The sequence below is a fragment of the Punica granatum genome, chromosome 7 (assembly GCF_007655135.1).
Source record: "Punica granatum isolate Tunisia-2019 chromosome 7, ASM765513v2, whole genome shotgun sequence".
Lineage (NCBI taxonomy): Eukaryota > Viridiplantae > Streptophyta > Magnoliopsida > Myrtales > Lythraceae > Punica > Punica granatum.
The window spans coordinates 24,774,068-24,833,749 of record NC_045133.1 but is presented as its reverse complement, the minus strand read 5'-3'; the positions used below and the strand labels follow the sequence as shown (position 1 = coordinate 24,833,749).

The 59,682-nt window shown below is 39.6% G+C and overlaps 9 protein-coding genes across 13 annotated transcripts; all 9 read left to right on the top strand.

Annotated features, from left to right (window-relative positions):
* Positions 1-1,892: 1,892 nt before the first annotated feature.
* Positions 1,893-4,351, top strand: LOC116213845 (pentatricopeptide repeat-containing protein At2g33680). Its single transcript, XM_031548937.1, has one exon. The coding sequence runs from the start codon at positions 2,058-2,060 to the stop codon at positions 4,203-4,205; it is 2,148 nt and encodes a 715-aa protein (XP_031404797.1). The 5' UTR covers positions 1,893-2,057; the 3' UTR covers positions 4,206-4,351.
* Positions 4,352-4,441: 90 nt separating this feature from the next.
* LOC116213847 (tRNA pseudouridine synthase A-like) lies at positions 4,442-6,430 on the top strand. Its single transcript, XM_031548941.1, has 2 exons — positions 4,442-5,895; positions 5,985-6,430. Exons 1-2 carry the CDS (start codon positions 4,556-4,558, stop codon positions 6,295-6,297), a joined length of 1,653 nt encoding a protein of 550 aa, XP_031404801.1. The 5' UTR covers positions 4,442-4,555; the 3' UTR covers positions 6,298-6,430.
* Positions 6,431-18,787: 12,357 nt separating this feature from the next.
* LOC116213848 (ganglioside-induced differentiation-associated-protein 2-like) lies at positions 18,788-20,347 on the top strand. Its single transcript, XM_031548942.1, has 3 exons — positions 18,788-19,210; positions 19,411-19,675; positions 19,850-20,347. The coding sequence occupies exons 1-3, from the start codon at positions 19,084-19,086 to the stop codon at positions 20,076-20,078; spliced, it is 621 nt and encodes a 206-aa protein (XP_031404802.1). The 5' UTR covers positions 18,788-19,083; the 3' UTR covers positions 20,079-20,347.
* A 3,045-nt stretch (positions 20,348-23,392) lies between these two features.
* On the top strand, positions 23,393-25,381 carry LOC116214541 (tRNA pseudouridine synthase A-like). The gene is made up of 4 exons (XM_031549934.1): positions 23,393-23,408; positions 23,704-23,930; positions 23,972-24,369; positions 24,459-25,381. The coding sequence occupies exons 1-4, from the start codon at positions 23,393-23,395 to the stop codon at positions 24,844-24,846; spliced, it is 1,029 nt and encodes a 342-aa protein (XP_031405794.1). The 3' UTR covers positions 24,847-25,381.
* Positions 25,382-25,520: 139 nt separating this feature from the next.
* On the top strand, positions 25,521-28,766 carry LOC116213846 (mechanosensitive ion channel protein 6-like). 3 transcript variants are annotated; one of them, XM_031548939.1, is made up of 6 exons: positions 25,572-25,928; positions 25,995-26,771; positions 26,873-26,996; positions 27,071-27,364; positions 27,811-28,013; positions 28,121-28,766. In XM_031548939.1, the coding sequence occupies exons 1-6, from the start codon at positions 25,708-25,710 to the stop codon at positions 28,413-28,415; spliced, it is 1,914 nt and encodes a 637-aa protein (XP_031404799.1). In that variant the 5' UTR covers positions 25,572-25,707; the 3' UTR covers positions 28,416-28,766. The 3 variants fall into 3 exon arrangements, with proteins under 3 accessions (XP_031404798.1, XP_031404799.1, XP_031404800.1); XM_031548940.1 differs by lacking the exon at positions 25,572-25,928 and having other exon boundaries at positions 26,166-26,337; positions 26,438-26,771; XM_031548938.1 differs by having other exon boundaries at positions 25,521-26,771.
* Positions 28,767-32,794: 4,028 nt separating this feature from the next.
* LOC116213844 (ganglioside-induced differentiation-associated-protein 2-like) lies at positions 32,795-34,433 on the top strand. Its single transcript, XM_031548935.1, has 3 exons — positions 32,795-33,217; positions 33,417-33,681; positions 33,861-34,433. Exons 1-3 carry the CDS (start codon positions 33,073-33,075, stop codon positions 34,087-34,089), a joined length of 639 nt encoding a protein of 212 aa, XP_031404795.1. The 5' UTR covers positions 32,795-33,072; the 3' UTR covers positions 34,090-34,433.
* An 828-nt stretch (positions 34,434-35,261) lies between these two features.
* Positions 35,262-37,520, top strand: LOC116213843 (pentatricopeptide repeat-containing protein At1g20300, mitochondrial). The gene has a single exon (XM_031548934.1). The coding sequence runs from the start codon at positions 35,308-35,310 to the stop codon at positions 36,967-36,969; it is 1,662 nt and encodes a 553-aa protein (XP_031404794.1). The 5' UTR covers positions 35,262-35,307; the 3' UTR covers positions 36,970-37,520.
* A 1,046-nt stretch (positions 37,521-38,566) lies between these two features.
* LOC116213842 (tetracycline resistance protein, class H) lies at positions 38,567-44,912 on the top strand. The gene is made up of 14 exons (XM_031548933.1): positions 38,567-38,885; positions 41,317-41,428; positions 41,556-41,668; positions 42,189-42,311; positions 42,398-42,591; positions 42,716-42,791; positions 42,889-42,975; positions 43,057-43,137; positions 43,414-43,446; positions 43,540-43,593; positions 43,672-43,713; positions 43,887-43,965; positions 44,060-44,130; positions 44,359-44,912. The coding sequence occupies exons 1-14, from the start codon at positions 38,712-38,714 to the stop codon at positions 44,443-44,445; spliced, it is 1,326 nt and encodes a 441-aa protein (XP_031404793.1). The 5' UTR covers positions 38,567-38,711; the 3' UTR covers positions 44,446-44,912.
* A 7,251-nt stretch (positions 44,913-52,163) lies between these two features.
* On the top strand, positions 52,164-58,130 carry LOC116213111 (serine/threonine-protein kinase STY17-like). 3 transcript variants are annotated; one of them, XM_031547925.1, is made up of 14 exons: positions 52,164-52,618; positions 53,258-53,372; positions 54,103-54,197; positions 54,609-54,663; positions 54,878-54,988; positions 55,136-55,186; positions 55,598-55,755; positions 55,833-55,940; positions 56,132-56,205; positions 56,297-56,472; positions 56,866-56,961; positions 57,463-57,543; positions 57,640-57,693; positions 57,792-58,130. In XM_031547925.1, the coding sequence occupies exons 1-14, from the start codon at positions 52,413-52,415 to the stop codon at positions 57,936-57,938; spliced, it is 1,527 nt and encodes a 508-aa protein (XP_031403785.1). In that variant the 5' UTR covers positions 52,164-52,412; the 3' UTR covers positions 57,939-58,130. The 3 variants fall into 3 exon arrangements, 2 of the variants coding, with proteins under 2 accessions (XP_031403785.1, XP_031403786.1); XM_031547926.1 differs by having other exon boundaries at positions 57,779-58,130; XR_004158001.1 differs by lacking the exon at positions 57,792-58,130 and having other exon boundaries at positions 56,866-57,362.
* The last annotated feature ends 1,552 nt before the right edge of the window (positions 58,131-59,682 follow it).

The window sequence follows — 59,682 nt, the reverse complement described above, 5'->3', positions numbered from 1 at the left end:
AAACAACTAAAGTTATCGAATATTCATTTTCATCCATAACTTAATGCATCACATATCCATCTAAGGTTATCGACTCTGCGCGCGGTTACTGCCGATTCATCATGATTAACTTAGGCCGTTTATGTCGAATTAATACCTCAACGGGATCCATGACAAACGATTCGAAACATACGAAAAAGTCGAGTCCACTGCATTGCACATTCGAATCTCATGCAAGCACTGCCACCACATGGGCTCATGAAAGCCAACTGCCAGGCCTTGGGCTGGGTTAAAATCTTGAAATTGGGCCGGTTTTTAGAGTGTAGCCCATTATGATCTCGGGTGTGCTCATTAAGTGGGCTTTAATTTTTATGGCCCAAATCCAACAAATTTGGCCCACGATCCCAAATTTTCAGGTTTTCTTTTTCTTTTGCCAACGAGAATAGAATCATCAATCAGGTCTTTTTGATATATTAGCGAGGAGCACCAGGGTGATGCCGCGGGAAAATATTCCAAAATTTTGAAATTAATTATTATATTGTCTATTTAAATATATTAGATTATTATTGCTTGTCAAAAATCGCAACTTCACTTAATTATGAGTTATGTATATTAAACTATTATTATCTCATAAATTTATAATAAGAAGCATCTCATTACGTGTGAAGAATTGTGCGTGCATGCCTATATATTAGTATATATAATATTATCTTATGACATAGTTATGCATAATTTAGAAAAATAAACCGATATTCTTGATAGAAAAGATGATAATATAACATCGCTTGTATATGTAAAATCGCGATATTATATTTAGAATATAATTTATAAGATCGTATCTAAATTATTGTCAATGAATTATATCAATTTAAGAAAAGGATAATAGTCGAAATACCATGAGCATTATAAAATTTGAATTCGAGTTCTAAATGAATCAATTTTATTAAATCAGTGATAGAACATTTAGTCATTTATACACTTTTGTTTAAATCGGCCATTTGCCGATATGCCAATTATTCGAATGAAGACATGGATATAATATATGATGACCTCGTCCAGGGAGGGGGCCTCGATCGGAAGCCGATGGGCGCCCCTCAAGCCTTTTCTTTTAAATTTTTAATAGATAAATAATAATATCATAAGTGTTACTTTTATTTAAGAGTTCACATAGTGCCTAATCAGTGGTTTCATCACGAAAATATATGTCACAAAAATATATAGGACTAATAGGTGCCGTATTTGAAGAGAAGAGAAATGGGCCTCTCTAGCATCTTATGAAATCATAGAGTACGTGTGGATGCGTAAAATTATATTATTTTAGATAAAGAAAAAAAGTATATAAATGAAAGTATGAAAACTCGCTGTACTCCCCCTAATATGGCAATGAAGCTGTAATAATATCTGTATACAAATATAAATATAAATATAAATATAAAATTCTGTAATGGCACAATTTCCCCAAGACCCTTGCCTTCGATGGTACTTCTAAGAACAAGAAGAAGTAGTGTAGTTTCATTTCAGTCCCAATTCATCTCGGTAGCTCGGGAGCTTCGCTTGACATCTAAACTATCATCTAGTGCCAACATAATATGTGTTGTGACTCCCTACATGCGAGTCAAAATTAGGCCATTAATAGAAGATTTTAAATTTAAAATATGCACATTATTTATACGTACATACTTGATTTTGAATCTCTTTCAGTAAAATACGATAAATAGATGCTTGATTTGAGGGGGCATTCCTCGCTTTCTTTGATCGCGAATCAAGTGGGATTCGGACTCGGGCGGGCAGCTTCGGATACTGAGTTTTGAACTTGGAACGTCGCAGTTTGGCCTGTAATAATCAAGTTTCTGGATTTCAGGGGTTAAATTCAAATAAATGATGTTATTTGAGGACCAAATTCTAAAGACGATATTATTTTTTTTCCCCGCCTTCTCACTGAATGTACTCTGCTCCGGTCGTCGTTTACTCAGAGCTCCGTTCGGTGGATAAACCCACTCGGCATTCGACATCGATCCGACATGTCGGGTATTCAGAAATATTGATGATGGACATCGACTCGAAAGTGGCCGGAGTTGATGAACATTCCTCGGCTCTATCGCTCCCAGTTCGACGCCCTCGTGCGGCTGACCCGCCAGAAGGACCTTCGGGACGGTGGAGTCCTCCACGCTCGCATCCTAAAATCGGGCTCCGCCGCCTGCACGCCCATTGCCAACGGCCTCATCAACCTCTACGCCAAGTGCGGCCGCCTCAAGAAAGCCCACCTCGTCTTCGATGCATTGCCCCAGAGGGACCTCGTCTCTTGGAACTGCCTCATTAATGGCTACTCCCAGTTGGAGGTTGGTGGGGCCCACAGCGCCATGGGTCTCTTCCGCCGCATGAGGGCGGAGAACGAGCTGCCCAATGCCCACACCTTCGCAGGGGTCTTGACCGCCTCCTCGAACTCCGCCGATCCCTTCTGCGGTCGGCAGGCCCACGCGTTGGCCATCAAGACGGCGAGCTTCCATGACATCTTTGTCGGGAGCTCGCTCCTGAACATGTACTGCAAGGCAGGACTCGTCGTGGACGCTCGGAAGGCGTTTGACAGAATGCCTGAGAGAAACTCTGTTTCCTGGGCCACCATGATTTCTGGGTACGCCTCGCAGCACCTTGCAGCTGAGGCTTTAGAGCTGTTTGGCTCGATGCGTAGGGAAGAGGAGGAGGCCCAGAACGAGTTCGTGTTTACCAGTGTTCTTAGCTCATTTGCAGCTCCTGGATTGATCAACACGGGGAAGCAAATCCACTGCCTCGTCACTAAGAAGGGGCTTTTATCTTTTGTGTCCGTTTGGAACGCTCTCGTCACGATGTACTCAAAGTGTGGCAGCCTTGAGGATTCGCTCCGTGTGTTTGAGTTCTCAAGCGTGAAGAATTCAATCACGTGGTCGGCTATGGTGACTGGTTTTGCACAGAGTGGTGAGTCCCGCAAGTCCCTCAAGCTGTTCTCCAAGATGCATCTTTCCGGGATTGAACCCACTGAATTCACTCTCGTTGGGGTCATCAACGCCTGCAGTGATATCAGCGCCATTAGGGAAGGGCAACAGTTGCATGGTTACGCCTTAAAACTGGGGTTGGAGCCCCAAATTTTCGTCATCACAGCTCTTGTTGACATGTATGCGAAATGTGGTAGCATCAGTGAGGCTCGCAAGGGGTTTGAGCACCTACGGGAGCCAGATATGGTTCTGTGGACTTCGATGATTGGCGGGTATGTACAGAATGGGGAGAATGAGGATGCTTTGTACTTGTATTGCCAAATGCAGATGGAAGGGATTTTACCAAATGAGCTAACAATGGTGAGCGTGCTAAAAGCCTGTTCTAGTCTCGCCGCTCTGGAGCAAGGGAAGCAGATCCACGCATCTATCGTCAAGCACGGTTTTGGCCTTGAAGTTCCGATCGGGAGTGCCCTCTCAACTATGTATGCAAAGTGTGGGGACCTTGAGGATGGGACCGAGGTGTTTAAGAGGATGTCCGGGCGGGATGTGGTCTCGTGGAATGCAATGATGTCTGGGCTAGCCCAGAATGGGCTTGGAGACAGATCCCTGGATCTCTTTGACGAGATGGTTCAAGAAAGCACGAGGCCTGATGGGGTGACCTTCGTGAACATCCTCTCTGCTTGTAGCCACATGGGTCTTGTCGACAGAGGTCGGGATTACTTCAACATGATGTCTGAGAAGTTCGGCCTAACCCCAGGAGTTGAGCACTACGCTTGTATGGTCGACCTCTTGAGCCGTGCAGGGAGACTCGATGAAGCCAAGGACTTCATCGAATCAGCAAAGGTTGATCACGGGCTCTGCCTGTGGCGGATCTTGCTTGGTGCCTGTAAGAACCACCGGAACTACGAACTCGGAGTCTATGCCGGGGAGAAGTTGATGGAGCTCGGGTCACAGGAGTCATCTGCTTATGTGCTGCTGTCTAGTATATATGTTGCATTGGGCAGACGGGAGGATGTTGAGAGGGTCCGCAGCTTGATGAGAGCTCGAGGTGCCGGTAAGGAACCGGGGTGCAGCTGGATCGACCTGAAGAGCGGGGTTCATGTGTTTGTTGTTGGGGATGAAGTGCATCCACAAATTCAAGAAATTCGGTCGGAGCTGAGGATTCTGAGCAAGCAAATGGAGGATGAAGGCTACAAGTCTGTGATCTCCGATAGCTCAGATGATGAAGACTTGGTGGACGAGTTCATTCTTTATTAAGTTAGCCAATTCTTTGTAGCTGCAGATGAGTCACTCAAAATGCAATCTTCGTGTAATCAATCGCATTAATCGAAGCTTACGAGTCCCGCGGGACTTAGACAATTGACATTGCGGATATGTCTATGGATGGTCGGTCCATTATATTTCATCGTCCTATTAAGACCATAACCATGGTATGGCATCGTTGTGGCAACCGGTCAATTATGGAAATTGGACAGGGAATACGACGTCGTTTGAGGAGGTTAGGGTTTTATTCCGGGACTATGACACTGTCGAGGAGGTCCTCGTAGCTTGTAAATGGGAACCTCCATTAATCTCAACGAGCTCCGCTCTCTCTGATCCTCTTAGAAATGGAAACTGCCAACGACGGAACTCCACGATCTCCGCCGCAGCAGGAGCCCGACCCCAAAAGGCCCAAAATGTCTTCGACCACCGCCACCTCCGATGACGACCAGGCCAACACGGCCAACCCAAGAAAGCCCAGGTACAAGCGCCGCAAGATCGCCATCTTCTTCGCCTACTGCGGCGTGGGCTACCAAGGGATGCAGAAGAACCCCGGCGCCAAGACCATCGAGGGGGACCTGGAGGAAGCACTCTTCCACGCCGGAGCCGTCCCCGAGCCGGACAGGGGCAACCCCAAGCGCTACGACTGGGCACGGTCCGCCCGGACCGACAAGGGCGTCAGCGCGGTTGGGCAGGTCGTGTCGGGGAGGTTCTATGTGGACCCGCCGGGGCTCGTTGGCCGCCTTAACTCGCTGCTCCCGGAGCAAATTCGGATCTTTGGGTACAAGAGGGTGACTGCTTCGTTCAATTCCAAGAAGTTCTGTGACCGGAGGAGGTACGTGTATTTGATTCCGGTGTTTGCCCTCGACCCGAGCTGCCATAGGGATAGGGAGAGCGTGCTTGCAAGTGTTGGGTCAGGGAGTGAGCTTGTGAAGTGCGTTGAGTGTTCGGAGAGAGGGAGAAAGGTAGTCGGTTTGATGGGAAAGCGATGTTTTTCCGATTCGAAAGGCTCTGCTGATGCTAGGAATGGGAATGGGAATGTGGATTCTTCGGAATCAGTGGTTACGGGTAATGAAGTTCATGAGGTAACTGATGTTAGACCAGGCAATGACATCAATGAGGCTTCTGATATCAATGTGGATGCTGACCTGAATTCAGGACCATTGGAGGGGCCGGATGGTGTTACTGAGGAGAAAGGGACGACTGAACCGAATGCCAGAGTCATAGAAGAAGTGACTGTTTCATCAGAAGTCGAAAAAACTGGTTTCACAGAGGAAGCCACTTCTGCAGAAAATGCACGCCCTGAATTAGGGTCAGGGACGATTGCCATTGAAGAGAAGAGAGAAAATGGTGTGGCAGAAGCTGAACCCGAAACCGTGAAGGGTAGCACCTTTAGTTACGGCGAGAAAGAGAGGGAGAGGTTTAACAGAATCTTGAGCTACTACGTGGGGACTCATAACTTCCACAACTTCACCACGAGAACTAAGGCTGAGGACCCCTCAGCCCGTCGCTATATTATCTCATTTGATGCTAGCAAGACTGTCACTGTTGAAGGCATCGAGTTTGTCAAGTGTGAGGTTGTGGGACAGAGCTTCATGCTCCATCAGATCCGGAAGATGATGGGTCTTGCTGTGGCGATCATGAGGAACTGTGCTCCGGAGAGCTTGTTTGAGAAAGCTTTCGAAAAGTAAGCTTCTTAATGACTTTCGTTCCGGCAAAAAGTGGTCGTCTCTTGTCATGTGCTGTGCTGATTTCAGTAACTTCGTTTTTATGCAGGGATGTGAACATCAATGTGCCCACTGCTCCTGAGGTCGGGCTTTACTTGGACGAGTGCTTCTTCTCGTCGTACAACCAGAAATGGAAGGAGAGTCATGAGGAGCTCTCCATGAAAGCATATGAGGAAGAGGCAGGGGAGTTCAAGATGAAGTACATATACTCTCACATAGCTTCAACAGAGCACAAGGAGGGAGTCGTGGCTCTCTGGTTGCATTCCCTTAACCATAGGAATTATCCCGATTTACGTTCTCACAATAATGATCAGAATGTGGTTGAAAATAGTGGTAATCAGGTACCAAACATGGAAACATGAACTTGAGATTACGGGTTTTTCTTACCGTAAAATATCAGAAGTTATTGTTGTCTCATCCTCATTGAAGTATTTATAAACAGATGAAATGATTCCAAAGTTTTGTTGCTTAATAGTTATATAGATCTCTTTTTCATACGATGTGCAACTCTCGGGAGCCAACAATCTCTTATGCACAATATTTCTTAAATCGAGTGAACTTTTTGCTGAGGCTGGTATCACAATTTGAGCTTTCTCCATTATGAGTTGATTATCGAGTTTGTTCATGTATACATGAGGTTTGAAGCGATTTTCAATCGAAAGGTGATGTGATAAGTCTTGAAACTGAATAGAATCCTATCCTTGATGGTGAACGTAATGCCATCTGTTGGCATCTGCCGAGCAAGTATTAACACACAAGTCTTAAGGATATGGCAGAAAGAAATAATAGAAAAAGGGCTCTTGTATAAAGATCTTCGTTAGTACGTAAACAAATTGTATATCGCCACTGATAAACACCCAAATAAGCGATATTCACTGGTCCAAGTGCACCCCCGTCGAGTAAAAGGTTCCACAGCCGGTTGATCAAAATGAGGATCCCAAATTGCATGAGCAATAGGTCTTACATGTAAAGAGGGTCCTGTACCCACGCCTCAAAATTTCCTTGCCAAGCTATAGGAAAGAGATTTTCGGAAGTCCACAGAAAAATTATTGCTAATTGCCCAAAATGAGAAGCAAAAATATTATGATAAAGACGTTCCTCTGTAATATCATCATGACTTGCAGTTGCAATACCAAACCAAATACCGCGAGTAGTGGGATCCTGAGCTAAGCCTTTGGCTAAACCTTGGAAATCTTAATGCCATAATCCTTTTCAAATCCTCTTAGCCATTATCCTACTACAATAATTCGTGCTAAGAAGAATGCCCATGTTGCAGCAATTCCACCCAAAATAAAAAAATAAATAATTTTATTTGTCAAAAAATTATTATTCCAAAAAAAATGTTATTTGAATTCAAGAAAACGAAATGAAAAAAAAATCTTACGATACCATCTAATTAAGATATTAATTATTCACAAACATCTAATTGATAAATAGATCAAAATATATATATCACTATATTAATTATAAGTACATTAATAGTTATATTATTAATCATTAGATTCTAGAATATTATTCTATAATATATTTAATAATATGTTGAATTTATTTCAGTTTCTACTTTTCTATGAATATTACCTATTTTCTCTCGATAGGCAATATTCATAGAAAAGATCACAAGAGTTCTTTAAACTTCTACGCATGGACAAACAATTTCTACTATTTCAGCCCGCTTACCTCAGAGGTTAGAGCTTCATTCGATATCTATATAATTCTATATAATATGTTATTTCAAAATTAAATAAAGGTATTTCTATATAATAATATGGTATATAGATAGAATATGTCCCCTGTCATGTTCCTTAGAAAAGTGACCTACAAACACCTTGATTTGATTCGATCTATTTCTTTATCTACTCTTTGGTGTAATAATATCTCTGCTATCTACCTTATTGCTAATCCTGTATTCCATGCTCAGACCAAACACATCGACATTGACTATCACTTTGTTCGGAAGCGGTTCTTGCGCAAGCGACGCTTTATTAGCTTCATCGGCTCCGATGATCAGCTCACTGATTGTCTCACCAAAGGATTGTCATCCTCCCACTTTGCAGATATACGGTCCAAGCTTCACGTGAAAGACTTCCCATTAAGCTTGCGGGGGAGTAATAGAGGAAATAATGATCTGTGATTATAGCCTTCTTTGTATAGCCATTGTATAATAGGCATGTAGTGCTGCTCATTGATTTATTTCCATATGTACATTTACGTATAGTCATATAGATTATGAATGAATTACACCACACAAATTAAGCGAGGATTCAACTATCTCTCTGCCATTGTATAATAGGCATGTAGTGCTGCACATTGATTTATTTCCATATGTCCATTCACGTATAGTCGTATATAATATATTATGAATGAATTACACCTCCCAAATTAAGTGAGGATTCAACCATCTCTCTGTCTAAATCTTTACATGGGAATGTCACATCAGCTAAATTACAAAAACTCAAATGCTACATCAGCTGTAAAATCAGTAAATATAATAGAATGATGGATTTGAAATAAAAATGAAAGCTTATGATTTTATATTTATGGTTAAAAGAGCTGCGAAATCCGGGTGATCGGTTTAGCATGTGGGCCAAGGGCATGCCCTTATATAATCAGATGGCGGCCCAAGCCCGATCAGTAGTCAAGGGCGGGGGGATGATCTGTGTTGTCCTTTGGTGCCAAGGGAGAGCTATTCAAGTTCAATCGGACGCCAAGGCATACAAGGGACACATGAAGGCGTTTATAAACTATCTACGGCTGATGCTGATAACCCTTCTCTTCTCATCATCCAGGGGTATATTGATGCAGTAGAAGAGGCAGCAAGTTGGTACCTGGAGAAAAATAGGTTATGACTACCCTATTTCGAAGGAAACGGCCTCCGGAGCAAAACTCACCGTTTTGCCGTGATTTTTCGATATGTAAGGCAAATTCCATTGTTTAGGACCTCAAACAGGCAATTTATGTTATTTAGGACGTTTTTATAATTTTATGAAAGTTTATGTTTTTTGTGCAATTTAAGCGTTTTTAAGACTTATTTAAGCTTTGTACAACCTAGGACAATTGAATTTCGGATTTATCAATAAAGTTGGGGAGCTACCGTACTCTTTCTTCCAATCTTGGATTTGTTTTCGAGTTTGATGCCTATTCCTGGTATTTGTAGAATCAACGGGTGATAGAAGGTTGTTGTTTGGTATTCGTGCGTGAATCAACAAATCGCAATTTAGGTTCCACTGCGTCATATACATATACGAATTCCGGTTTATAATTCCACCATTTGATGCTCAAACCGCGACATGTTAACGGTTATATATGATTCTTATTTGTATCCTGAAGGTGGTGCTTGTGTCGGGAGAGGGGAAGTTTGTGGACACAGTGAGGGCAGCTGAGCTAGGAATAAGCCTTCCTAATGTCATGTCAAGTGTGTTGATGCCAAAGGGCTGGACCATAAGAACGATCACTTAGTTACATCTTACAACCACTCTAATTCAGAGGCTAAGCTGGTATGTCAAATCGCGCATTCAGGTAATGCAAAACCGTTTAATCAGTGAAACATATGGATTACATTTATAATCAATTTAGCCCACATTAGTCGCATAGGCCCCAGCTTGGCATATTGATTTCATGGTACTCGATCTGATTATACCAACGCACTTTAGGGGGAAAAAAAAACTTCGCAGTTTAAAGTTGTCCCAACTAATATAGTGACAGTTTGAGAGGAAGGCTATTAATATTAGTGGCGATAAATCAATTACAAATCTTCAATGGATCAATAATTCCCTAATTCTTTGAAAGCCAATTTCTTCCTTGATTCCAATTTGTGCAGCCGGCCGGCCCCCACTGTCTCCAGAACTTGCATTCGAAACTAAAACAACTTATCCAAAAGATGTCTGATTATTTACGTGTAATGTATATAAACTGTTCTATTATTATTTATAAATTGGGCTAGCCGGGTTGGCCTTCGACCCACCCTTCCTGATCAATATACGTGAAGCTCGTGAGTTGATTGATCGTTCCTCGATCCAATTTCTTCTCCCATTGAACTCTCCTGGAGGTGTCCGCTCCTTCACCCTTGCACTGGTCCTCGGCGAAGGTGGCATCTCCCTGTGAACAATATATGGTTAGTTGGATATGCTAGCTACGCTAGGAAGTTAAATTAATAATACAATTATATATTAATCACTGAAAATAAAAAGATAATAATTGTAGTCACAATATATGAAAATATGTATATACATATAAGTTAGTTATAATGTAAATACTTGGTTTAAAGCGCTCAGACGATATTGAAGATATGTGTATACATATAAATATATATGTATCTACATACATATTAAGTATGTGTATTATGAGACTTTATTTAGTGTAATTTAACATTTTTATCACAGTATACATATTAAGTATGTAAATACATGCATATTAAGTATGTATATGTATATATGTTAGTTATTATGGAAATACTTGGTTTCGGCGCTCACACAATATTGAAGATTTGTGTATACTATATATATGTATCTATATACATATTAAGTATGTGCATTATGAGACTTTATTTAGTATAATTTAACATTCTTATCATAATATATTTTTTTTGTGATAAAATTTCATTCGTAGCAATAGAATTTGTCGCTACATATAAAATTTTTTGTAGCGAGAAGATCGATGATCTAAGTACAAAGCACGGTTGAACGCGATGTTGATGACCACTACGTTATCTACTTCACCAGTGAATGTGGGGCTTTGATTTAATGCATCGTGGTCTTCTCAAACAATCTCAGTAGTAGGGGGGAAAATGTACATTTCTCCTTTGAGCACAATAAATGGCCGATAGGAAGGAATAATGACCTCTCCCTGGATTCAAAGTAAACGTTATTAGTTGAGTTAATCCTGCATAAATTACTCGAATCGGAGTACCCAGGAAAAATATTCGATCGAAAAGAAGTAATTTTGTATGAAGACGTTGGTCCATATATAATTATCAATTTAAAATACACATGCCACCGAGAAATTACATATATATATATAAAAAAACACACTTACGCAAAATTTGATTTTTCACCTGTAGATTCCTCTCTTGATCGAGATGCATATCCATTCCATGTTGTTTCTAGGAATCGAATCTATAGCGGATTCAATTGTAGAGAAGTTGTCATCCGTATTCGATCCGATCGGGTCCACGTGGTATGTCTTCTAGGCTTTGAGGCTCCTACCGGTGTTACAATATTGCATCAATGTGATTATGAGAATCCAAAGGAAGCTGGCATAAGAGTTGTGGAGCGTCATCTTAATTTTGTCCTAGCTGAAGATTGAATTATATGGATGTGCCGGCTCGAGTAATGGGGTGACTCCGATATATAAAAGCGTGAATAATGTTATAATTAAATCAGATGCATGGAACTCCCATTTTAATTTAAATTTGGAAGGAGAGAATTGAGAAGAAAGGTCCGGTTTTGGTAAATTAGCATTTGATCACGGAAGACGTGGAATGGATAGGTAATATGTTACTTGTAGATGAAGAAATGCATACACACAAGAACTCACCCAAAGAAATTAGGTTAAAATTTGTTCATATTGTTTCTTGTAATATACGTCAATCAATTTAACTTTTTTTTTTAAAAAAAGAAGATTTACTTTGGTCGAAAATTAAGCTCGTCATCAGTGTTGCCTTAGGTTATAAATGTACATATGCATGGTATAATTAACCACGTTCACTATAATAAATTTTGTATGTTATGACAAATTCTATTGCTACGAAAGAAATTTTATCATAAGAAAAATATATTGTGATAAAAATGTTAAATTATACTAAATAAATTCTCATAATGCATATACATATATATTTATATGAATATACACATTTTTAATATTCCGTGAGCGCCGAAAACCAAGTTTTTTTTAATAATAACTACCATATATGTATATACATATATACATATTTAATCAGTATATTGTGATAAGAATGTTAAATTACATTAAATAAAGGTTCATAATGTACCTACTTAATATGTATGTAGATATATATATATTTATATGTATACACATATCTTTAATATTATGTGAGCGCCACAAATCAAATATACATATTTTCATATATTGTAATACACATTGTATAACGTTTTCATCGTGAGGATAAGTTTATCACCATAAGTTATAAAATATTGTGACAAACTTATTAGGACAAGCTTATTTTGACAACACCTGTAACAAGTTATCCGCTATTTTTAGTGCAAGAAATCTGTTATTGTTGATAGTGGTGTAATAACGTGAATCAACTATGAAAATATAAAATTTGACTGAGACTAATTACGAGTTGGGACATATTAGCATTAGTATTATAGAGGGAGACCTCTACCCAATTTTTAGAGAAGCGTGTGTGGAATCTCTTGCATTCGGATTGGGGTGGTTTTATGAATAGTGATCTTCATGTTCAAATGTCAACTTACCAAGTATATATTTGGCAAAAATAAACTTACTGCGTACATAACAATTGCATGGAATTATCATGGCTCTAAGTAATTAACTTTCACTTGAGAAATTGTTTTAAATTCCCAATCGAGAGACAAAAGGCTTGGAAAGGAAGCTAATAAAGGCTAGGGAAGGAACGATTCGCCTTCAACCCAAGTTGTAACGTGTAAATATATATACATGCACATTCGATACATCGAAAAATATATATATGCACATAATGCCAAGAAGTAGCATTCATGTCCTAATATGTTTCATTCATATAAATTTATATGTAAATGTTGAAATGTTCATAGAACACTAACGACTGAATGAATTTTTTGCCCACGTTCATTGGCATGTATTATTTCTCCCAATGTGTAAATGGTCAATTGACAATCATCAGCGTCCATTCTATGCAGCCAAAAGGATATATATGCCCCAAATCCCATCATGCGTATACGGATTGACTAACTAACCATGCACTTATGCATCTTATTGGCATTTATAGGTTCAATTGCCATGTTGAACTCGATTTTCTATTATTCGAGGATATTGTAGGGATCATTGTGCCTCGATTTTGTATTTCATAACTTTATCTTAGTTCAACGCATTTGAGATTTGGCCTCATTTCAAAAGAAAAAAAGAAAAAAAGAAAAAAAAGCACGTCATGCATATTTCCTTGATTAATCTCCCGGACACTGCCACAGCTAGCATAGCATGCCTTTTCTTCCTACACAACCTCCATCATCTATTCAATCCCTCATAATTTATATATGGACATATATAGGGGCCAAATATCTATTAGCAATGGTGACTAATTCGGTTCGTGATCCTCAAGTAAACGAAAAAATTACATTGTTGTCATCATAAAAATAAATTCATGTTGTTTGTGAGTCCAACATATGTGTAAAAGTTTTCTCTCGTGTGCAGCCACCATCTAGCTGGTCCAGTAAGATAAATAGTCATAATGATGTCACATATTATCTATGGCAGGGACGTACCTAGGATTTGGATTTAGGGGGCGATATTCTTGAGGGGTGAACTATATGATAGTTTTTTCGAATTAGGAGGCGAATATAAGAAATTTCATTAAAATTTAAAAGGCTGTGCGTAAATTTTTTTAAAATGTGAAAATTTTAGAGGGGAATGGGGCGACTGCCACCCCTAGCGCCCTCTAGGTCCACCCCAGATCTATGACATTCTATTCCTTTTCCAATTTACCCATAGTATTATGAATTTTGTTATCATTCACTATTTGATCAAGGGTATGATTGTCAAATTAATAAAACAACAGTACCTGCTACCCACTCTTTTTTTTTTCCATAAATTAGTGAAATCGCACGTGCATTGGACGCGCGAGGATTGTGCTGCTCATATAATTGAATCGCCACTCCTGATAATTCTAGCTTGATTCAGCAAAAAAGAATCATAATTCTAGCTTTGAAGGAGCACTATTGACTTTATCCGGTATAATTAATCTCTTATAATTATTTATTTTCTTACATTACATCGTTCATGGAGAAAAATTATTCGACGTCAATATCAGTTGATTGGTCAGTCAATATCATTGATTTATATCGATACCAACATCATAATGCTCGTAACCTGAATACTGCTATGTAGTGGAAAAAAATATTGAGCCTTATAAATTTGAAATATGATTATTTTTTTTCCTTATTTTTGTCCATTGTATTTTCTATCAATTCTTTTTTATAGAGAGGCAGACATATAAATTTGAGTAATAATTTTTTTAAATTTTGTTCAAAAAGTTCATTTGGGCCCCACCCGATCAGTTTTCCGTATCCTGCGTGGCACCGTAAAGTGCCATGTCATCGGAGATTGTTAACAATAACGGAAAATGTAACGTCGAGCTAAACGTGATATAAGAATGATAATTTGTGCATTTCTGTGTTATTTTTAAAAGTTCGTGCTAAAAATGATATAAAGTGCAAATTTCGTATTTTTTTGGTAATTAAGTTAATTAACCATTAATAAAATCATAAAAACTATCTAAAACTCATCCCGAAATATATTTTTAGTTTATGTACATGCGATGAGATAGCATATTATGTGGCAAGTCATATCATAGTATCCATTGTAGAATATCTGTCGATGAATTATGACAAATATGTAGGAAGCATAGGTACAATATCATCCAAGCCAGCATCATCCGGATAAATTTTTCTCCTATTTGTTGGAGTCTTATTATTATATATATTGAGTACTATAACCTTCGTTAAATATAAAATAATTGCCTGAATTAGATAATAGAGGACCCGCCTTATTATATATGAAAAGTAAGTAAGACCATTTTTAGAAGATAAATGTGGAGAAAAATAAATCAGCTTCACTGTTTTAATATGAAAATAAAAAAACATATGTTAGAGGATGTGTAAATCTTGAGTTAGGGAACATATAACCATCGTGGAAAAGATAGTGCTTACAAGAACCTCAACATTTCGATAATGTAATAGATTGACTAATTCTTATTAATTTTTCCGACGTGGGATTTTTGAGAAACCATACAACATATGTTGATTTACATGGAAAATTACTCTTACAAAATATTACATAAATGATATTCATAAATTGTCGTCATATTAATTACGTGGAATGAATTAAATCTCTTTTGTCGGCAGTGCTCGATCACAAGCTGAATAAAATATCAACCAAGATTTTAGTATATGTTTGTCGAATCGTAATTGGCATAGTTTATCTTACTTGAAATAATGGAAGATTTATTTTGCCACTATATATTAATTAAATTAGCAAATATAGAGAAGGATATATGTCAATCAAGAAGTTAAAAACTTGCTATCGTGTTAAATAAGGCCCTTGGGGTCTCCAATAATTAGCAAATTATAAAAACTTGCACTGATACGAATTATTAAAAATATGTATATACAAAAAATGGTTTCACGGAATAGAAAATATTTTGGCAAGAGAAGATAAAGTATTGTAACCAAAATAAATTAATTAATTGCCGCCCTTGAACACTGAATGCATAATTTTATTTCACTTTGAATACTTATTATAGCAAGCTTATGAATGGACGATATTTAAATTGTTCAAAAGAATATTGAGGTACAGCAAAAAGAAGTGTAAAATGACTAAAGGATGGGGAAGCTATATGTAACATGCATTGGCTGGGGTCCGTGATGAACTAAATATGCCGGTGAACTTTAATATCTATGGTCATGGACAGGACAGACCCATGATTTGGACATAGGGGAGTGAAAACAAATAATGAATAAATTAATACATTATTTTAATAATTAATAGGTAGAAATATATATATTTACTGGAGGAGATATGAAGAATTAATCGATCACAAGCTGAGAAAATGTCCAAAAAGCATGCGTAAAAAATTCTTATCGCACAAATAGACCTTAACAAGAATCAGTTTTAGTAACTTATATATAGATCGGTCAAACAAAATGTTCTTTATCTATCGATAGTATAACATCTACTCCATAAATGTGACTTTGAACCACTTGATTTTACAGCTAGACTTATCATATTGCCAATAATCAAACTGTGTCGTTTTATATTATGTTCTTGGATATTTATTTATTTCCTAATCATGCGGACCATAGTTCCTAGCTTATGATATCGAGACCCCGCCGTTATCGCTTTCTTAATCAATATATGAATGAAGCCAGTGGAAGGATCTCATGTGCTTTATATGTCATCTGAAAAAAGTTATTCGGCTTGACCTCGTAATCGATAATTGATATGTCCATCCAGTTCCGGATAACGGGCCCTAGAGAGTTCAGTGATGGCGTCGATTATAAAACATTCATGATCTATGAACGTTAGAAGTGCGTATTAACACTTTCTCAATCCCCAATAACTTTGGGTCGTGGCCGAGGGGCCAGCGAAGCCTTAAAAAAGTGCAGTCAAACTAATAATTGTTCTTAATCTCACGTCGTGTAGTGTCCAACTTCCCTAAAACTATAAAAAGAATGATAAATATGCAAAGAATTGTCCGATCCTTGAGGGCAATTTTCCAATTACTTGCTTTAACAAAATTTCGATGAAAAAACAAAATTTTGAAGACACCTTCGTCTCATTTTATATTTCCAAAATTTCCTGAGTTAAATACAATACTTTCCCTTAATCGGAGCCTTAGAATGAGAATATAATAGTAAATTTATCAGAAATAAATGCCTACTAATACTAATCTTTTTTTCCCACTCACCCTCACCGTCCTTATTTTTCTCTTTTTCTATCTATCCATCCATCCTTGTACACCTTTTGAACTTGTTCGACTTGCTATGTTTATATTGGTTCTCTCTCTCCCCCCCCTTTGTTACTTTTTTGTTGTAAATTTGCAATGCATCGACACTGATCTTCTTCAATAAAGTAACCTCTATAAATATTTATTTCATAAAAAAAATTGAAATAATTCAATGATATTGACTGATTTTCCCTGGGGAGTGCGGGCATGTGTTATTCTAATTCAACAAATACTCTAATGACCTGTGCAAACCAAGATTAACATACTCGCACTACGCGTATATAAGAAAGATAAAAATCAAATAGGTATTAAAAGACTCTATATGTGTATGAAATTACTTCAATTAGGTAGGGATGAATTATTTTAGTGAAGGAAAATAAGTAATTATGAGTAGAAAACATAAATATTCTAATTATAAATTTATTACATAATAATAGAACGAACAATAGAAAAATAAAAAGGTTTCCATAAAAATTAGCTGCCAAGAAGACGTTGAAAAGGTGCAAAGGATTCAAAAAATAAAAATTATACCAAAGGAAGTGTATAGATTATTTGATCCAAGGTTGTTCAAAGTCAGCTATATAGTGAACTGTCTGTCTCGACTTAGATGATGAATTTGTCCAAACCAATATATATAATGTCTTGCCCTAGCTGGTAACACGTTGTATTGGCTTAATCATGACCCAACTTGGCTTTTATTAGGATCAAAGAGGAGATTATCATATAGTAGGGTCCAAATCAAACCTAATCTTTTTTGGGGTGGAGGCTTTTTAAGAATTCAATCCAAGATAACTTATTAATTAACTAAGAGGGCATTTAGTACAAGGTAATTTATGTAAATTACTAAGAATTTAATTTTAAATTTCCCGGCCTACTAGATTATTATATTTGACTGAAACAAATTACTGGTAATCTGAACATTAAGGTAATCCATTATTTCACTCAGTTAGGAATATACTTTCCCACCAAGAGGAAACTATTACATCACTAGCAAGAATTCCAGGAATGTTAACGTTATTAGTCCATAACTGACTAAATTACGGATAATTTTACATGGAAGAATTTATCTCAATAGGAATTTAAATCTAAATTATGAGTAATGTCAAATAGTAATACCTCAAAACGCCACCTAAGGGCCAAAACCATGCCTTATCGCGGTTGACAGGATTACTCTCCATTCCATCCGCTGCCGTCCGATCTACATCAGACGGTAACGATCAGATCTTCCTATGGCCGAAGATGAGACGAAAAGTGGGGCCGGGCCCGCATGGCGCCATTGATCTTCCCAAGCCAAGCGGTCGAGATGAGACGGAGACTTAACCCAATCCAAACGGAAGATGCTTACGAATATCCTTCCAATCCCTTTTTCCTGTTCTTTCCATCAATAATTATCCTATTCCTTACCGAAAACATTATCAGAAAATTCACCGAAAGATAGTAGTATTATCTTCATGGTTAATATTAAGCTATGGCACGAGAAAAAAATAAACGACACCATAATGTAGCGGATAGTAGCGGCGCTTGGCCTAGGAATTAATGTGTATTCGAATCATTGGGCTAGTAATCGATGATATGCTCGTATGTGTTACATTATTGTTTATGTGATCAAGGAAGGATCACCAAATGCACCTCTTCAAATATCAGAAGTGAAGCGATACGTTCACTTCGGTTGATCATGACTTGTTCAATTGAAATTGAAGTTATAACCAATATACAGTAAGAATAAAAAGGATCCAACCAAATAAGATGGTTCTTGGCACGTTTTATGCTATCATTCTATACTTGATGTCCCAATATTCAATTGCTTTTCCTTTTTCGCTGTTAACAATAGAAGAACGTAAGTCGAGCAGAAGATCGGGCAAAGAGGTCGGGGAAATGGAAAATCCCGTGAATCAAAAGTGATTTTAGAATTTTATTTTATATAGTGATTGATAATACTGATAAGTATCACGATGATATCAAATATCTTTCGTGGTCAACTACTCGTTTTACATGGTTAAACTTCTTTACCTCAGAAGTTACGTCAATCATTCCGCCATGAGTGTATCATCAAAGATATTGATAAATATAATTAGTAAGCTATTTAATTACGGGTTATAAAAACCAAGTAGCCATTAATAACTAATCAATTAATTTGTCATATCTCATTAAATATGTCCGAGCCAATCCAACCTGCTACCGGAGCCCCCACGTTCACCGGGACATCCGGGATGCATCAGACCGTCGGATAGTCGATCCTAATGATCAGACGGCCTGGAATCTCCGACAGTGGCGGTTACACCGTGAGACACTGTAGCATATCCCCTTCACTCCCGGCAGTTAAAAACCCCGCGGTTCCTCGTTCCCTCTTCAAACAATCATCAAATGCCCAGACAAAGAACAGAGCAAAGAGCAGAACCATTTCCTGCTGGCAATTTTCACCATATATTTTTCTTCTTCTGTTGGAAGCCAAGGATAATTCGGCTTCATCATGCCCAGCAACCCTCTCCGAGAGTCTCAGCAAATTCGGCTGCTCGACAAGCTCGGAGTGTTCGAGATCCGGGGCAGAGATAAATGCGGCCGCAAGGTCCTCTGCGTCATCGGAAAACTATTCCCCGGTAAGTAATTCCTCCTGTTATTCATCGGAAAACACCAAATGGGTCATCTGGTGCTGTGAATTTCTCTGTACAGATATTTGCAAATACCTGTCCCCTGTTTCCCATTTTCTGTTTTCCATGTGTTTCAACCTTCTTCTGTCTTGTATATATTGAGGAAAACGGGAAACTGATCAGTTTTCCATATTTTTTGTGGCCTTCAGCTCGGTTTGTGAGCGTTGAAGGGTTGAAGATGTACTTGGAGGAGAGGATATACCCGAAGTTGGAGGGGAGGCCTTTCTCCGTGGTGTACGTGCACACCGGCGTGCAGAGGACTGAGAATTGTCCCGGGATCTCCATCATCAGATCGATCTATGAGGCGATTCCGATTGATGTCAAGCAGAACCTTGAGGTGGTCTACTTCGTGCACCCTGGCATCCAGGCTCGGCTCTTCCTCGCGACCTTTGGCCGTCTCCTCTTCAGTGGAGGGTAAAGCATTCTAATTCCTAATCTATGTGTTCAGGTTTTTAAAGCGCCCGACTAATAGTTGATGTGGATGAGCTTAGCCTATCTTTTAATTCATACTCGAAAACTTATCATTCGATGAATCACATCCATTTGATTAATTATGTCATCGGTATTGGACTCCTACCCACTCGGCAGGCTGTATTCGAAGCTGAAGTATGTGAACAGGTTAGAGTTCTTGTGGGAGCACGTGCGGAGGAGGGAGATGGGGGAGATGCCTGACTTCGTGAACGAGCACGATGAGGAGCTCGAGCGTTGCAACACGACGATAGACTATGGGTTGGAGAGCGATCACCCGAGGATCCACTTTGGCACGGCCTCGATGGACTCCATGGTCCCCAGCTATTCCATGAGGTGCATTGCTTAGGAACGTATTGGTGTCATGTCACAGAACCTTTCTATGCTTTAGAATGAAGTAAAGCGAGAGTTGCTTTACTCTTCCACAAATAGGTTGGGATTCTCTTCACATCTGGATAAAGGTTGTCCTTAGACCAGCTTATTTTCCCCCTTTTCTGTCTTGGGCATGCTTATCCTTGTTGATGGGTTAAAAGCAAAAGCAAAAGAAGGTTGTGTTTTGTTTATTGACATCGTGGTCCATGAGTCTTTGAATACGAGCTATATCACAATTTACAAGTACCCGTTCGTAATTCCGCACTAAAATTTCAATAAGAACCCATGTATTGCTATTGGCAGAAATGATTGGACTAGTCATACGCAAAACACAAGCTAATAGAGTAAGACTCGGAGTGGTAATCAAATCAACCGTTTACAAGAAGTATATGGTGACCATATAATAGGTCCCGTGCAATGTGTATTATTATGATGAAAGATTAAAAGTAATTCATGTAGAATGCACGTGTTCGTACAATCTGAATGATATGGTGCATTTCATATGACAAATCACATGTTATTTGTTAATGTTTTCGTCTGTCCTCTTCATATGATCCTTTTATGTCATTGGACATACAATTCTTTCAGTTATCTGGGTGACCCGAGGACTAGTAGGCCGACGATAAAAGAGAACTATAAGGGCAAGGGCAGTCGTATTGGTGATCAGACCGAAACCTCTTAGGCACACAATACTCTGCAGTAGTATATGTTACATCAACTTTCCAATTATAGATAAGTCCGCCCAATGTTTTGGGTTGATTTTGGTTAACTGGGCCGACCCATTAGGCCCATAATGTAGTCCACTGACCTTTCTTATTCTTTAACCTTAGACTTCATCCGAGGGGAGCCTCTCGATTCTGAACGTTCAGTAAAGCCGCCATTGATGATCGCGCTTGATAACTCGGTGAAAACAGAGTTAAATGATTACATTTTGTGCTATATTTGCATGCTAGAACTTCGAGTTAGTCGTTTCTTAGGTTAGTTTCGGTAGTTTTAGTGTTAGTTCGGATTGGTCTTTTGAGTCGTTTCTAGTTTGTTTTCAAATATTTCTATGAATATTTTGCTATCGATGTCGTGATTAATCTTTGTAGGATTGTCACTTGGAGTTTTGAGGAGCTCGAAGATCGTGTTTTGAGGCTAGGAATTCAGAAGATGCAACAAGAGAGTTTACATGCTGTCGAAAAGTCCATGTTCTGGAGTTATAATTGTCATGGCAGCAGATGAATTTTCTGTAGCGAGTAGCATGTTTGCCACAGCAAATACCAAATTGCTGCTGTAAGATGTACCGAACCTGGTTCAGTGCCTTAGAGCTATTTCGAGAAATCTCTGAACGCGAAGATATCTATTGTGGGACCCTTGGCATGGAAAGACTTGAAGATTAAATGAGAAAGGGATAATATTATTTAGATTTATTTTATTTTATTTTAAGTAATTGATATATGGATTTTATAGAGAATTTTTAGGGATTCTTTTTGGGAGATTTTTAAGGATTTTTTGCTGCGAAATTAGAGAGTGGAATGTGACAGAGTCGAACGACATAATAGAGAGGCGTGTGACCGAGCGTGGAGATGGAGAAGATTAGAGACGACTCGAGCCCAAGACCGGACGAGTTTCTTTTGACTTTTCTTTGTTCTTTTGTGCTTTTGATCATGTTTTCCTTATACTCTTGGATGATGGACAAGATCGTTTTGAGCTAATTTTACTTTGCCTAGGGCTTCAATAGAAACTATGATTTATTCATAATTCGTGATCTTGCTTCCTTGTCTATTGATTGATTGATATGTTTATTCTATTTCGTTCTTAATGCTTTCTGATTGCCTAATCAATAATTGGATCGTTGTAGTAACCTTGATGAACTTGAGAGACGGATTCTAAGTTTAGGCTCGGAATAAAATAGCCTAAGATTAATTCAAGTTAGAAAACAAGATTAATTTGCGAGATGATTAAGAATAATCAATTGTCTTAGGTAGCTAATTAGGATTCGATCTTAATGGGTTCTCACTAATCAATTGCCTAGGAATAATATAGTTGTTTCGATACACGAGGATCTGTTCTCTTAGCTATCAGAAGAAGTACGAGAAGATACAAAATCATAGGTTAATAATAAAATCAATCAATATATAGTAAGGGAAGTAGGTGATCGGATTAAGAATAGTTCTAGGGAAAGTTGAATGCTCTAGGTATTTCATCATCATTGAATTTTCATAAATTGTTATTTTTCTACTTAAATTTGGTTTCAAACCACTCTCGTGAAAATTGATCGTTTGGATAAAAATCGACTATTTTGATTCTAATAATTAATGACAGTTTAGATCTTTCCTCATGAGAACGATGCTCGTACTCGTTATGTACTAGTCTGATATATACTTGCGTGCATACTACTAAGACTTACCGCAACAGCGCTGCTCCGGTCAGAAGCTCCCGTCAGGTTGCTTCTCTCTTCTCTCCATAAACTCGCCGTCCGTTGCCGCCTTTTCTCTTCTCTTTCGCTCATTGAAAATGCTCTGAGCTCAAAGGACAAGACCTCGGAAGCTGCCTTAAGCTCAAAGGATGACACCGCAGAAGCTGCCACGAGCTCCGCCCCTCTCTCTCCCGGAGAAGCGCTTGTCGCCGAGAAGCTCCACGCCCAATTCAAGGAGCACCACCGCAAGAACCCGGGTCCAATCCTACGCCGCCGCATCCCAACTTCACTATCCCCTCCAACTCCCTCGAATTCGCCTAGGTGGCCACGGCAGCTGACCAGCCCCTCTCCGCTGCCGTCGTCTGCCGGGTTATTGAGAGATGCGCCGCCCCTCGCCATGGGATCCCCTTCATCCAGGCCCTAGCCTTCTTTAATGTTGGGACGGTTTCTCTCATATATGAAGAATGGTGATGGCGGGTGTTGGAGGTAATCTCATATATAAAAGTTGAAAGGAAATCCATAAGTTTATAATAGACAATGGTTTAACAACTTATTGGCTTAAGCTTTTGAGTTGTAAATGGACCCGAGTCAGAAGTAAGCTTGTGAATTTTCCCTAACAAGTGGTATCAGAGCCCAAGGAAACGATCATGGGGAAGTGCACATGCATATGCGTGGAAATCCACACCACCCCAGGCCCGAGTGTAGAACTCGTGGTTAGTGAAGGTCCTAACAATTGCTATTTGAGTTCGGAAGTAGAAGCCCAGCTCGAAGTTAGTTGTCTCTAGTGTGTTGCTTGCCGTCGTATCACGGGGATTACGACGAAGTCCTCCATATAGTCGACAAAGGGAGAGAATTGTTGGAGCGGTTTCTCTCCTATATGGAGAATGGTGATGGCGAGTGTTGGAGGTAATTTCACATGGAAAAGTTGAGAGGGAATTCATAACTTATAAGAGGCAATGGCCTAATAACTTATTGGTTTAAGTTTTTGAGTTGCAAATGAACCCGAGTTCGAAATAAGCTTGTAGATTTTTCCTAACATTCAACTGGGCAACCGCGGCCACTGGAGACCACCTCAAGCTTGGCGCGGCCCTCTCTCGGGAACCCTACAATGAGATGGTCGACCTGGCCAGAAAAGCCAGGCAATTTGACCTCGCATGGCATGTGATCAATGCGATGAAATCCTGAGGTGTGGATATTTCAGTGAAGACGTTCTCGATCCTTATCCGGCGGTACGTGAGAGCGGGATTGGCCTCGGAGGCTGTCCTTGCATTCAACCGCATGGAGGAGTATGGATGCAGCCCAGACAAGTATGCCTTCTCCATCGTGATCGGTATGCTGTGTAGGAAGAGAAGGGCCGTTGAAGCTCAGACATTTTTCGATAGCTTAAAGGATAGATTCGAGCTTGATGTTGTTGTCTACACTAGCTTAGTATTCGGGTGGTGCCGGGCGGGTAACATTTCCGCAGCTAGGAGGGTATTCTGGGAAATGAATTAGAGCCGGGGTCAGGTGCTATAGAAGAGGAGAGAAAATGGTGTGGCAGAAGCAGTACCCGAAACCGTAAAGGTAGCACCTTTAGTTACGGGGAGATGGAGAGGGAGAGGTTTAACAGAATCTTGAGCTACTACGTGGGGACTCATAACTTCCACAACTTCACCACGAGAACTAAGGCCGAGGACCCCTCAGCCAGTCGCTATATTATCTCGTTTGATGCTAGCAATATGGTCACTGTTGAAGGCTTCGAGTTTGTCAAGTGTGAGGTCGTGGGACAGAGCTTCATGCTCCATCAGATCCGGAAGATGATGGGTCTTGCTGTGGCGATCATGAGGAATTGTGCTCCGGAGAGCTTGTTTGAGAAAGCTTTCGAAAAGTAAGCTTCTTAATGACTTTCGTTCCGGCAAAAAGTGGTCGTCTCTTGTCATGTGCTGTGCTGATTTCAGTAACTTCGTTTTTATGCAGGGATGTGAACATCAATGTGCCCACTGCTCCTGAGGTCGGGCTTTACTTGGACGAGTGCCTCTTCTCGTCGTACGACCAGAAATGGGAGGAGAGTCATGAGGAGCTCTCCATGAAAGCATATGCGGAAGAGGCAGAGGAGTTCAAGATGAAGTACATATACTCTCACATAGCCTCAACAGAGCACAAGGAGGGAGTCGTGGCTCTCTGGTTGCATTCCCTTAACCATCAGAATTATCCTGGTTTACCTCGCCCAATAATTATCAGAATGCGGTTGAAAATAGTGGTAATCAGGTACCAAACATGGAAACATGAACTTGAGATTACGAGTTTTTCTTACCGTAAAACATCAGGAGTTATTGTTGTCTCATTCTCGTTGAAGTATTTATAAACAGATGAAATGATTCCAATGTTTTGTTGCTTAATAGTTATATAGATCTCTTTTTCATACAATGTGCAACTCTCGGAAGCCAACAATCTCTTATGCACAATAGTTCTTCAATAGAGTAAACTTTTTGCTGAGGCTGGTATCACAATTTGAGCTGTCTCCATTATGAGTTGATTAAAGTTTGTTCATGTATACATGAGAAATATGAGGTTTGAAGTGATTTTCAATCGAAAGGTGCTGTGATAAGTCTTGAAACTGAATAGAATCCTATCCTGAATGGTGAACTTAATGTCATTTTTTGGCACCTGCCAAGCAAGTATTATCACACGTCTTAATCTCGTTTATGATGATCGAATAAGATTCTGCTCTGCCATGATATGTGGTTGATTGAGCCAGGCCCGGAACACAAAAGTTCTCTTTAGAATCGATATATCAGGCATCAATTCTGTGTCCTTGAAAGCTGCATGTTCCACAGGTTATTAGATGCTCATGTTAGGGATCCATCCCTAGATATGGATGAACGTGAGTCTCGTTCAGGAAGAGTGAGCATATATTCTCCACTACATATTGTTTTCCTGCGAACTTAATGGGTACCAAAATCTCTTATTTATAGAATGCGTATACTACTGGACTACATAATTTTTTTTTTATCATTTTCTGGTGAACTTTATTATCTGTACAAAATTCTACTGGACTACATAATTTTTTATCATTTTCTCGTGAACTTTATTTTCTACGAACTGTACAAAATTCCAGCCGAACAACATTAAAAGGCACATCACCGTGGTCAGTTGCATAGGCTAAATGAAGTAAAAATAGAGCAATAAATCTTGTTTTGGGTATTATATCTCGACAGTCGAGAGAATGGCAGATTCGAGAGGAGAAATCGTGGTAGAGGTCGATAGCAGTTCTGGTTATTCGGCCAAAGAAGCTCCGCTCTTTAATAAAAGCAGCTTCCATGGCAAGTCCGAGGTTTTGAAGATCATGTTGTTCCATGAGGCAGTAGCCGAAGCCGTCCGGCGAGGTCCCAATCATGATGATGATGAGGATGTTGAAGATAACCCCGACGAATTAAAGACGATCAGGTTTGGCAAATCAACGATACTCCAATGTGTGATCCTCGTAGTCATATTGATAGCCTTAGCCTGCAGCCTTCTGGTCCCGGACTTGAAGAGGAAATCACTGTGGAAATGGGAAGTTCTCCTCTTGGCTCTGATATCAGGACGTCTGATATCTGGATGCCTCGTTCGGGTAGCCGTGATCTTTGCCGAGCAGAATTTTCTGCTCCAGAAAAGGGTCTTATACTTCACGTACGGATTGAGAAGGGCGGTCCAAAATTTCCTATGGTTGGGCCTTGTTTTTGTGACATGGTATCCTATCTTTGACTCTAAGCTCGACAACAATCGGAGTCGGATCCTACCCAATGTGACGAAGATCTTGGTGTGCCTCCTAGTCGCTGCCCTTTTATGGCTCTTGAAGACAGTCCTTGTGAAGGTACTTGCATCATCCTTCCACGTTAACACCTACTTCGAGAGGATCCACCAGGCCCTCTTCCGTCAATATGTGATTGAGACTCTCTCTTTGAAACCACTAGCCGGAAGCAGCCATGGGACCAGTGACGAGGAGCCCGGTGATGGTTTATCGGAAGCTCTACTCCCGAAAGCCGGAAGTTTATGGAAATGGGATAAAGTTGGTGCAAGGAGTTCAGAGAAGAATGGGAATAAGATTCAAAAGAACAGTATATCTGTATGGTATATGAAGAAGATGATGCATATGATAAAGCACGGCTCGCTGTCGACCTTAGATGAGCAGATTCTCGAGTCGGACATGGAGGATGTATCTCATGTGCACATCGACGGCAAGACCGAGTGTCACGCGAGAAAGGCAGCAAGGAAGATATTCCTCAATGTGGCAAAACCAAAATCTAGGTAGCTAATTGGATCTATTGCTTATGTCCTGTGTGTCCATTACATATCTTTATTCTGGAAAGTCGAGGTTTGATGAATTATTATCCTTTGCTGCATAACAGATTGATTTATCTGGACGACTTGATGCGATTCATGAGCAAGGATGACGCAGTTAAGATGATACGCCTCCTTGGACTGAAGACCGAAAGCGATGGAATAGACAAGCAAGCCCTTGAAAATTGGGTGGTATGAGTCATTAAACTTTGCTTGACATATGTATACGAGCGATTTCCTCTTAATTTTAAGGTTCTTCCTTGTAGATCGAGGCTTTCAAGGAGAGAGCGTCACTCGCTCGGTCCCTCAATGATACTAACACTGCCGTGGATGACCTCCACAACATGTTGAACGTGATTGTCGGGATCGTGACAGTGATCATATGGCTTATCATTCTCGGGGTTCCTATCACGCAGTTCCTCGTCTTCATAAGCTCTCAACTCCTCCTGTTGGCTTTTGTTTTTGGGAACAGCTGCAAGATGGTTTTCGAAGCGATCATCTTCCTATTCGTGATGCATCCCTATGATGTTGGCGATCGCTGTGAAGTGGACGGCGTCCAGGTAAGAACCCAGCCACCATCAAATCAGTAGTCTATCCTAGATCAAATCATGGTTCGATCGATATCAGCAGGCTGAACCAACACATACTGAAATCCGTTTGAAATTCCAGTCTTGGTTCGGGCAAAACCTGAGGCCGGCTGGACTGGCATAGATAAACTTTTAGGTCCGAAATCCAAACCAGTTCAGCATAGCAAGACATCGACTGGCTCAACTCAGTTCGAAAGTTACAAGCGGAAAAATTATGAATTTCTATATATTCACTTATTTTACAAAATAATAATTTTAGCGAAACTACGCCCCTTTTCGATTTTCTTAAGTGGGCCGGGAAGTTAATTTAGTGACCATCCATTGGGCCGGGCCGAGAAACCGTGCACCGTCGAGGTTCATGCATTCCCTGATCAAGTCCAGTTACTTACATATGTTCTGACTCGTCTAGTTCTTTTCAGATGATAGTAGAAGAGATGAACATACTTACGACAGTGTTTCTAAGAACTGACAACTTGAAGATTAGATACCCCAACAATGTTCTAGCAACGAAGCCGATAAGCAACTACAATCGAAGCTCTCATATGGGGGAGACGATCGATTTCTGTATCCACATCTCAACTCCGATTGAGAGGATTCACAGGATGAAACAAGACATAAAAGAGTAAATATACTCCAATTTGAGATTATATTTTGTTATAATCCTTCTTCTTTTCTGTTTTCGCCTTTAATGTGAGCAATCTGATTCGATTTAGACTAATAATTTTGCAGGTACGTTGAAAGTAAGAGCGAGCACTGGCACCCTCGTTTGAACCTCATCATAAAGGACGTGGTGGACATGAACAAGATGGTGATGAGCCTGTGGCTCACTCATCGTATGAACCATCAGGAAATGGTGGAGAGGTGGGCTCGAAGAACCCTCTTGGTCGAAAGGATGATCGAGGTCTTCAGGCAGCACGAGATCGAGTATCGCATGCTTCCCCTTGACGTGAATGTGAGAAACTTACCGAGTCCGACTCCGAGCTACGACAAGCCAGTTCCTTCCAACTGGACCGCTTGCGCTTAAACCCAAATCATTTTCACAGCCAGGGTAACAAGACCGTTGGATCCTTCCTGTTGACACATAGAAAAGTGAAGTTCCATCCTCTTTGACCAGCAGAGTTGTTTGCCGTTTTTCATCCCTAATAGCTTGTTAGGATACAAAATCTTAACGGGACGTAAGCATTTTAGCTGGAAGCCCTGCAAACACCCTTCTGTGCGAGGAATCCGCAATTCTACAACCGTTGGTGCGAGACTTGTTCAATTTCTCAATGCAAGTGGAACTCTGGGAGAGCAATTATAACATAGCCCTGTCGGTGAAGCATGTATGATTTATGTTAGACGAGTAAAAGAACTTAATTAGTATAAGTTTTTTGCATAATTTTGCTTCTAATGTAATTAGGAAGAAATATCTATGTAAAAGAGGATAATATCGGGGGTTATAAGAAAATAATAAAATATTAGGAGTCAAATTGTGAAAAAAGAAAATGCAAAAGGCTGTAAAATTATGTCAAAATTTAGTGAGTAAATTATAAAAGAAAAATTGAAAGAATTAAAAGAATAAATTAGAAATAGAAAAGGGGAAGAATGGCCGTAAGTACTTGTCCTACTGGTCTCCTTGTAAAGAGTTACTTCTTGTACTTTAAATTATAAGTACGAGATTTTGATTTCACTTAATCCAACGAACGTCGGATTTTAGATGTACTATACTATGATGGTATACTAATAAAGCTAAGGAAAGTTGATTTCGTTTTTATATTTAATATTGATACCCTCATTATTGGCCAAAAAAATTAGCCCATGATACATAAATTTAAATGTTGTATTCACTACTAAAAAAATCCGAAATTTTCGAGGGAATTTTTTGAGGGAATGAATCCCTCTTAAAAATCTCTCAGTAATCCGCCAACAATAGTTAATAAATTTATAGAGGAACTAATATAATTTGAAATATCACATTATACAGAAAATTTTGTTTGAATCATTACTTAAGATATCCTAATTTAGAAATTGGCCCAAAAAATCATAATTAAAATACCTTTATATGTACCAACAATATTAAATTAATCTCTTTATATTATAATTCTTGTGGTTGAATCTCATAGAAACTAACCTAAATAAATTTATGGTTGCGTATGAAATTCTCTTTGTTGACATTTAAAAGAGTGTCATTGATTTAAAAAGTAAATTATTTGAAAATAAAACTAATTTAAATATTTAAATATTGGGTTCTAAATTAAAACTCTATTTCCATTTTTTGAAATATTAAATTGTGGAAACCACCAACACCTAATCCTCTTTTTAATATATACTAGTAAATTTTGCACATGCATTCTAATTATAAATATTTTCAAAGTAATTTTCCATTGCAAAATTGACACTTACTTTCCCAAAGTACCTATTATAGAAAAATCATAAATTTTAAATATTAGATTATGAGAAATTTAAAGATAAATTAATAAGAGGTTGGGTTAGGGATGAAGTAGTAACTTTAGATCTTTCCTTTAATCACAAACTATAGAAAAATTATTTGGTCTCTCAAAGAAACATTCCCTTATATTCTGCTCTTCTAGAAATTCTTTAATCATCCCATCTTACCATATTGCTTATGCAACACCGAATAGATTTGAACGAATGGATGAGCGAGTTAATCAACTGAGTTGGTATCTAATTTGAAAAATAGCTTTATGTAATGCCTTTGATAGAAGTCATTCTTAAAATACAAAAGAAAACATAAGTTAAAACGAATTGCATTTCATACCTTGACTTTTAACATGATTTTATCGTGAAGGTCAATGACCAAGTCTCCATATTTTGTCGCGCATATGATCAAATTTTCAATCTTTTGGTAATTGAAAAACAATTAAATTAGGAGAAGAAGAGGGAGAAAGGTCAATTATGTTGTGGGAATGAAAACAAATAATGAATAAATTAATACGATATCTCATTAACTAAGGTAGAAATATTTACCGGAGGAGACGTGAAAAATTAATTGATCACAAGCTGAAAAAAGATGTCCAAAAAGTATACGTAAAGGATTCTTGTCGAACGAATAGACCTTTAAAAGAATCAGTTTTTAACATCTACCCCATAAATTTGGACTTTGAGCCACTTGATTCTACAGCTAGACTTATCATATTATTATTACCCATAATCAAACTCTGCCGTTTCCTTAATCAACGGATGAAACCAGTGTAATGATCTCATGTGCTTTATATGTCATCTGAAAAATTATCCGGCTCGATCTCATAATTGATTGGTGGTATGTCCATCCAGTTCGGACTAACGGGCTCCAGAGAGCTGATCCTGGCTGTCCAGTGATGGGTTCGATCATAAAACATTCATGATCTATGGTCGTTAGGAGTGCGTATGAACACTTTTTAAATTTTCAATAACTTTTGGTCATGGTCGCGAGGGGCCAATGAAGCCTTTAAAAAAGTGTGGTCAAACTAAATTGGGAGTGTCCGACCTCCTTAGTCAAGACTATAATAAGAACGATATGAATATGCAGAAATTGTCTAATTCTTTCGGCCAATTTGCGAATTACAATACGAGATATGCTCCCCTTGTAGTTTTTTTTTTTTATCAAATTAGATATGGTCCCCTAGTAGTTGTTCTCTACTAGTATAAATTTTGAAGAACACCTTCGTCTCATTTTATTTTTCCAAAATATTCCAAGCTAAATATACTTCACTAAATTAGAGCCCTCAGATTAAGAATATAATAGTAAATTTATCAGAAATAACAATTCCTACAGATATATTTTTTTCCACTCACCCTCACCGTCCTTATTTTTCTCTCTATCCTTGTATACTCTTTGAACTTGGTCTACCTGCTATGTTTGGTTTTTTTTTCTTTTGTTACTTTTTTGTTGTAAATTTGTAATTTATCGATATTGATCTTTTCAATAAACTAACCTGTTTAAAGATAATTTTTTAAAAAAATTACTTGAAATAATTCAATAACATTAATTGATTTTCGGTGGTTAGTGCAGGTATGATCTTCTAATTTAACAAATACTCTTATGACTTGTGCATATCAGAATCCACATACTCGCCCTACGTGACTAAACTATTTATAAGAAAGATAAAAATTAACTAGGTATCAAAGGACTCTAAATGTGTACGAAATTACTTCAATCAGGCTATGGATGAATTATTTTGTGAAAGAAGAAAAAAAAAATTATGAGTAGAAAACATAAATATCCTCATCATAAATTTACATACATAGTAATAGAACGAACGATAGAAAAATACGAAGGTTTCCATTAAAATTAGCTGCCAAGAAGGCGTTGAAAAGAGTGAAGGGAGAGAGTATGAATAGAATAAATGGGATTATATGTGATATGGTATTTTCGAAAAATTAAAAATTATGTCAAAGGACTACTCGAATTTTTTGATTCACTAGACTTTTCAAAGTCAACTGTATAGTGAACTGCCAATCTCGATTTAGATGATAAATTTATCCAAAATCATTATATAATGTCTTGCCCTAGCTGGTAACACGTTGCAGGATCAAAGAGAAGATTATCATATAGTTGGGGCCAAGTCAAACCTAATCTTGATTAGGGTCGGGAACTAAGGGCCAAAACCATACCTAATCGCGGTTAAGGGGATTATCTTCCATTTCATCCTCAGCCGTCCGATCTATATCTCGGTAATGATCAGAACTTGCGATGGCCAATACCAGACGAAAAGTGGGGCCGGGCCTGCATGGCGCCATTGCTCTTCTCGAGACAAGCGGTTGAGATGAGACGGAGACATAACCCAATCCAAACGGAAGATGCTTGGGAATATTCCCCCCGGTCCCTTTTCCTGTTCTTTCCATCAATAATTATCCTTAACAAAAATGTTATCAGGGAAAAAAAAAAAACAAAATCGACACGAGAAAAAATAGAGACATTGTGAAGCGATACGTTCATTTTAGGTGATCGTTACTTGTTTAACTCATATTGAAATTATAAGTGATGTGTAGTCACAATCGGAGGATCGAAATATTTGAAGTGGCCCTTAGCACATTCAATGTAATCATTCTATACTCGATGTCCCATTAGTCAAGTGTTTTTCCTTTTCATTGTTAACAAGAGAAGATCGTGAGTCCAGTATCAGAAAAATGGATAATCCCTTGATTAAAAATCGATTCTAGAATATTATTTTAGATAGCTATTGTCGCGCTGTTAAGTATTACGATATCGAATCAGTGAACGACTCGTTTTACATGATTAAACTATTTGACCTCAAAAGTTACATCAATTATTCCGCCATTAGTGTAATCATCAAAGATAATAATAAATTTAATTGGTAAGCTAATGAAATACGGGTTATAAAAACCAAGTAGCCATTAATAACTAATCAATTAATTTGTCAAATCTCATTAAATGTGTCCGAGCCAATCCAAACTGCTACCGGAGCCCCCACGTGCACCGGGACACCCGGGATGGATTAAACCGTCGGATGGTCGATCCTACTGATCAGACGGCCTTGAATCTTCGACAGCGGCGGTTAGACCGTGAAAACTGTAGCATATCCTCTCTCCTCCAGGCAGTTCAAAACTCTGCCGTTCCCCGTTCCCTCTTCAAACAATCATCAAATGACCAAACAAAGAACGGAGCAAAGAGCAGAACCTTTTCTTGCTGACAATTTTCACCTTATCTTCTTCTTCTTCGTCTTCCTCCGTTGGAAGCCATGGATAATTCTGCTTCATCTTGCCCAACTACCCTCTCCGAGTCTCAGCAACTCCGCCTGCTCGACAAGCTTGAGGTGTTCGAGATCCGGGGTCACGATAAACACGGCCGCAAGGTCCTCCGCGTGATCGGAAAACTATTCCCCGGTGAGTAATTCCTCCTGCTGTTCATCGGAAAACACCAAATGGGCCATCGGGTGCCGTGAATTTCGCTGTCTAGGAATTCGGAAATTCCTGTCCCCTGTTTTCATTTTGCTGTTTTCCATGTGTTCCAGCAGTTTTTTGTATTTTATATAATGAGGAAAACGGGAAACTGAACAGTTTTCCATATTTTTGTGGCCTTCAGCTAGGTTTGTGAGCGCTCAAGTGTTGCAGATGTACTTGGAGGAGAGGATATACCCGAAGTTGGGGGAGAGGCCTTTCGCCGTGGTGTACGTGCACACCGGCGTGCAGAGGACTGAGAACTGTCCCGGGATCTCCATCATCAGATCGGTATATGAGGCGATTCCGATTGATGTCAAGCAGAACCTTGAGGTGATCTACTTCGTGCACCCCGGTATCCAGGCTCGGCTCTTCCTCGCAACCTTTGGCCGTCTCCTCTTCAGTGGAGGGTAATTTCTAATCTATGTGTTCAGGTCTTTTAAAGCAATAGTCAATGTGAATGAGCTTAGCCTATCCCTCGATTCATACTTGAAACGTATCATTTGATGAATCACATCCATTTGATTAATTATGCTGCAACTGATTGGGCTTGAATGTCGTCGGTATTGGACTCCTACCCACTCGGCAGGCTGTATTCGAAGTTCAAGTATGTGAACCGGCTAGAGTTCTTGTGGGAGCACGTGAGGAGGAAGGAGATGGGGGAGATGCCTGACTTCGTGAACGAGCACGATGAGGAGCTTGAGCATTGCAACACGATGATGGACTACGGGTTGGAGAGCGATCACCCGAGAATCCACTTTGGCACGGCGTCCATGGACTCCATGGTCCCCAGCTATTCCATGAGGTGCATTGCTTAGGACCATATTGGTGTCATGTCGCAGTCCCTTTTTATGCTTTAGAATGAAGTGGGAGTGGCTTTAGTCTTCCTCAAATAGGTTGGGATTCTCTTCACATCTGTAAAAAGGTTGTCCTTAGACCACCTTCTTTGCCCCTTTCTCTTTCTTGGGCAAGGTTCTCTTTGTTGATGGATCAAAAGGAAAAGTGAAGAAGGTTGTGTTTTGTTTATTGACATGATGGTCCATGAGTTTTTGGATACGACGGTATCACAGTTTATAGGTATCCGTTCGTAATCTGCACTCAATTGGTGTAAGTGATTAGGGTGTGTTTGGATTGAGAGTTGAGTTGAGTTGAGTTTTGATTTTAATTGGTTTGTAATGATTGTATTGTTGAATTATGAAAAAAAGTGTGAAAAAATAATAAATAATTAAGAAAAAATAATGATTAAGTAATGTTTGTGTTGTTGAATTGTGAAAAAGTAATGAATAGTTAAGAGAATTTAATATTAAAAATTGAATTTAATGGTTAAAAATATTTAAAAAATAAAAAAAGTAATGATTGTGATGTTGAATTGAAAATAAGTGGAGTTGAGTTGAGTTGAGTTGAAAATTGTTGCGAATCCAAACACACTCTAAACTACTCATATGCAAAATGCGAGCTAATATGATTAGACTTGGAGTGATGATCCAATCAACCATTTACAACAAGAAGTTTTATTAGGTTCCGAGTACCAAGGTTCATGGTGACCATATGATAGATAGATCCATGCAATATATGCTACTACGGTAGAAAGGTTAAAAGTAATAAATATAGAATGCACACGTTCGTGCAATTTGAATGATACGGTGCATTTTATATGACGAATCGCATTCATTATTCGTTAATGTTCTCGTCAATCCTCTTCATACGATCATCCTTTTACGTCCCTCAACATACAATTCTTTCATCAGGGAGACCCGAGGAGTTAGTATGCTGACGATAAAAGAGAAATGTAAGGGCATGATAAGTCGTACCGGTGACCCGACCAAAACCTTCGGTGCACATACTACTACTTTGCATAGCATATGTGATATGTTCCCTCAACTTTCCAATCATAGATAATTCGGCCCAATGTTTTGGGCTGATTTTGGTTAACTGGGCCGACCCATTAGGCCCACAATGTAGTCCACTGACCTTTCTGTAACCTTAGACTTCATCTGGAGAGAGCTTCCCGATTCTGAACGTTCAGTCTGCCGTTGATGATGGCGCTGCTCCGGCCGAAGCTCCCGTCGGCTCCGGTTCTCTCTTCTCTCCTTAAACTCGCCGTACGTTCCCGCCTTTTCTCTGCTCTGCCGCTCCACGAAGATGCCCCGGAGAGCTCAAAGGACGAGACCCCGGAAGCTGCCCTGAGCTCAACGGACGACACCGCGGAAGCTGCGCCGAGTTCAGCCCCTCTTCCTCCCGGAGAAGCCCTTGTCGCCGAGAAGCTCCACGCCCTAATCAAGGAGCACCACCGCAAGAACCCCAGCCCCAATCCCGCGCCGCCGCATTCCAACTTCACTATTACCTCCCTCTCGCTTGAATTCGCCCAGGTGGCCTCTGCCGCCGCCCAGCCTCTCTCCGCCGCCATTTTTCGCCAGGTTATTGAGAGATGTGCCGCCCCTCGCCACGGGATCCCCGTCCTCCAGGCCCTGGCCTTCTTCAACTGGGCAACCGCGGACACCGGAGACCATCTCGAGCCTGGCGCGGCCCTCTCCCCGGAACCCTACAACGAGATGGTCGACCTGGCCGGAAAAGTCAGGCAATTTGACCTCGCATGGCACGTGATCAATGTGATGAAATCCCGGGGAGTGGAGATTTCAGTGAAGACGTTCTCGATCCTCATCCGGCGGTACGTGAGGGCGGGATTGGCCGCGGAGGCTGTCCATGCATTCAACCGCATGGAGGAGTATGGATGCAGCCCAGATAAGTATGCCTTCTCCATCGTGATCGGTATGCTGTGTAGGAAGAGAAGGGCCGTTGAAGCTCAGACATTTTTCGATAGCTTAAAGGATAGGTTCGAGCTTGATGTTGTTGTCTACACTAGCTTAGTATTCGGGTGGTGCCGGGCGGGTAACATTTCCGAAGCTGAGAGGTTATTCTGGGAAATGAAGAACGCCGGAATTAAGCCCAATGTGCACACTTATAGTATAGTGATTGATGCCCTGTGCCGGTGCGGGCAAATTACTCGTGCCCATGATGTCTTTGCGGAGATGATTGATGCGGGTTGTTCACCCAATTCGGTCACCTTCAACAACCTTATGCGGGTCCATGTGAAAGCCGGGAGGACCGACAAGGTCCTGCAGGTCTACAATCAGATGAAGAGGCTGGGCTGTGAGGCCGACACGATCACTTACAATTTCCTCGTTGAGACTCACTGTAAGGATGAGAAGCACGAGGAGGCGATCAAGGTTCTTAACTCGATGGTCAGGAAGGGATGCCACCCTAATGCACATACATTTAATCCGATATTCCGGTGCATTGCGAAGCTGAGAGACGTGAATGGGGCCCACTGGCTGTTCGGTAGGATGAAGGACTTGAAGTGCTTGCCCAACACAGTGACTTATAATACACTGATGAGTATGTTTGTGGAGTCAAAGTCTACGGACATGGTTCTCAAGCTAAAGAGAGAGATGGACGAGACGGGGGTCGAGCCCAATGTGAACACTTACCGAATTCTGATCTCGATGTACTGTGGAATGGGGCACTGGAACAATGCGTACAAGTTGTTCTTGGAGATGATCGAGGAGAAGTGCTTGAAACCCGGTCTGCCCGTTTACGAGATGGTTCTAGGACAGCTGAGGAAGGCCGGCCAACTGAAGAAGCATGAGGAGTTGGTGGAGAAGATGGTCGACCGGGGATTTGTTACTCGACCGTTGTGACAAATAGTCTGGGCTACATTGGGATTAATCTCTATCACATTCATTCATCTCGGGAGTTTCTCGGTGGGGGCTTCAGCACTACCCGAGCGATCGTGAAGAAAGCCCGACCCTAATGCACCATTGGATCGATACGGGGAATTGAGATCATTCCATCATCGCATCCTTTCCTCTCGGTCTCAGAAACTTCTCGTTGGGGCTCTCCTTGTTGGTGAGTAAACCCAATCTACTTTTTTGAACTCTGGTGGAGATTTCCGGTACCTTGAACATTAAAATAGCAATCGAAGTTTTGAAGGAATGATCATGATCCTGAAATTCACTTTGTGACAATTAGTCTCACTGAAGAGCTGGTTTAGAATTTTGGAACTGCAATGTGTATCATGTCCCAGTGGTAATATTTCGGGTTCGTCCTAGGTTTTGAACTGCTGGTTCCGGCATGAATGTTGCACGGAAATTAATGAAGCTTGCTGTCTTGATCTTGGTTTTCATTAGTCGCTTTGTAGGTTCGATTATCGAGCTTGAGCTAATCTAAACACCGATTCCTTGTTGGAGGATATTGTAGTACCGTCTTAAATGCTTGAATGAATTGTAAGCAATGTCATGGGCGGGGCTCAATATGGAATGCAATGTAATCGGATTTCCTTGGCCCACTTCACCCCCGATACAGCCAAATCAAATTCGACTCTACAAAAGCGACTCGATTCGAACTTGGGTAGTGATGAAACTTTGCTTTCTTGAGAGGCCGAATTGAAATAGCAAATAATTTATAAAGACCAAAGATTGTACGCCTGAAGGTGTAAAATTGAGACCTGCACGCGATTAATATATTAGGGATGGACATTAAAGGTTGGATGGAGGGACATGGAAAGAGATATATGTTCTTTTAATTTATGCTTTTGGCTAACTTACAAGCTACGCATCTTCACGTTTCCCCCTTTTATCTACTCCAGGTTATTGTGTTTGACTAATTGGACAATTACTTTTGTTATCATATACATCATGTATGCGTGTTAGCTAGCCATTCTATCATCTTTCTTTACCGAATGCGAATCCAGAACGTTTGATTCCATTATGTAAAATGTTACACATATCATCATGCTCATCCACGGTCACGATATGCAACACGCCCGAGTGCATGCTTAATACAATCTTTCTGTTAGTTTATGAAATATCATGCTGGTCCGTCCTTCCTCTCTAGTCTTGTCACGCCTTTTATCGAATTCATCTGCGTGATTAACTTGTATCATGCGCTATCCTCCCCAATTGGCCTCTCTTAACCTAGTTACCTCCCACGTCCTGACCTGGATTCTGCCCACTTACATGAATGTACATATCGATGGTCATAAAAACATTTGTGTTCGTTCTCTTTCGCCCGTGGTACGGATGAATTAGCCGCAGCATACAACTAACTCATTGGCAGGGGGGATCTCATCTAATTTAATGACCAACATCTCCCAATTAATTGCAAATTGGACACATTAATTTAACGTACCACAGACAAAGTGAAAAATGAAAGCGAGTCACATTCAAAAGAACGTTGTCTCTTTCTATTCTAATGGACACCGGAGAAAGCAAAGTAGACGCCTCACTTAACTCTCTCTCTCTCTCTCTCTCTCTCTCTCTCTCTCTGTCCGTCTGTCTTCGCCTTCTCCTCCATATAAATTTGTTGTTTGGTTCTTTCTCCATTCTTAAAGCTCACTCCCTTCTCATCAGTTGTCCAGAATCAAATCGTCGGAGGGATATCGATGGAGGAGAAGATCGGGTTGGGAACGATAAGCCATCTGCTGATGACGATATTCCTGCACAACTTCTCGACCTTCATGGTGATCCCTGCCATCACGGACGTCACAATGTCGGCCCTCTGCCCCGGGAGGGACGAGTGCTCCTTGGCCATTTACCTCACCGGCTTACAACAAGCGGTACGACGTTCACTCCTCAAGTACTCATAATTTATCTGTTTGATGTTAATTTCACGAGACAGCTACACCGGAAAAACTGCGAAGGAGCTAAATCCTAGTTGATTTCCTTCTATGTATATCATTGAAGAAGCGCCTCAGCATATGCTCCCCTAATTAACCACATGGTTCTCGGCATATTTTTTCGAGACTTCAAGTGCAAGAATAGCTCAAGATGATCCTTGATATGGTACCTTATCATTATGCCGAGTAAAGCTATGTATATACATTCCTCGTGGTCGCTTCTTTTATGTGGCTTCCGATGTCTGTGACCATCGTAAACAAAATTTCCTGTAGGATCATGGGCACGATGAACTATAATAACTAACTAAAAGGCCTACATTGTTTTCTCAGTCAGATTGATATTGGTATGTCGGGCCGTGTTATAGATGCGGTTGGACTAATCTTTAGCTCTCACTTACTCTTCCAGGGACAAATTCTATTTAATTTCATTCTCTCATCTCATGAGCATTTTGTTCTTTCTTATATTTCCTTTTACTTTTTTATCTTTTTTTACGGGGCAAATGCTCTTTCTCCTATTTCTTAACATGCATTTTTTTTTCGGTCATAAGGGAGACCCATTGATCTAGTACAATAATATAAGTTTCACTGATGATAATCTTCGATATCTTAGTTCCAAGTCACTGTCTTAAACCACTACACCAATATCTCATCCTCCTTTCTCATGCATTTTGATTAGGTGAGTGGTAAATTCCATTTTGATCCTTCCTGTGTATGGGTCAAAAAACGAAACTTCGCTTGGACGTGGAGGGATAACAGGGGAAAAATTGTCGGGTCTGTTGGACCTTGCACGTCTTTTTGTGGGAATTTTCCCTACATCTTCAACTCCCCCGAAGGAAACTTACCTATATTACTTCTAGATAAAAAGACAGAAATAGTTGGTACAATTTTGGGTGCGATTCGTTTTTTCTTATTTTCTTTTTTCCCCCTTAAACCTATTATTACAACCAGCTTATTGGTCATAAACGGTACAATTTTACTATCGAAAACACATCTAAATAACGTTCTTTTTCTTTATCTTTCAAAAGAGTCTTTGAACTCAGCCTATTCCCTACATTCTTTAATTCATCCAATAATAAAAGAAATATATTTTTTTTCCAATCATGTTCTTTACAAACTAATTTATATATAATGGCACAAAATAGATCCAATACAGATTTTAGTGCGATCAATACTTTTCTTGAATTTGTGATATAGTCTATCTAACTTATAAACCACAAAAAATACAGTTTTCTCTATATATTGAGATCATATCTTACTTATTTGTCCATGTATTACCACTGTACGATATGATAACCGTTCGCCAATTCGATAGTATACTTAGCCTCTTAATCTTATTCAGCAAAGAAATATAAAAATCTAAGCGGGTCATCACGATGATTTTTTGTCTTAATTTCACTTGAAAAAGAAAACCATTTGTTCACTCTCGATTTATTAATTATAACTAAAAAAGAAATCTGGACCGAATATTCTTTTTCGTCAACAATAACCTTTGTTTAACTTAAGCATATGATTATTGCAAAGAGGACAAAAGCATAAATGATTAACATGCCAAAATTTGGTCCGACTTATTCATCATTTATCAACATTAATTTCCATATATAATTATGAGTCATTAGATAGTTTTGGCCATGTTGAGGAAATCAATAGCGACAACTCTTTGTCTTTTGTGTTGTAGAGTACTTTAATTATGAAATTTCCTTGACTATATGCTTCCGAAATGAAAATATATAAATTCATAAATGTATCCAATCCAACTCTTGAGTCTTTTTTAAACCACCACTCGAATTTTGACATTTCTGTTTGCTTCACCATTATTAAATATAAAACAAATAAAATAAAACTTTTTGGCAACGTGCTTGTATCTCCAGGAATTTTATAAAAAAAAAATCCATTCTTCTTTCAACAATATTTAATAATAAAAAAACCACCATCATACATCTGTTTCTCGATTGCTAATTATGAAAACAATCGACACATTAAACTCAGCTAGAAAAAAAATGGGAAAATGAGATCTATATATATATATATATATGCAGTACAAGTTGGAGTACGATAAATAAAACTTAACATATGGTCATTAGTTAAAATATTTGTTACGAACTCATAATGTAGAGAACTTTACCGACATTATTGATTTCGTGGGCATTCACTCCAACCAAATCTAGCATAACAGATCCTGTGGATACTGATACAATGTTGAAATTTAAACGACAGTAAATTTTGACATGTTTAATGATTAGTTGTGTAGCTAAGGTTCCTACCGCGCCTTCCACGATAATAACAGCCGATAAAATTGGACCGAATCTAATATGAAGTCCATGTTTATGTGTTAGATTGAGTTGACACGGACGTATTGTTTGGGCGTGTGCAGGTGGTCGGGATGGGATCCCTAGTGGCGATGCCATTGATAGGAAATTTGTCCGATAAGTATGGGAGGAAAGCTTTGCTCACAGTCCCGTTGATCTTCACCATCATTCCCTTAGGTATATATATACGTAGATGTATCTATTTCAACCAAATTTAACTTTATATTGTCAATACGATCGATTAATTAATAATGCGTTTCAATTCATAATGCTTCATTATATAGTAACGTTCTCTTGGTTATAGCCATTCTGGCATATAGCAGGTCAAGGAACTTCTTCTACCTTTACTATGGCCTTCGAACCCTCACTGCCATGGTTTGTGAAGGAAGCGTTCACTGCCTTGCCCTCGCCTATGTGGTGAGTCGTCTCGTTTTCCTCTCTTACTCTCTTATCGGTTGTCCTGACTAGCCAAAGACCGATAAATATATTCACAGTGAAGCGACTTCGGGTATATATGTACCAAGAAAATTTTAAAAAAATTATAAAGCAAATTATTCTTTCCTTTTGGCTGAGAAAATGAAGAAACTTTTTTTTTTCCCTGGATCTCCAGAAAATAAAGAGAATTAGTTGATTCTTTGCTGTTTACGAATGATCATTAAGCTTCATGGGCCAGAATCTCCGATCGGCCCATCCAGATGTCAAAGTCCATTATCAGGCCCATTTCTGTTCTGGACTGACGGCCGTTTCACTTTCCCGCCAACTTAACGACCGTTTCAAACTTTCCCTCCACGCCATCAACCGTCCAATGAACTCCATAGTTTGATCATTGAGTTGCATTCTATATTAGAACAAAGGAATGGGCATCAATTAATAAACTTTCCGGGAAGAATTTGGACGATGTTTGATTTACTATGGTGCTTTCGATTTCAATGAGCAGGCGGACAATATTCCTGAGCGAAGAAGGGCTCCAGCGTTCGGGATACTCTCAGGAGTTGCATCTGCTGCCTTCGTCTGCGGGAATCTCTCTACTCGCTTCCTCTCCACTCCATTGACCTTCCAGGTTCAATCTCTCTCCCTCCCAAGCACAATTCAGCTGTTGTTATGAAATGAGTTCGAGACTGAGTAGGTGGCCTATACGATTGTCAGGTTTCAGCCACTGTGGCTGTGGCAGCGCTCCTGTACATGAGAGTCTTCCTTCCAGATTCGGCTGTAGATAACGAGCTTTCTGCTCCGATTGTTGCCAATGTTGGGAAATTAGGTGATGGCGATTCAACTAGGAGCTCACAGATTTTTAAGACGGTGCCATCCTTGGAGGACATGGTCGCTCTGGTGAAGAGCAGGTGAGTCGGCTGGAAATCGAACTTACTTTGACAGATGAGGGGAGAAAACTTGGGATCACGACTCATTTAAAAGTTATCTGTATATATTTGTTAATATATCGTATGTCATGCTCTTGATTTGCAGCTTGACATTTTTGCAAGCAGCATTGGTTGCGTTCTTCGAGAGTCTCGCCAATGTTGGTCTTCATGCTTCAATGATGGTATCTCTTCGTGACTATGTTTAAGTTTTTCGGCATCTTTGTTTGCGACTTTGAGCTCAAGTGCCCCACTAACATAATGGTTCTTTCAATTTGACAGTACTACTTGAAGGCCAAATTTCACTTCAACAAAGATCAGTTTGCTGACTTGATGGTGATTTCCGGGATCGCAGGGACCATTTCTCAGGTAATATCAATTTTCTTGTCTCTTCACAACATGTGTGTAAATTTTCGGTTTGGTTGTTTGATACCAAGATAATCTTTGCAGCTAGTACTCATGCCTACTCTGGTTCCAGTATTGGGCGAGGCCAGACTTCTCTCGATAGGGCTCTTTTTTAATTGTGCCCATGTAAGAACCTCGAGATCTCTACTCTTCTCTTAAATTTCACCGGGTTTACATGGGCTTTTGGGCTCAACTTCAACTCAAAAGCTCGAGGTATCAAGTTGTGAGATCCAATCCCGTATAAATATTATATTTTCCTTCTTGGCTGCCGGCGTGGGATTCTTCTTTTCCCTTTGACTTTTCTATTCTTAACATCTTCCTTTCCCGTAACAAGAAATGCATCTCGTCTATGCAAACTAACTGAAGATTACCCTTCATCGTTTTGATCCGTGTTAAATACAGATGTTCCTTTACAGCATCGCTTGGACCTCTTGGGTATCTTCAGCAGCTTCTCTTGTGAATACATTCATTTTGCCGCTCACAATGCAATTTCACACCTGATAAGCTAACTTCTTTGTGGCTCGACAGGTTCCATACCTTGCAGCCATGTTCTCCATCTTGTATGTCTTCTCGCATCCATGTGTGAGTATCTTCATTCATAGGTTGCTGCTGTTCTAATGCTCATGAAGTACTATGTTGACTCGAATTCGTTATTTTCAGATGCGCAGCATTGTTTCTAAGCAAGTTGGCTCCTGCGAGCAGGTAAAATCTACCTCGGTCGAATGAAATATCGGGCATTAAGCTAAAAATACAAACGAAAAAAAAAATTACAAAGAACAGCACAAAATATGCTTCTTGAACAAGCCAGAACCTGTTATACTTATCTCGGCGCAGTACATCTGAAGAACTGGTTCTCAATGATTTCGGTTTTACAGGGCAAGGCTCAAGGGTGCATTTCGGGCATAAGTTCATTTGCGAACTTCATTTCTCCCTTGATTTTCTCTCCTTTGACAGGTAAAAACTAATAATTCCGGAGAATACACTTGAACACTTTCATCTCCCTCTATTACCCGGTCACTGAACTGACTAATCTATCATGCCCTGGCAGCTCTGTTCCTATCGGAAAGTGCACCATTTGATTTTCCCGGTTTCAGTATAATGTGCGTCAGCTTTGCTTCAGTAAGTACATTGAACCATGGCATACTTTTGGGTTTTACACCATGCTTCGAAGTCCTTAGAACATGAAATTCCTTAGTTGCATGAATTTGCTTCTCTACTGTTTAACATATTCGGGTCGTCTTTTCGGTATAACATTTCTCAACATTCATGCTCGAATTGATTATTTGATTTATTAAACATCGGCATTGCTCTGTTTTGATCTGACATGAGATTGCATTTGCTTTCTAGATGATAGCATTTGTTCAGAGCCTGATGATAAGAGTGGCTCCTCCTATTTCGGGTGGTAGAGTCGGAGACTGCCATTCAAATGCCTAGAATCCTCGGTTACGGGTTGCCAGCAGGTGAAATCACTTCCAAGTTCAAAATCTTGAAGATTTTTTGCTTTGGCCTTGGCCTGTATGAAGCACTCCCTTGTGATTTGGTCTCCCATATACAAGAAATGAAAACGTAGGGATAAGGATATAAATCAGCCACCAGTTCAATACAGCTATCTGATAGTTATGGTTCCATATCGCGTCTTGGGGGACTAGAAAGCTCAAAGCTGCAATGTATTCTGTAAGGCGTAAGGCATGCGATATGATAGGCTTTTCAGGGGATCAGTATCACCTTCACATTTGTATCGTGCTTGTATACCTGTAAGTCGAGAAGACGACAATCGTGTCTGGGTTACAAGATCGTAGAGTAGTAGTCAGTTTTTCGATATATTTATGTAATCAAAACCGCAATTATTCGGTTGTAGTGTATTATAAGATATGAAATTTGTTCTCGATAATTTTCTCTCCTGGAAGCTAAATTCATACATATAATGTACATGCAGCGGCACAATTGAGGCAAACAAAGCAGAGAAAAGGTTACAAGATAGATCATATATCATCTTAATAAACTAATAGTATTGTACATAGATGCCATGTGTCACTACCATGTTTTTTTCTTTTTTTTTTGGTTATTTGCCACAATTATAAAAAGAATGGGATAGGTTTTTTCTTTTTCTTTTTAAAAATAAATTAAAACCTTCTTTAATTTTACATTTTCATTAAATGTGAGTATATAAATATTTTTTTTCCCCGGTGGATACCACAGGATATTCGGAAGTGGTCTGAGTAATCTAGGTTCGATTCGCACCCGCTGTCTTACATAATGATAACAAGCTTCAACTCACATAAAACCAACCAACGTTGATAAAAGCATCAACGATAAGCTTCATGGGCTATAATCTCAATCGGCCCATCAGATGTCAAAGCCCATCATTAGGCCCATTTCTGGTCTTAACTGACGGTCGTTTTACTTTCCCGCCAACTTAACGGTCGTTCACTTTCCCTCCACGCCATCAAGCATCAACCTTCAAATGTACTCCATAGTTTTGATCATTGAGCAACAATATTACAACAAAGATACGAGCATAAATTAATTCTATTTGGGATAAATTTGTCGAGAAGACCTTGGGCGAAGTTGACTTGATATGGTGCTCTTGATTTCGATGAGCAGGCGGACAATATCCCGAAATGGACGAGGGCTCTAGCGTTCGGAATCCTCTCAGGAGTTGCATCCACTGCCTCCGTTTGCGGGAATCTCTCTACTCGCTTCCTCTTCACTCCATTAACTTTCTAGGTTCTATCTCTCTCCCACTCAAGCATAATTCAGCGATTGTTATGAAATGAGTTCGAGACTGAGTAGGTGACCTGAGTGATTGCCAGGTTTTAACCACGGTGGCGGTGGTTGCAATGCTATACATGAGAGTCTTATTTGGCAGTAGATGACGGGCTTTCCGCTCCGATCATCCCTAGTGCTAGGAAATCAGGTGATGGAGATTCCACCAAGAACTCAAAGACCTTTAAGACGTGCCATCCGTAGAGCACATGTTCGCTTTGGTGGAGAGCAGGTGAGTCAATTGGGTTGAAATCGAACTAAACTTGACAAATGAGGGGAGAAAGCTCGGTAATACGGACTCATTTAAAAAGTTAAATCATGTGGTAAATTAGTTAGATACTGGTTTCGGTGTGTTCCATATATTTGTTAATATATCCTGTATGCTCTGATCATTTTGCATCATAGCATTTTTGCAAGCAGCATTTGTTGCATTCTTCGGGAATTTTGCCGATGTTTGTCTTCATGCTTCAATGATGGTACCGCTTTGGGACTATATTTCACTTTTTCGACATCTTTGTCTGCGACTTCTGAGCCCAAATAAAACAAACTATTGTTCTTTTTCTTTGGCAGTACTACTTGAAGGCCAAATTACACTTAACAAGGATCAGTTTGCTGCTTGAGGTATCGCAGGGACTGTTTCTCAGGTTATTTCAATTTCCCTGTCTCTTTGGTAATATGAATACTTTATTTATTTATTTATTTATTTTATTGAATTTCCGGTTTTGGTTGTTTGATACCGAATAGTACTTATGCCTACTCTGTTTCAGGTATTGGGAGAGGCAAGACTTCTCTTGATAGGCTCTTCTTTAACTGTCCCCAGTAAGAACCTCGAGATCTCCCAAACTCTTCCTTTCTGTAGCAAGGTATGAATCTCGTCTATATGCAAACTACCTGACCCTTCATCGGTTTTGATCCATGTCAAATGCTGATGTTCCTTTACAGCATTGCTTGGGCCTCTTGGGTAAACTCAGCAGCTTCACTTGTGAATACGTTCATTTTCTGCTCATAATGCAATTTCGCACCTGAGATAAACTAATGTTTTTGCGGTTCTATTGGTTCCATACCTTGCAGCCATGTTCTCCAACTTGCTGGTCTTCTCGCATCCATGTGTGAGTTTCTTGATTCATATGTTGCTGCTGTTCTAAGGCTCATGAAGTACTATATTGGCTCGAATTCGTTATTGTCAGATGCGCAGCATTGTTTCTAAGCAAGTTGGCTCCTCCGAGCGGGTAAAATCTACTTCTGACGGAAAAAATATCGGGCATTAAGCTCAATATACAGGATGAACAAAATTAACAAAGAAAAGCAGAAAATATGCCTCTTGAACAAGCCAGAACCTGTTATACTTATCTCTCAAGAATATAGACAATTCCAGATTACTCTTGCAGTACATCTGAAGAACTGGTTCTTGATGATTATGTTTTGCAGGGCAAGGCTCAAGGGTGCATTTCGGGCATAAGTTCATTTGGGAACTTCAATTCTCCCTTGGTTCTCTCTCCTTTGACAGGTAATAACTAACAACAGCCTGGAGAATAAACTTGAACACTTTTATCTCCCTCCATTACTAGTTCACTGAACCAACTAGTCCATCATGTCCTGGCAGCTATGCTTCCTCTCAAAAAGTGCGCCATTTGATTTTCCCGGTTTCACTATAATGTGCGTCGGCTTTGCTTCAGTAAGTACATTGAACCCTGGCCCGACTTTTGGGATTTCTGTTATTAAACCATGTTTCCAAGTCCTTAAAATGTGAAACTTCCTTGGCCGCATGGATTTGCTTTGCTACTGTTGCAAATCGGATTTAGCCTCAGTTCATATTCAGGTTGCCCTTGCTGCATAACATTTCTTAACATTCATGCTAGCATTGATTTAGTATACATTGTCTTTCCTCTGTTTTGATCTGACACGAGATCCTATTTGCTTTGTAGAAGATACCGTTTATCCAGAGACTCATGATAAGAGTGGCTCCTCCTAAAACCCTATTTCGGGTAGTCGAGTCGGAGACTGCCATTTGAATGCCTAGTTCAAAATTTTGAAAATTTTTGCTTTGGCCTAGGCCTGTATGAAGCACTCTCTTGTGATTCGGTCTCCTATATACAAGAAATGTAAAGGTGGATATACGAACGTATGATAAGCCAGTTCGAGTATGGCCGGTTTGATAGTAATGGTTCCATATCGTGTCTCGGGGATGAGAAAGCGAATATAGCTACAAGTGTATTCTTTAGTATTGGCCTTTTAGGGGATCAGTATCACCTTCATATGTGCATAGTGCTTGTATTTCTGTAAGTCAAGAAAACCGTCAATCCTGTCTGCAGGGTTTCAGGACCATAGATTAGTAGTCAGTTATTCGATATATTATGCGATGAAATCTCAATTGTTCGGTTAATTTAGTATCAGATATGAAATTCGTTCTTGATAACTTTGTCACCTGCGTGCACTCAATGCTATATAATATTACATTGAGGGATGGACGCCATTAAGAAAACATAAGAAGTTATAAGACAAAATTTATTCAGTCGGTGCGTAAAATTTATTCATTAATATGTATTCATTAAGATTAATAAAAGGCAAAGAAGAAATGATGAAAATATGGTGCGATAATATATGTGGATTGATCTTTCCATATAAGAAGGGCAACATTAATCTCTTATTCTTCCCGTCATTAAGATATACTTGTGTAGTATACGGAAATATAACCCGAATCTTTAGGCGTATAACCCGCAATAGGCCCATAACAATTCGGGCATAACAGTAACTTGAAGCCCGTTATTTAGCCCATAACCAGAAGCCCATTATTAGTCCCAGAACAGTTCAGATTTGATCATGGCCAAATTTCGAGCAAAAAAAGATCGATCTTGACCAAATCTGACGTACATCAACTCTCAAGTATAATTCATCATGTCCGGGAGCTACCGCCAAAGATGATGGCCTAGTGATTAACAAGTTTATTCTCATGTGATTTGATAAGCCCAAGGTCTCGGATTTGAATTCCCTCTATACATTTATGTCAAAATATTTACTAGAAATGTTCTCTTCGCTCTATAAAATAACACCGAGAGATACTGAAATTATGGTTTTTGCTTCGTCCTTAGTCTAGGATCAGACTCATTAGAGTCGTCAATGCAAACATCCAATAGTGGCATAGCGCTACAAAAGATACGTTACTCTTTCCGACCTATTGAACATGTCGAGCTCCAACATGTTTTGGAGGTTTGGAGGGGCTGTGGTCAGGTGGGTTTAATCGACATGCAATGATGGGAGGGAGTAAATAATCGGTGATATTACTCAAGCACTTGGTTATGTCACACTCGAATAGAGTGCTTGAAAGTGAGAAACTAATTCCACAACTGGTCCACAGGTTCCACTTATAAGTAATCTGATTGGTTATAATTAATCTAAAGTGGATGAATAATATATAATTAACGTATTTGTTTTTTTTAAATAGTAGGGTAGGCGGCACACATAAATGCGACATTGGATTGGATGTCTCCACGTTGGACTTTTGTTCGGAATGATAGGGCTAAGGAATCTCACGACGAATGGATAAGCTGATTCTTTTGCCGAAAGATTCCTAACCAGAATATACTAATGCTCAACTTAATTAATCATGTTAATTAATCAATCATTTTCCTTTAGATTATTGGATTATTTATAATTAAGTGGATGATGAGACGTCAGGTTGGACCCAATGGTTCAAAAGGTAGCGTGTTGGGCTGATGTCAGCTGACCATAACCCATGGTTCGTCAACTCGTGCTCTTGCAGCACGTAAAATATTAATGTAGACGCATACGGAAGTTCAGAAACAAGGGGGACATACCGGTTCCAATCCTAATAATGCATTAGACTTCGATTCTTATAGACTTGCTCGGCATTTATGGAGGTTCCTATGAATGTAACAACCACAAGAAAAGACCTCATGATAGTCAATACGGGGACCTCACCACCCATCAATGCATGGTGTTCTGGGATCTTCACTTATGTTAGTCATGACTTAATACATCATAAAAATAAAAATAAATAAATAAATAAATAAAGGAAGACTCAGGTTTGGGGGCATTTGCAAGAGGATATAGGGATTAACCGGGGTTTGGTCTTATTATATATGCCATTAAACATTGCTTAAAGTTGCTTAATTATTACATGATTAAGAAATATTAATATAATGGGAGTGGTGATATAAGCAAAGCAAACGAGCTTTGTTTCAACCACCATGGACATGGTTGTGTCTTCCTTACGTGTCCGTTCTTCTCATTTAATATGTCAATATATTTAATTTAAACCGCACCCACTTGTTAGTTCTCTAATTTGATTTTCATTGCCACCATCGCATGTTTGCGGTCCTCCAATTAATTTGCTTCCACGATGATGATCTCTGTTAGCATTCTTCCTCTAGTCTTGTACGCCATGATAAATATTTACTTTGGTTAGGATTTCTCTTTAAGCTCTTTATCGTTCAAGATATCCTTGATTTCTTCGTCTCTCTCTCTCTCTCTCTTGATGTTGGTATCATCCACAATGAGATGGAAAAGAAGAATTTGAATTCCATATCTTCCCATATATAAAAAATTTCACCATCTAATATGTGGTGTAGTTGAATTCCGACAAAGTTTCATGTAAAATTCATACTAGGTCTACATGGACTTGAGCCCATCTACAACCCAAAAGCTTAAGCTGATAGGTTACTGGACCCAAGTCTCATATAAGCTTGTGATTTCTTTCTTAATTTTTCGATGTGGGACAACATATCTCAACACGCTCCCTCACGTGGTAACGTGTGGTCCAACACGTGCCACGTGCCTTAAACACCCGCCCTTAACAACTGACCCGAGCCAGGCATTCTCTTCCGTGCTCGGGTAAGGGGGGACAAATACCAAACTAGCTTTGACCTCCACACTAGCTACCTCGGAACTGGACCGGACCACTCTTGGGCCTGATTAACATGAGGCGCACTCTTGGCTATCTCGAAATCGAATCTGGCATGGTGTGAGACCACATGAGCGCGCGGAAGCATAACTTGCTCTGATACCATGTAAAATTCATACTAAGCCTACATGGATTTGAGCCCATCTGCAATCCAAAAGTTTAAGCTGATAGGTTACTGAACCTAAATCTCATATAAGTTTGTGGTTTATTTCTTAATTTTTCGATGTGGGACAACATATCTCAACATTTCATTAATGAAAACCTTCCGCTCACGAAATTTGGAACGACAAGTTACGGTAAATAAATAAATACATAAATAAGTGGGTGAATAAATGAATAATATAATACAACAGAAGAAAAGAAAATGAAAAAGAAAGAAAAAGATAGAATCCGACATGGAATCAGAATCAACGGAGAACTTTGGTGTGAATAGCAATTGTTCCTTCCCGGCGGAAGCGAACTTTCTTCCCTCGATAAAGAAATACTTTTTAAACTATTATTTTTAGCTTATTTAATAATATTATTTACTACTCTTGGTCTTGGGTTGTCTGCTCAGACAGTGAGTGCAAAGGATTGGATTGTACTTGCTGTACTTATTTTTTGATTAATGGGAAATAGTCCCAACACTTATTCAGAAAAAAAAGTACATATGCTCGATATGAGCAAAAGTTATATATATATATATATATATATACACGGAAAGAAAATGTTAAGGGTTAATCACTGCCAATTTGTTTTCAGGGTTAAAATAACAAAAACTTTAAGTTTAACTTTAATTCAACCCAATACACAACAAAATTACACATTTTCCAAGTCAACTTTAATTTTAACTCAACACACTATACAACATTTGTCCTTTTCCACAATTAAAATCAAAGTTACTTTAACTCTGAAACCAAACGCCTCATTACTACCCCATAAAAAAAAGAGAAGGAAATGTTAATTACTAGTATGAAACAAACATTCCTAATTATAAATTTAGTTACATAGTAATAAAACAATTGAAAAATAAAAAGTAATTAAAAAATAATTTATTAGAATTACCTGCCAAGAAGATATTGGAATTAAAAGGAAGGGAAATTGAAGAGTAAAAAAAGAGAGTGAGAGTCGGTGCATAAAAGAAAAGAAAAGGTTAGTGCGTAATTATTATATATAATTTATCATTTTATATTTAATTTTATGATCCTTATCAATCGAAATGGCATGTTGATAAGAGCATTATTTTTCAAAAGAAGAATTACACAAACAATCATTTCTTTTTATATAATATAACGTATACATATGTATATATGTATTTTTTGGTCTCGGAGCCCACGCCACGGGCTTCGTCTTTTTGATTTATTGATATTTAATTTAACTTAATTTATTTATTAATTAAAGCTTTATATTTTTCGTATATTTTTTTTCCAATGCCTTATTTAAGTAAACTGTTGTTGACTCTGACTTGGGCCTGTTGTTTCTTTTCTCCCTCCCTCCAAAGTCAGTCATGCATTGCAGAGGAAGCCAACAGAGCTCGATGAGTCCTATAATTATTTCTCCTCCTCGTCCACTCAGTCTCAGCTCCCCGTGAAGCACTCTGCGCTGCGCGTGACTGGTCGCTGCTTCCAATCCAGACAGCAGCACGAAGGTTCGGTGCTGGTCCGGAGGGAATATCGTGTGCTTGCTCCGATTTCATGTTCAGCTGTATCGACCGTGCCCGTTGGTTGATGGCGTGATGGAGTACTACTGTACGGAGAGCTGCAGCAGCAGAGCAGGCGCAGAGTCCTACTCGTCGAGCAACAAGAGCAGTAGGAGACCGCGAGAGAAGCTTGATGTTTACAGCAGCATACTATGGCGGCTCAGAGAGCTCGGAGTCGAGGAAGCGTGGCGCCCCGGCTTCGAGGATGAACTCTTGGCTCATTTCCGTCGCCTCCCTCACAGGTAATTAAGAACTAAGACGGAGCAGCATGGCCTCAGTTACCTGTTTCCTTTTGCCTTGGCGTGATCTTCCTTTCCAAATGCACCCGGAAGTTATGAAGCATATGATGAAGTTATGATATGGTTGTTTAAACATTTACTCTGATTCATTACTCTCTGTCTCTCTCTCTCTCTCTCTCTCTCTCATTTTCAATTCCATACATGTTAGGCCTAGCGAGTAAATCATATTCATCACGTGTCTAGATTATCGATGGATGAAAGGTTTGCAAGTGATGACGAGCAGCAGCTCAGCATTTTCGCTGGATTCTGAACGAAAATCTGGCTCCAAATACCGTTCGTTACTCTGCATATCCATTTCACCTTAAAATAAGCTGCGAATTGTCGTTATTAATGGTTCATACATCTAATCTGCTACAGTTGGAGAGTTCTGGAAACAGAGTTCCCCTGCAACTATTTTGTTGATAAGAGATAACTTGCTTGTAATAATGAGTTTTGGTTTTAATTCGTTGGTGCGGTGCTGGCTCTTAATTCAAATGAACTGTATTCGATGGCCGAGGTGATTATTGCATGTTGGGATTTTGGCTTGGGCTTTGGATGGTCGTCGAGGCACTTCTAAATTGTTTTGCCTGTTGGAATACATAGCTATGCCTCGGACATGAGTGTGGAGAAGGCGGAAGATGTTTTGATGCACAAAAGGTTGCTTCAGATGGCTAAGGATCCTGCTACAAGACCTGCCATTGAAGTTCGTCGAGCAAAGGTAGTCAAAAGGTCTTCTAGTTTTCAAATTATTTTTAATATTGGAAGCCTTGACCCAATTTGGGTCAGTATCTTGTATATTGATACATGGAGGTGTCTCGATACATAGTGTATACACATGATAAGAATATTATCTATGGAAAACAAAGAATGCCAGCAATAAATGCCGAAATATATTCTAATAGAACCTTTGTTGCTTGTCTGTAATGCTACTGAGTAAGTTCTAATTGATGCGATTGCAACACATGCATGAAACTGTGGCGACACTGTTTCTTCTCCTCTATCAATCCCTTTTCCACATGCTGTCATTCTTCAAAAAATGAGATCGGCTTACTTCAGGTCTGTTGAGGTTATTCCATGTCACTAGCAGCATGCTCTGTGGGTGAGGGCTCATGGTTGTCCCGGGATCAATTCCCGGGTGAGTAATTTTCTACCAAGAAAAGGGGCATCGTATTGAGCCCAATGACCTGAGTTCCTGATTAGCACTTCTATTGGTAGTTAATTTCATCTGTTGTATGCCTGTGCCTTCAGAAATGAAGCCTGGACTTGGAATTTCCGTGTGCATATAAGCTGATGCTATACTTCCTCAGAATCTTATTAGTGACGTTGGTCTTTGTTATGGTTTTCTTGGATTTGTCAACAACATCGCTCGATGATCTTGTCCCAAGTTATGCATCGATGTTGCTTGCTTATCTATTGTTGGTACTTGGTAATATATGCCTTTTGTGCAGGCTTCTTCCTCTAATCAAAATTGCGGAAATTCAGTTCATTCAAACACCTTAAGCAGAGTGGATGCTCAGGGAACTGCTCCAAGAAGTAGGCTCAGGTTCCACTTTCTGATCTTAGCTCCTACATGATTTCTTACCGCGCTGTACTCTGGTATTATCGATATCTCTCTCACAGTGTTCACCCACCACCTGATTTTCGGCCGCCATCCAATCTTGAAATCACCCTGGAAGGCCCGAATTTACACATTTCAGATAGCTCTACAGACTCTGATTACTTGTATTCTGGGTATTTTGTTATAGTTCCATTGCTCTTTCATAGATCTTGCAACGATCTTGTCATTCTCTAATTAATAATGCCATACTATATGTCCTTTTTTACCTGTAATAAACTAATTCCGACTTTCATGGTGGAGAAGAACCGGTTACTTGGTATGATTAATGTTTTAAGTTGGTTTTCAGATGCTTCCATCCTTTCCTGCTCTTATTGCACTTTTCTGTAAATTTTGTAGGCCGATCTATGAAATCACGATTTCCACAAATGACAAACGCAAATTTCTCAGCCAGGTAGCTGACTTCAAGATATCTCCTGAGTGAGAGTTCTTTTAATGTGAAGCACACTGGCATGCTTTACTGTTTTAGGCATGTGACGATGAATATCATCTGTATCCTGTTCATCTTTCATCTCTAATTAATATAGATTAGAATTAGGACATAAATAACACTCAAGACCATGCAATGTTCGTTGTTTATAACCTTGCCCGTTTAAATTAAATTTCAGCTTACTTCATTGATGTCTGGACTTGGATTGAACATCCACGAGGCTCATGCCTTTTCTACTGAAGATGGCTACTCCTTGGACGTATTTGTCGTTGCTTGTTCAAAGGAACAGGTTTAATTTTTTCCTTTTTTTTCCTTCCTTTTCTGGATAAGTAGTTGTTTACTTGGTTTAAGAATATGGAATTCTGAATCCATGTTACTCCGTCAGCTTCATTTGATTAAGTATGTACATATTTACTTGCCTATTCGAACCATCTAGGAGGCTGAGGAGCTCAAGACTAATCTGGCCATGGAAATACAAAAGTGTGAGGTAGCTTTCCACATGCTACTTCATTTGTGCATACCTGTTAATGCAATTCTTATCGGTGTGCTTTTGTGCTCTTGGTGAGTAACTTATAGTGCATGTTATCATTGTTCTCCGATGAAGATGCCAAATTGCAATATCGACGCACACAATCAACTCTTTGCTTCTATATAGCATCAATAGAGCTGGTTACTTTGTGATAACCTTGGCATTTTATTCTTGGATTTTGGTCACGGATAAAAAGATTCAAATTGGAACCCACCCCCACCCCCCCTCTCTTTTTCCAAATAATTCAAAATCTTGAGTAATTAATCATTTAAAAATGGGTACTTTTCCGCCTGCTCTTTTTTTGTCATTCTTTTGCCAGAAGGAAGCTTTTAGAATTCGTTTTTCAGTTTCCAAGGTGTCTAAATGCAGAGGTCACTTTCGCCGGAAAAGCATGTCGCTGATGCCAACAGGCAAGAGCAAAATGGTCTAATGCACATGCTTAAACATGTGGATGTTGATTTCTGGGAGATTGATGCAAATCTGTTGAGATTTGAAAAGAAACTGGCTTCTGGATCTTATGGTGACTTGTGAGTTCTTCCTCGCCACCCCTAAGCATTAATTTACTCTATTATATAGAGGTTATTGATTGTTATTTCTTGTACAGGTATAAAGGTACGTACCTTAGTCAGGATGTGGCCATTAAAGTTTTTAGGTCTGAACATATAAACAAAGCTCTGCAGCAAGAATTTACTCAGGAAGTCTTTATTTTGAGGTTTGCATCCTTTCCTTATTTTTTCCCTCAGCAATCAGGGCTTGCAGTTCGATTTGCTTGACATTTTCAGGCGCTGGCAATCGGCTTTACTGATGGTCCATTACAACCGAGATGAACAACTTATAAGAATCTATTGCAATGATTAAATCAGCTCCTTTGCTTTTCATTCCATTCTTAGCTTTCGTTTGCAGGAAAATTCAGCATAGGAATATTGTCAAGTTCATTGGTGCATCTATGAGGCCTCCAAGACTTTGCATTGTGACAGGTAGTTTCTATATGCCTTTGTAGGGTATCTTCATTTCCAGAACATATAGTTTGGACAGTTTGAAGATATATTTGACTCTCTTGCTCACCAGAATACATGCCTGGAGGTAGCGTCTTTGACTTTCTCCGTAAGCAAAAGGATGTTCTACATCTCTCGACTGTACTCAGATTTGCGATTGATGTCTCCAAGGGGATGCATTACTTGCACCAGAATGACATCATCCACAGGGACCTCAAAGCTGCAAATCTTTTAATGGATGAAAATAATGTAAGAAACTCTAGCTCATGCACTCCTGTGGATTTTGTCATCTCCTCTCGTTTCTCATTATGCAATGATTGCAAAGCTTAAGATTTGGGTATGATTCCCGTGTTAAGATCTTTGAGAGGTCAAACCCCACCGATAAGTTGTTTCCCGAAGGACCATGAGTCCCATGTACACACATCCGAACCAACTGGTCAAGGTCAGGGACTACTTAAGAAGCTGGGTAGCTTTTAGTATGAGGCAGAATGGCAAAGAAAATTCCCAAGTCAGTTTCAGAATTATCCTTCCCTTGGTTATGTTATATTCTGACTCGATGCTCTTTATAAAAACCCCACATTTTTTTTCCACCAGAAGAGGACTCCAGGTCATGACATGTGTTCATGTCGATTATTTCTTCAGGTAGTCAAGATTGCTGATTTTGGTGTTGCCAAAATCCAATGTCAGAGTGGTGTTATGACTGCTGAGACTGGAACATATCGGTGGATGGCTCCTGAGGTAGGCATTGTATGAACTTGTTTGATTATTTGAATGACTGAACTACCCCACAACAACGTTAAGATTTTGTTGAGTTTTTTTGTTCTTTCACTGAGATACAATCCCAACCGCCTACAGATGGTAACTTCCTATGCAGGGAAATTCCAGTTTTTTATGGTATATTAGTTACGAATCTTTTCTCATTCATCAATAATGATTTCGAATTGTTGGGAGTTGCTTTGACATAGAGTACTTGTTACGGCACCGTCGTGGCCTTTTTCGACTTCTACAAGCTCAAAGTCCTCCTTAGTCCCTTTCTTCCTTTCCCTTTGCTTTTATTCTGCAGTGCAAGGTCGGGATAAGTTTTAATATTAAAGATTTGAGCAGCTGCTACAAGATTATATTGGCATAAGTCTTTGCTGGTATTTCATTGACCTGTTGTTCTGTCATGAAGTCTCTTCTCCGTTCTTTATTTTCCTTCCTGACATTCTTTCTCTTGACGCTTGATTTTATCCCCGGAAGGTGATCGGACACAAGCCTTATAATCATAAGGCTGATGTCTTCAGTTTCGGGATTGTTCTGTGGGAATTGCTCACGGGAAAGGTGATAAACCTGTGGACTAGCTCTTCGAATCATGAACTTTTAACTTCTTTTGGAACTTTTAATTATTAATTCCTTCTCTTCAAATCATCTTAACAGCTTCCTTATGAAGAGCTAACCCCATTACAAGCGGCAATTGGTGTTGTCCAAAAGGTATTCAACTTCAACTGTTTATCTCGAACGTTCAATCTTTTGCTTCTATTTTATCAGTTAAATTGAAGAAGTGTATCATGGCAAGATTGTATTTTCAGGGACTAAGGCCAAAGATTACAAGCTACACTCATCCTGCACTAGAACAACTGCTCAACATATGCTGGCAACTGGATCCTTCAATGAGACCTGAATTCTCGGAAATCATGGAAATCTTGAACCATATAGCAAAGTTGACCCAGGAATAAATAGTTTACGAGCTCGTGGGTATCTCTGACATGAGATCGAGTCACTTTGCACGACCACAAGTGGAAACGGAGCATTTACCCTCCTTGTAAATTCACGCACACGTTGACTGAACGCTGCTTGGTAACTTTTCCTGTTCTATTTGCTTCAAATGTGCCGTTCTCCCGTTCAATGAAAAAATACGCGTCTCTCCATGTACATTATACTATGATATTAGCATTTGGGTGCTTTCTTAGGTGAAAAAAGTATCAAGAACAAACCACTAAGGTTTTGTTATATATTGCTAAAGTGACTATTATCTCGCACTCCCATGATTGTCTTCTTCTCGACTTACTGGAATAGAAACTTTACATACACTCAATTGAAAGTTCTAGGCGTTAGAATGGCAGTCTCCAGCTTCACTCCCCGACATAGGAGGAGCCACTCAGGAGAAACGCTCTCATCTACAAATCAAATTCAAATCTCATGTCAGATCAAAAACAGAGCAAAGCCGATATAAATCCAAAATCAATGCCAGCATGAACGTTAGACTGTTCTTGAGGAAGTGCAACCCAAATAAGGATCGAGGCCGAACTCAGTTTGCTACACCGGGAGCTAATATATTTCGAGCTCTCGGATATACTCATGTGACTATGCAAATTTTATGTTTTTGAGGACTTTGAAGCTTGGTATATAACAGACTACCCCAAAACTCGTACCGTGACTCAATGCACTTACTGAAGCAAAGCCAACGCACATAATACTGAAACCGGGAAAATCAAAGCGCGCACTTTCCGACAAGAACAGAGGTGCCAGGGCACGATAGATTAGACAGTTCAGTGAACGAACAATGGAGGGAAATGAAAGGTTTTGAGTTCATTCTCCTATGATTAGTTATTACCTATCAAAGGAGAGAGAACCAAAGGAGAAATAAAGTTTGCAAACAAAGTTATGCCCGAATGCACCCTTGCGCCTTGCCTGGAAAACTGAAAGCATCGGAAATCAGTTCCTCAGATGTACTGTAACAAGTAGTCTCGCACTCTCTATACTCTCGAGAGGCAAGTATAACAGATTCCGGCTTGTTCGAGAAGCATAATTTGCTTTCAGTTTTCCAGGGGCCAATTTGCCTAGAAAGAGTGCTCGGCATCTGAAAATAACAAATCGGAGTCAACATACTGCTTAAGGAGTATTAAAAGAGCCGCAACAGATGAATCAAGTAGCTCACGCATGGATGCGAGAAGACAAACGAGACTGAGACCATGCTGTAAAGAAGCATCTGCATTTAGCATGGATAAAGCCGATAAAGGGCAAGCTTGAAGCTTCGTCTAGTTTGTATCTGAGCATGATGCATTTTTTAATACGACAAAGGAGAAGAGTCAGGGAGCTCTCGGGGTTCTGACATGGGCACAGTTAAGGAAGAGCCCTATTGCCTCTCCCAATACCAGAAACAGAGTAGGCTTGAGTACTAGCTGCAAAGATTATCTCAGTATCAAACTACCAAAACTGGAAATTTGAGAAAGAGAAAGTACATATGTTATCGAAGAAGACAGGATAAACGGTATAACCTGGGAACCGGTCCTTGTAATCTCGTTAATAACCATTAAGTCAGCAAACTGATCCTTGTTAAAGTGAAATTTTGCAAGTAGTACTGCCCAATATGAAGAACCATTCTTTTGGTGAGGTTGGAAGTCGCAGGTAAAGATGTCGAAAAACCGGAACTTAGTCCGGCGAAGAGGTACCATCGTTGAAGCATGAAGACCGACATCG

Excerpts from the sequence above, each read along its gene's own strand:
- LOC116213845 (XM_031548937.1), top strand. The coding sequence starts at position 2,058 with ATGAACATTCCTCGGCTCTATCGCTCCCAGTTCGACGCCCTCGTGCGG.
- LOC116213847 (XM_031548941.1), top strand. The coding sequence starts at position 4,556 with ATGGAAACTGCCAACGACGGAACTCCACGATCTCCGCCGCAGCAGGAG. Across the intron at positions 5,896-5,984 it reads TTTGAGAAAGCTTTCGAAAA|GGATGTGAACATCAATGTGC; the intron begins GTAAGCTTCTTA and ends GTTTTTATGCAG.
- LOC116213848 (XM_031548942.1), top strand. The coding sequence starts at position 19,084 with ATGCCCAGCAACCCTCTCCGAGAGTCTCAGCAAATTCGGCTGCTCGAC. Across the intron at positions 19,211-19,410 it reads CATCGGAAAACTATTCCCCG|CTCGGTTTGTGAGCGTTGAA; the intron begins GTAAGTAATTCC and ends TGTGGCCTTCAG. Across the intron at positions 19,676-19,849 it reads CGTCTCCTCTTCAGTGGAGG|GCTGTATTCGAAGCTGAAGT; the intron begins GTAAAGCATTCT and ends CCCACTCGGCAG.
- LOC116214541 (XM_031549934.1), top strand. Across the intron at positions 23,931-23,971 it reads TTGTTGTCTACACTAGCTTA|GAGGGTATTCTGGGAAATGA; the intron begins GTATTCGGGTGG and ends TTCCGCAGCTAG. Across the intron at positions 24,370-24,458 it reads TTTGAGAAAGCTTTCGAAAA|GGATGTGAACATCAATGTGC; the intron begins GTAAGCTTCTTA and ends GTTTTTATGCAG.
- LOC116213846 (XM_031548938.1), top strand. The coding sequence starts at position 25,708 with ATGGCAGATTCGAGAGGAGAAATCGTGGTAGAGGTCGATAGCAGTTCT. Across the intron at positions 26,997-27,070 it reads AAGCCCTTGAAAATTGGGTG|ATCGAGGCTTTCAAGGAGAG; the intron begins GTATGAGTCATT and ends TCTTCCTTGTAG. Across the intron at positions 28,014-28,120 it reads ATGAAACAAGACATAAAAGA|GTACGTTGAAAGTAAGAGCG; the intron begins GTAAATATACTC and ends ATAATTTTGCAG.
- LOC116213844 (XM_031548935.1), top strand. The coding sequence starts at position 33,073 with ATGGATAATTCTGCTTCATCTTGCCCAACTACCCTCTCCGAGTCTCAG. Across the intron at positions 33,218-33,416 it reads GATCGGAAAACTATTCCCCG|CTAGGTTTGTGAGCGCTCAA; the intron begins GTGAGTAATTCC and ends TGTGGCCTTCAG. Across the intron at positions 33,682-33,860 it reads CGTCTCCTCTTCAGTGGAGG|GCTGTATTCGAAGTTCAAGT; the intron begins GTAATTTCTAAT and ends CCCACTCGGCAG.
- LOC116213843 (XM_031548934.1), top strand. The coding sequence starts at position 35,308 with ATGATGGCGCTGCTCCGGCCGAAGCTCCCGTCGGCTCCGGTTCTCTCT.
- LOC116213842 (XM_031548933.1), top strand. The coding sequence starts at position 38,712 with ATGGAGGAGAAGATCGGGTTGGGAACGATAAGCCATCTGCTGATGACG. Across the intron at positions 41,669-42,188 it reads GCCTTGCCCTCGCCTATGTG|GCGGACAATATTCCTGAGCG; the intron begins GTGAGTCGTCTC and ends TTCAATGAGCAG. Across the intron at positions 43,447-43,539 it reads GCATCGCTTGGACCTCTTGG|GTTCCATACCTTGCAGCCAT; the intron begins GTATCTTCAGCA and ends GTGGCTCGACAG.
- LOC116213111 (XM_031547925.1), top strand. The coding sequence starts at position 52,413 with ATGGAGTACTACTGTACGGAGAGCTGCAGCAGCAGAGCAGGCGCAGAG. Across the intron at positions 56,206-56,296 it reads AAGACTTTGCATTGTGACAG|AATACATGCCTGGAGGTAGC; the intron begins GTAGTTTCTATA and ends CTTGCTCACCAG. Across the intron at positions 57,694-57,791 it reads CAATTGGTGTTGTCCAAAAG|GGACTAAGGCCAAAGATTAC; the intron begins GTATTCAACTTC and ends TTGTATTTTCAG.